This window comes from Silurus meridionalis, chromosome 3 (genome assembly GCF_014805685.1).
Source record: "Silurus meridionalis isolate SWU-2019-XX chromosome 3, ASM1480568v1, whole genome shotgun sequence".
Lineage (NCBI taxonomy): Eukaryota > Metazoa > Chordata > Actinopteri > Siluriformes > Siluridae > Silurus > Silurus meridionalis.
The window spans coordinates 17,529,809-17,590,756 of NC_060886.1; the positions used below are offsets into that span (position 1 = coordinate 17,529,809).

Below are 60,948 nucleotides of genomic sequence, written 5' to 3' on the forward strand. Positions count from 1 at the left end.
AACCCTGGATCCCAGAGGGAACGAGATGCTGTGCCATCAAAGCTTTGGGAACGCCTCCTCGTGTCCACGCTCCGTACCACGTGTGTAATCGGTCCGATGGAAAAGCACGTCACCGGTGGGGTGACACTACAACCTGGAACCTATAAAAGCACATTCCGTGAAGACAACGCTAGCTTTGAAAGTGAAGGAAGCGTTGCAGTGATGCAGAAAGTGTGGCCTTGAGATGCAGCGTCTCATTCCCTCAGGGAACCAGGGTTACATACGTAACCCAGAGACGTATTTTTCGATGACCATATTTACGGCACCACTGGACAGGTTAGTCGGGACCACATGGGTGTCCAGAACAAAGGCTTTATCCCTGTCAGACAAATCTGACAGGGTGAGTCAAAGGTGTCTCTCTGTAGAAACCAGGGCGGACATAGACTAGCCGATAGCCCTAGCGGTCTCTTTTGTGGCCCTGAGAGCCAGGTCTGTTGCATGACGCAGGCAGACCCCGGCGTGGAGGTAGTGATGTAGGTTGCAAGAAGCGTACATCCAGCTTGCTCAGGGGACGTAGTTTCTGCATTTTGGCTGGCCAGGCGATATCCAGCTACTTCCATCAGCTCTTAGAACTGAAATGGCTGTGGGGGCGTGTCCTCCATGGGATCACTTGTGTCCATCTCCTCCCTCTCCTTGGAGGAAGAGAGTTGGAGCGCAGCACTCTCCTCACAGGGGGAAGAAACCACCGAAAGGCATGTGAACACTCCCAAATCCCAAAGCAGCTCGAGTTCCTGAAAGGGAACTTAGCAAAAGTGTTCTTCACTAATTGAAGATTTCTTTCTGATCTTGCAATCATCCCAGAGCCTTTCCATAGGGTTTAGGTGCGGTGGGCAGTTGTGGGCAGGCCATTCCATGATACATAACACTCCAGCTGACGGTTTGCTCTTTAAATAATGCTTGCAGAACTTGAATGTATGCTTCAGGTCCTTGTCTTGTTGTATGGTGAAATTTAGACAGTTGTCCATGAAAGTTTCTTCCTGTCATTTCCTTACCAATTCTTCTGTTGCCTTATATATAGTTTGTTGCATAACTTCAATATAAAACCCTGTATGCTGAGATTCTTATTACTATATCTTTAATGGCAAAATAGACATAAACATTTATGTTATATCTGAATAAAGCATTCTTCTATTTACTTCTTTTATTCAACCATCACTCTAATCAACAGAGGGAGAAAGAAAGAAAGAAAGAAGTATAGAGAAAAAGAGCACCAGGGACTTGAGTTCTTAGAGTTTAAGACGTAAAAGTAAACTTTATCATGTTTTTTTAATAAATAAGCATGTCATTTCCTTTCCCTTTATAGTCATATCACCATTGAAATGAATAGTGAATGGGTCAAGCAGAACAGATTAAATCACTTGCTTTGAATTTTCTGAATCTTTTTTATGACGCCTAAAAGTAGTAAAGTCATTTGTCACCATATGTCTGTGTCTGCTAATCTTAACAGGAACTTAGAAGAAAACTAAAGGGGATGTTCAAAAAAGAGAGAGTGAAGTTGTGAGTTAGGTTTGACTAGATATTATATTCCTTCTTGTGGTGCAATTACATTTTAATTATACATTATATAAATAATGTGACAAAGACATCTGGAAAAAGATAAAAGCATTACTGATGGCTCAAAGTCTCTAGAAAAATAATACAATCTGTCTCATTAATTCTACTGAGAATTGGCATGTCCAGTAAAGCACCAGGAAAGAAAGAGACAAATCACAATTACTTAATTACTCCTCCAGTGACCCCTGCTTATACAATTGAGACTCATTAGACTACAGTTCATATTCTATCCAATAATTTCTGTAGAACTACTACAGTCTGTCTGGCTTTAAATGAAAAGTGTCCATTTAGATGTCCATAAGTCTACATCAGCACTGCTTAAAGAGTCCAAACATTTGCTGCTCTTCTATGCAGCAGACTTTTAAATTAAGTATAGTGCTATTGACTTAATTCAGATGGCTATCATCAAGAGAAAAGTCATTAAATGGCCTTACTTTAGTGGACAGCTAAATCTATGTTAATGTTGTATGAGTTGCAAACAATATATAAAGCTATAGAGTCTTTGAGATAAGTAAAATAACTATCATTAAAAACTGGTTCAACCATGACAAATATTCGATTTTACTATCATACATCCAACTCTATTAAAGTAATGATAGAATATATCTATTATTTATTTGTTTTTGGACATTTGCATACTTGTATTTGAAGTGTCTGGCATTCACATCCCTTTCCTATTATGCATAAGCCAGCTTACCAACGAGAAATTAAATTATAAAGACAAATAAAACATCTTAAATTCCATCTTACATAATTAAGGGGAATAACATAACACTATACTAAGCCTATGCTGCAGTAAGATATATTTCATCCAAGCTAGACATGATCCCATTCTTAACATTGGTATAATCTTTCTGAATTCAGCGAATCTGTCCACATCCATAATACTGGAAATGTCTAAAAGTAAAGCATCAAATTGTTTTAGGAACAAACCTATTATATACGCCTATGTGTAAAGAGAAAAGAGACAAAGAAAACTAACCTGTACCACATATAAACTAATCACCTGATGATGAACAGTTGATAGATTTGACTTTACCCAGTGTGCTGTTTATTACCCCCATGTTTGTGTGTGTGCATGGGTCACTTACATGAAGCGTGTGCTCCGGGCTGAGACCAAAGTCCACCAATTCGCCACCGTTACTTACCCCAACATTGAGGCACGTGCCCCTGACCATGGTCAGATCTCTCTGATTCTTTATTCTACACTACATCTTACATGAACTACAACGTGAGAAGAATCCGCCAAGCAGCCTGGATAGAAAGCAAAGCAGCAGCTCCGTTGCTCTGGGAACGGATACAGACATTTCTGATTGGTCAGTGATAAGGAGTCCCCCCCACAAATGTTCTGGTCTTAGTGTGAATTATAATACAAACACAAAGTCTCAGACTTTATTTTTATTCGGTATCCTTATGTTTTTGTCTTTGACTAACTCAATTATTGCCTTTAATCCATAATGATGTTGCACCTATGTAATACAGCGGGGGGAATACTTATTTGATCACCTGCTGATTTTTGTAAATTTACCCCTTACAAAGAAATGAACTGAAGTTTGAATGGAAGAGGTTGATTCTGTGTCAGGTGACTTTTATACACATAATGAGTTGATATTGAAAATTCTTTCTTGAAGGGACAGGACTAATTTGGGTATGTGGGAGTCAGAATTCCTGCTGATTTGATATGGGATCAAATACTTATTTAATTCGATTAAATACCTACTAATTTATAACCTTTCCTTTTAAGTTTTTTTAAGGATTGTTTTTATTGTGTCTCTCTGTTAAAATAAACGTACCATAAAATTCTAGAATGTGCTTTTTTTTAAAGGGGAAAAAACAAAAGCAGGGGATAAGATAATTATTTCCCCCCACTGTATGCTGATCATCATGTGATCATCGTGTGATGATCAAATATAGCTTTCAATGTAAAATAGACAAAATTAGCAGTACCCAGTAAATATACACATTATAATGGCACAGAATGACATAAACTACACAATAAATGATGAGGCCATCACACATGACCTTTGCTATAGGCTATTCTGTAGTAAATAATACCCTTTGGCAAAATTGGAATGTAATACATGGTCTTAAAGGCTTGTAAAGTTTTCCAAAAAGCATCAGAAAGTATGTATTTCTATAATGAAAAAAAAATAAAATTTTATATATATATATATATATATATATATATATATATATATATATATATATATATATATATATATATATAAAATGTAATTTTAGAGGAATTCATTATTCAAATGATTGCACCTGCTGCCTTACATCTAAAGTTTCTTTTCACTCCTTAGTTCTATCTTCAAAACACACTGAAGCTATTTAAATGCAGTGTTAAAAATGTAGTATGAAACCATTTCAGTTGAAGTCTGATTGAAGTGCTTTCAAAGCTATTTGAACCTTTTAAATCCCCTGTATTGCAGTAATTGAATTCTTTATCAACATGCATGGTTTTATACCTGTAAAATATAATTAGGCTAATAAAGAATTAAGCCAAACTAAATGTAATACCCTATATGGTCAAACGTAGAGTTCTGTGCAAAAGATTTAGGCAGGTGTGAAAAAGAAATGCTAAAAAAATTTAAGAATGCTTTTAAAAAAATAGAAGTGATATTAGTGAGATTATTTTATTTCTATAAATTAACAAAATGTAAAGTAAATGAACCGAGAGAAATCAAAATCAAATCTTTATTTGATGTGACCACAGTTGTGTGCAAAACAGCATTAATTATTTTTGCTGTTTGCGATACACTTGCACACAGTTTTTGAAGGAACTCAGCTGGTAGGTTGTTCCAAACATCTTGGAGAACTAACCACGGATCTTCTGTGAATGTAGGTTTTCTCAAATCCTCCTGTCTCTTCATGTAACCCCTGACCGACTCAATGATGTTGAGATCAGGGCTTTGTGGGGACCAAAATTATTACTTTCAGAATCCCATGTTCTTTTTTATGCTGAAGATTTTACCACTATTTAGCCCTTTGGCAAACAACTTATATATGTGGGTGTGATGAACCAGTGGCAAATAAAGCAATTTGCCACTTGGTGTGTTTTAAATTCATTTATAACAGGTATATCACTCCAGTATGTGGTATAATTTGCACATTTGTACAGTTTAGTTTAGTTGGCATACGTTAAATTTCCTCTGTTTGTCAATGTTGATAGTTATCACTTTTTAATCTGTCACTACAGACAGTATTGGCTTCATTTTAACTCTGCATCTAACATTTTAGTCACACTTTAGAGTATGTATGTGGAGGAGTTTGTGAGTGAGTGGACATGATGGTCTGGTACTGGCTGCTTAAATTAGATTTACCACAATGGCACATATGTCTACATTCAACCCAGCCAGTAGGGTTGCACAAGCCAGTGCACTCTTAGTGCCGGTCCCAAGCCCAGATAAATAGGGAGGGTTGCGTTAGTAAGGGCATCCAAAAATCAAATATGCGGATCACGAATCAGATTTTCATACTGGATCGGTCAAGGCCCAGGTTACCAGCGACTGCCATAGGTATCGTTAGCGAATAGGGTACCGGTGAAAATTGGGCTACTGTTGGCCGAAGGAGAAGAAGAAGAGAAGGAAGACGTCTAAAGAGACAGCAGTTAAAGGAGAAGTGGAGGAGAGTGGAGGTTAGAGTTGGTACTGTAAATGTTGGTACTATGACTGGTAAAAGGTGAGAGGTAGCTGATATGATGGAGAGGAGAAAGGTGTTTAGGAGACCAGGTGAAAAGGGAATGAGGCCAGGAGGGGGGTTTAAACTGTTCTATAAGATAAGATATACCTTATCTTAAACTGTTCTTTCATGGTGTGGATGGAAAGAGAAATGGTGTAGGGGTGATCCCAAAGGAAGAGTACAGTAATAGTGTAGTGGAGGTGAAGAGAGTTTCTGACAGAGTGATGATCGTGAAGCTGGAAGATGAAGGGGTGATGATAGTCATCAGTGCTCCACAAGTGGGTTGTGAGGACGAGGAAAATTTCTGGAGTGAGTTGGATGAAGTTGTGAGAGTGAACATAGGAAAGAAAGATTGGTGATCAGGGCAGACTTTAATGGGCATTTAAATGTCTTTAAGAAGAGGAATGTGGAAGGGCAGATGGTGGTAGATTTTGCTAAAAGGATGGAAATGGCAGTGGCAAATACTTATTTTAAGAAAAAGGAGGAGCATTGGGTGTCATATAAGAGTGGAGGAATGTGCACACAGGTGGACTATGTTCTATGCAGAAGATACAACCTAAAGGAGATTGGAGGTTCTAAGGTGTTGGTAGGGGACAGTGTAGCTAAACAACATCGGATAGTGGTCTGTAGGATGGCTTTGGTGGTGAAGATGATGTTGGAAACTAAAGGAGGAAGACTGTAGTGTGAGGTTCAGGGAAGAGGTCAGACAGGGGCTTGGTGGTGTTGAAGAGATGCTGGATGACTGGGCAACTGCAGCAGAAATTATAAGGTATACAGCTAGGAAAGTACTTGGTGTGACATCTTGAAATAGAAAGGACGTTGTGGTGGAATGAGGAAGTGCAGGACAGCATAAGGAGATAGAGGTTGGCAAAACAGGATTGGAATCATCAGAGAGAAGAGAAAAGTAGGCAGGAGTACAAGAAGAACAGGTGAAGAGGGATGTGGCAATAAAAGATGCAAATGGAAGTGTGTTGACTAACGAGGAGAATCTGCTGAGAAGATGGTAGGAGTGTTTTGAGCAGCTGATTAATAAGGAAAATGAGAAATAGAGAAGAATAGCTGAGGTGGAGATGGCGAAGCGCAGCTATTGAGCGTAGTAAGTGCAGCTATTAAGAGGATAAAGAGTAGAAAGTCGGTTGGACCAGATGACATACCAATAGAAGCATGAAGATTTTTAGGAGAGATGGCAGTGGAGTATTTAACCAGGTTGTTAAAAAAGATTTTGGAATGTGAGAGGATGCCTGAGGAATGAAGAAGGAGTGTGCTGGTACCGATTTTTAGGAATAAGGGAGATGTGCAGACCTGCAGTAACAGGGGAATTAGTTTGATCAGTCACACCATCAAGTTATGGGAAAGAGTAGTGGAAGCCAGGCTGAGAGAAGAGGTGACCATCTGTGAGCAACAGTATGGTTTCATGCCGAGGAAGAGCACCACAGACGCGTTATTTGCTTGTTGATGAAGAAGTATAGAGAAGGACAGAAGGAATTGCATTGTGGATTTGTGGATTTAGAGAAAGCATATGACAGAGTGCCAAGAGAGGAGTTGTGGTATTGTATGAGGAAGTCAGGTGTGTCAGAGAAGTATGTGAGGGTGGTGCAGGACCTGTATGAGGACAGTGTGACAGCAGTGAAGTGTGCAGTAGGAAAGAAAGACTGGTTCAAGGTGGAGGTGGGACTGAATCAAGGATCGGCTCTGAGCCCTTTTCTGTTTGCAATGGTGATGGACAGGTTGATGGACGAGGTCAGACAGGAGTCTCTGTGGACTATGATGTTTGCGGATGATATTGTGATTTGTGGTGAGAGTAGGGAGCAGGTTGAGAAGAGCCTGGAGAGGTAGAGGTACACGCTGGAGAGAAGGGGAATTAAAGTGTGGCTGTGGCAACCCCTATCGTGAGCAGCCAAAAGAAGAAAAAGAAAAAGGACATATGTCCATATTTAGGTAAATATAGACCACTGACAGACGGGACCAAACCAAATGTTGAGAAAATATTTGAGTTTAAAAGTAAATTAAACAATTTAGACTGCATGTGTAAAATGAGTATCTAGAAGCATGCAAAGTTTATTTTTTAAAAATATATATATAATAAGAATTATGAGCTCATACTAACAGATTATTAATACTTTTCTAAATAAAGCAGCATTTCATGTAAAATTCTAAAAGCTAAATTGTATTATGAACAGTAACACATTATGCTGTGTATTCCTAGATATTACAGAAAATAAAATATTAAATGGGGAAAAATAACGGAGTAAAAATGGAAGTGTTCTGAGTGTGCTGCCTCCACCTAGTGGAAAACATGAACATTTCTCTTTAAATGACTATAAGCTTTTACTGACTGGACCGTTTAAAACCATAATAATAATAATAATAATAATAATAATAATAATAATAATAATAATAATAATAATAATAAAGACTGGCAAGGGACATAGCTAGAGTGCGGGTTTTAATAAGGAAGAATCATAAATTATTCAGAGATTCAGAAATGAAACCTTGACTGATAAATAATAATAAAATGACTGATTACATTTAAATAACATGCCAAATATTCAAATTGTTAGCTTATGTTTATAAAATAAATCTGTTGCTAATTCACTGATCCATATATACAGATATACAATGTCCCTAAATGTAAAAAGTTTAAGAATTCAAGACTTAGAAGGTGAGTGCTGCAGAGAAGGCATTTAAAAGACTCTCAAGCCATGAGAAACTAGGTGCTATAGTCTATTATAACATCATAATTTGAAAGGCTTGTCTGGATTGATTAAATGATTAACATACAAATCACACAAACAAACTTTAAATGGCATTGGATAACTACGTAAGTGCCTTTTATTATCTGGGTTAAAGCACTTGAACATTTTTACATGACCTGAAAGTGCCATTTTTCATCCAATCTAAAAATAAGCACAAAAAGCTCTTTATAGTATACTAAAGAATATCCAATACTGTTATCACTGCAAAGGTGTTAAAATAAATAAATAAAAAAACTAAGGATCTGAAAACTTAGTGTGATATTTCTGTTTTCTATTTTGTTGAGAAACATCCTGCACATTTTGGATTTTTTTTCCCATGTTCTAACATTAATCTCACGTAAACCCAAGAAGAGGTGTTAATTAGCTTTCTAATTCAGGTGTGTTGGGAGCAGAGACAACATTAAACTGTGAAGGACAGTGGGTTTGCCAGAACAAGAATTGGGAACTTGTTTGCTGTTTTTTTTGTCTGTTACAGAAGGACATTGTAGACATAAAATGTAACCTGTTTTCCTTGTTAGTGCCTAAACACCTAGAGCAAAATTTGGATTTTCCTAGTTCATCAAATACAAAAGTTATGATTCTAAAAAGACAATTGCTCAAGGTAGTTCTGACCCAGCTTTGACTGGATTTCTTTTTTTAAACTGCAGGTGGCACTATCCCCATCTCCATGTATTCATGTGTCCATTATGTGCGCATGTGTGTTCTACATTTCTATCATTGACCTCAATGGGTCTGTACCTGGCTTTTTTTTCTACCCCTTTTTAATTTTTTTAAATATTGCATTTGCTTTTGACCTTCTATGACACCAAACGTATAATACAGATTACTCTTTTAAATTAAAAATACGTGTTGAACCAGTGAATAGGATTGTCAGTAGGAAAAATACAGAGCATATGTTCAAAGGTTGTAGATGTGGTTTGCACTAAATTAATTCAGTCCCAACTGCTTAACACAGAAACAACCCCAAAATTGAACTACATTCTAAAATTCCTCTCTTGACAGCAAACAAGGTGCTTTCCTGATCGCAGCTATGTTTTTGAATGACAACATGGCTGATATCATTCAGTATAATTGCAGTGAGTGTAAAGACAGAATTTGTGTGTTTGTAAGCATGTGTGAGAGTCAGTAAAACTCTCGCAGACTCCGCTGGCAGCAGCGTCTCCTAGCAACACTTCTAGAATGTACAGTATTGCTGGATCTCATGGGCTCTGCGAATAATCGGATCCTGTGTGTTTAACAAGGCCTTCAGTAAAAGATTCTTATGGCATAAATGTGTATTTTACTGCCATTTGCTCTTAGTTACTCACAAAAAAAATATGTCTGCCTTTTCCTTTTCATGTTTCTTAGGTTTTAAAGGTATTGCTATGAGAAGTAGTCATTTGACATGGCTGAATAAATCGAACAAGACAATATTGATATTTATATTTGCCTTAATGTTAGTGAGACACTGAGACACCTATAAATAACATAAGTACAAAAGCCACTACAGTAAAGTGACACAAAACACAATTGCCTCTTGGAATCTTTGCTGTTACCATGTATCTAAAATAACAATGGAGAAACTAGAATGGTCTCTGACGTTCTTCCTTTTTTTTCCTAATTGGAGATGTCTTCTCAGTCGAAACGTAAATGCTGAATCCAGCTCTGACACAAAGCAAAGTCGACAGCATGGAGGATTAGATGGGCCTGCTGAAAGGTTAACATAAAGAAGAGATAGAGAGAGAGGGAGAATGAAAAAGAAGAAGAAAGAAAGTAGAGAGATAGATGGGGAGATGAGTGATGTATATTGTTGCCTATATTGTAGGAGATAGAAATTTAGAAGAGTTAAATATGAACCTAATCATCAGACTGACAGGAAGTGTTGTTGCTCTGACAGCTTTATGACTTCCAGTGTCCAGCAGCATTGCCACTGGGGATTGTGTCTCGTTCACAGAGAAGTTATATATTGGCATAGTGATGTATTGGTTCGTGTCCTGTGAAATATAGCTTTCATGTTTACATTCCCATCACGCCGGCAATTAAATTTTGTCTTTGTGCAGAGCATCATGGATCAGTGGCCCCTGCATTAGTTAATTAAATAAATTTTAAAATTTGTATGCCTCTCATCCAACTTCTGAAGGTAACATACCCTTCCCAGTTAATACCAGATAGCAAGATAATATAGGATATGGATAATAGAAGGTTGTGGCACTTTGGTGTTTAACTGAAACTTAGAACCCTACTAAAAGCTAGGATTTTGTGTGCCTCTTATGGACTTTCCTAAGGTAAGAGATATGTTGTCTCCCATCTGATGCAAAATGCAGACAACTTGTAACTCTCCACTGAGTGAAACAGCTGCAAGCACTGAATTAATCAGAAGCATTCTGTCATGCATCTAGATATAAAAAAAATACATGACGAAAAGGAAAAAGTACCTTGGGGCTCTCCAGGACCTGCATTCTGTTGTTATTGATATTTGAAGCTTTAACTTAAAGCACATCTGTATTGTGATTTTGGTGATTCCTGATTTTAATTTATAAATACATTATCATTATTAGTAGAGTATAAGATATAATAGAAAAGAGATTTAAAGAGATTGCTCTTTAAACATGCAAGAATGAGTTACTGGAGATTTATCTTACATTGTTATAAAAGCTGTTTTCAGTCATCAGCCTTTGCCCTCCATCAGCCATGGGGTGAATTTGATGCTGACAAGATCTACTTGTGATGACATTTTTATGTGTTTGTCTATATTTCATATCCTTGAACTTCTAACCAGTAATTGTTTAAGGGACCATTTTACTTTATTTACTTTCACTGTTACACTGTAGTGGTAAAAGGCCCTATCAAATTTATTGGTTGTTTCTTGGCAAAAGTGAAGTATTTTCTTTTTTTTTTTTTCATTTTAGGAGTCTCAAGAAGGTTAGAAAGAAAAGTTGGGTAAGATTCATCAAACATTGTATCATATCATTAAATCAACATTCCCCTTCCCATGTCTGAAAAAAAAATATTACCATAATGCTCTGGGAACATTTTGACAAATTAATGATATTGATTCTTTGTGATTTATTGAGTATGTTTAAGGTAGAGAGAGAGAGAAAAAGAGACTGATGGAGATTTAATTCTAATGTCAAAGGTATAGTAATCGACCACTGTAAGTGTTCTTGTCCTCATGAGACTAATTACAAAGCAGTTTCTTTGCCTTATATGTCCATTTGTACTTTATATAGTTTGCTGTACACATATTAATAATCACATTATCAAGCTCTGCCAAATTACCCTGTAACAACCTCGACTGAATTCAATTAATGGGAGAAAACAAGCTCACTCATCTAAGTGGTTATGACAGTAGGTCCTCATAAGCCACACTTGTTCCTGGTTTATTATATTCTCTTGCTGTTTACCCATGGGCAGTAACCATATATGGGGTCTACAGTGACTGAGGTGAACTAAAGTTTTCCACCTAAAGACAATGTTGCATTTAGAAATGCTTCAGTAGTAAATACTTTATAAAGGCTATAATTTGTTATTTGTTTGATTTCTGAATATAATATGAATGAATCAGAATGTTATTATTGATCATGGAAACAAAACATTTTGGGTGTTCCTGGAGATGTTAGACGTTGGCATATTCTAGTGAGATGAGTAAAAGTGAGTAAAATGCAAAGAGCAAAATGGAGAAAACTAACCCATTGGTAGTTTTTTCTTGCTAAATCATTAAAATATTAGTTCTCAATTTTGTGGGAGACCAATAAATCATATTTAGGCCATTTTTCAAATAGATCTGAGTCAATACAGCATTTGCAGTCACACTAATTTGCACAATTGTTCTTCTTTGTAATGGATCTGCTTCATTGAGTAAGGAGTAACGAGTCAGCTTGCATTTATTACTGTGTTCTGTTGTATTACATATCAGTACTAGGTCTATAGACCCTGAATCCAGTCTTATGTTTTCAGAATTGACTTGATTCAACTTGGCCCTGTTAGTAGACTTGTTTCTGTGTTCACTAAATATGTACTTGGACTTTGTAAAAACAATGTTTGTGTGGTTTAATTTATTCACTACTCCAGTGATGTCTTCAATATTTAGGCAGGCTACATGCTGCTCATTAAATGTTTGGGATGAAGCGTTGCATCTGAATGTGTAATAACTCTGCATTTCTTCCATATTTAGGCACTTGAATTGATGTAGTTGTTTACCAGGGATTTTTGATACTGCAATTAAGAGTTAGTGCTCATTAGTTGCAAATATCCTCATGACCCAGATGATGGATGCAACAATATATAGTTACATAGGCTTGTTAATGACTTAAGGAAAGTGTGCTAAATATTTTTCAATGAAATGCCCTGCTGCTCCTAAAGCTAGGCAGGTAAAAAATAATTAAATGATTTGTCACAGCAGCAAACTGCGCATGACAGAAAAAATTGTTTGGCAGCCAAAAAAAGTTTTGAGAGCAGCACTTACCCTGAATCACTGAGTTGAAGACTGCTGAGTTGTACTTAATTCCTGTTAACGCCCCAGTCCTTTATAATAATAATGTCCGAGTTTTGTAGAATGTTTGAGATTTGCAGATTTAGAGAGTGGTGGTTTACAGTAAATTACGCGCATGGTAGGGTGGCTGTCTGTTGCCTTGATGAATGTTAAATCCCCTCTCATCACTTTCACAAAAGAGCATCAGAATTCACGTGCATGACGCAGCTCCTCAAGCAAGCTGTTCCCAGACTGTAGTTGCTCATTCTACTGTACTTTCTAGTGCCAAATTATTAGTCATTATGGAAAAATCTGGTCTCAAATGAAGTCATGATTCTCCAACAACAGATGCACATACACTTAAGATAGACCTTAGACTTGCACACCTGAACAAAGCTTCACACTGATTGGCTAGTCAAGAACATACATTAAGCTAATAACAAAAAGGTGAATTAATGTAGTAATTCCATCAATCAAATGATCAAGTAATTTGATATTCTCAGAATTATTATTATTTTTAAATAAAAAACTTAAAAACAAAAAACTACTCAATTTTATACTTAGTATTCATTCCATCAATATAAATTGTCCATTTGCTTTGATTATAGTTTGAGTTCTCTTAAGTCTTATACATGAGCTTGGCACATTCAGATTTTGGCATTTTCTTCCATTCAAATGTAAATTTAGTTGGAGAATGTTGCTGGACAGACATTTTCAGGTCATGCCACAGATGTTCAATTGAATTTAAATTTGGACCTTGGACATTCCACAATCTCCTTCACTGGACTCGTTGGCACTTCTGACAACTGCTCTTTTTTCCAGATTGTTATTAAAGGATTCCAAAATGCTCCCAAGACAGTTGAAAGCTTTGCTGATGGTTGAATAACCTTCTCTATCTTCTTTACTTTTCTCTCTAAACAATCAGTGGGGCATCAGTGGTGTTCCAGCAGGACTGATCTAATCTGTGATTTTTTAACTGTGAAACCTCCCAAAGTAAGATATATTTATTGTACAAACATACAATAGGCAACAAGCAGATAAAATTAATTATTACATTCTATTTTTGCAAATCACACATATACTATGGTATTTCTGTAGTGTTATCCCATTTCACATTGTTATATCTTTTTTTAATTATAATCTTGTTTATTTTTATTTTAGTCTTATTATTGTATCACATTTCACATTCACATTGTTATTTCCTTTGTTTATTAATTACTTTTTGATATTTGTGCCACTCAGTATAACCAAAGGAAAGTGTACTCAGTATATCCACAGTGAGGCCTAGTGTGTATAAGTGGGTGAAAGCACAAGTCTTATTTATGGTCAGTAGTTCTGTTGCTAGCCTTATAAGTTTGGCCAGTGCAGGTGCAATGCCTGGTGATTTTTTTTAAACAAATATGAAAGAGCTCTGCCACCATTAGTTAATTAAAAAGAGAGATAATGGTGGCAGATGACGTACCTGTTGTCAAATAAAAACCACTGACAAATAAGAAAACATTTTAAAAAGGCTGTGTTTGTGATGTAACTTTGGACACTTCCATGTATTGGTCTGACTTTGTTTCTGCAGGAATAAAGCCTAAAGCTTTGATGGATCCTTAGTGGAGATTGTCAAGAGCACCAAATTCCTTGGTGTTCATCTGGCAGACCTCACCTGGTCATTCAACACCGGCTCCATCAGCAAGAAAGCTCAGCAGCGTCTCTACTTCATGAGAAGGCTTAGGACCATTGAGAGCATCCTGAGCAGCTGCATCACTGCCTGGTATGGGAACTGCCCCGTTTTGGATCACAAGTCCCTACAGAGGATAGTGAGCACAGCTGAGAAGCTCATCGGAGTCTCAAAACTCTAAACTGGAACTCACACACACACAAACACACACACACACACACACACACACACACACACACACACACACACACACACACACACACACACACACACACTCACTCACTCACTCAACTGTGTGTTACTGAAACTGTACAACCTGAACTTAACACTCACTCATTACTCATCTCAATCCATTCCACCACCATTTATTAATTATTTATATTCAACGGTATTATACTGTTTATATGCTGTTTTTTGCACCTCTTGCCTGCTGCTACTGCTGTTTTAGCACTGCATAGTGTGTGTTTACATATACTCTTGGTTATAGTTTTTATAGTTCTCTTAGCACAGTTCTGTATATTCAGAATATACAGTAGGTTTACTGGTCAGCGCTATCTTGTGTTATGTGTATTGTCTTGTGTTGTCTGTCTGTCTGTACTGTTGTCTGTCTGTTTGTGCTGTCTGTACTGTCTGTCTGTACTGTTTTTCATCTGCACTGTTTGCACTAGGTTGCACTCGATGCGCTTTATGTAGTTTTGTGTTATGTGTTGTAGCTCTATGTTCTTTAGTGTAGCACCAAGGTTCTGGAGGAATGTTGTCTCGTTTTTACTGTGTTCTGTGTACCACTGTGTACAGTAGAAATGTCAATAATAGCCTCTTGACTTGACTTGACATCACAACCCTGTGTACTTAGTTTTTTGTTTCTTATTGGAGTCTTTGCCTTGTTACTGAATTCATTTTTTCTTGTCTCAATTAGCTGTGACAATACTCATTCTCAAATAATAAAATTTAAGGTTGCAATAGAGCAAAAAGACAATTATTCATATTGGTGGGTACATTTTTCTTACTGCATATACAATGTGTATCTTATTATATACTTTTGTGATCTCCTGTGCCAAGGATGCCAGATGGCCAATTTGCTAAATGGCCAAGTGTGTAATAAACTTTTAATAGTTTAGTAGTTTTACTTCTTACTCTACTTTTTACAGTGGTGGGCCATGCATTTGGTACCTGGGCCTTCAGTGAGGACTTACTCAACTTAATCCACCTCTTAATACCACCACTATCATGTCACAATTATAGAAAACATCAATACAATACAAAAACGCAATATAACAACACGTGGCATTACAGAGAGAGAGAGGCATTTCACATATTTAGAGTGACTTGGAATACCAAGAATCCCAGTTAAGAAAACTCCAAACCTCTAAACTGCCACCGCAACTGTGCCATCTACATCATCTGGAGCAGTTAAGTATCAATATTTGTCTAATAACATGACAAAAACATAAATGTAAAAATAAAATACAACCTACTCACAAGAGGTGCATACTCATAATTTGCACCGCTCTTCAGAGGCTGTAAGCCAGTGGTACCGCTCGTATTCACGTCTGGAAGTGGCAAACAAACCCTTTCCCGGGCAGAGACAAGCTAGCTAACTTTGGGGTTGGCCGACCTCTTCTAGCCGTCTAGCTTTTCTTGAAAATGGATTTTTAAATATGTTCGAGACCAAATCAATTTCTCTTCCTCCGTAGGCATAAAAAAGTCGATCTCAGATGTATTCATGTGTGCAGCGCTACTAATACAATTTCATGGAACAAATATTAGAATTTCGAGAAGGCCCTGACCGCCCACCACTGACTTTTTACTCAATAATTCAAATTGAGAATACAAGCTTTCTAATTTTGAGAAAGATGTGCACAGACAAAAAGAACAGAAGACTGAAATGCATGTTAAACAATAATCCTAATAATATTAGACAATGAATATTAAAACAATATATTACACTTTACAGAGAGAGATAATTACATTGCTTCACTTTTAATAGCAACTTCTATTCCTTACTTCACGTTGTGTTGAGGCAGGAGTTGCTCTGCTTTACAGCAATCTTAATGGCCAGTGGGAAGATGGATGAGAGCGATCTCAGTGCCCGGCCGTAATATGGAATCTCTAAATCACACACAGCAGCACATGATGCAGACCCACTGCACAAGCCAGTCAAAGTACAGAATCCAGACATGTCTCTGAATAGCACAAGTAGCATTGAACGAACACTGATGAAATAATTCTATTTTTACACCAGACTGTGTGTAAACGTAGTTGGCTTTTTGTGGTATTGATTTGATCTATTTTGGTTAAACAAATAATCAGATTTGTACATCTGTACCTGACGTGTTGCATTTCTTCTTCTTTCTCTTCTTCCTCTTATCATTTTATTATTATTATTATTATTATTATTATTATTATTATTATTATTATTATCATCATCATAATTGAATTAGCTTAAAGCTGTACCTCTACTTTAGTTCTAATTTATTCTCCTCAATTTCATCACCTACCAGCCAGCTCTACCCATCATACAACAGCCACCATCCAGGAAGGGGTGAAGGCTAACATGTGCTTTCTCGTAGACACATATTTTCACTGCTGTTCATGCTGTATTACAGGGCAGTGTGCATATTGTTATGACACTGTAACACACTTGGAGGAAAGTGCCTCTGCCAGCCTCCACGTATGTGAGCTCACAGACACCCATGGCTAATGTTCCTGTGAATGACAAAGGACAGAAATAATAGCATTCTTTCCACCCTCTCCTCCCTTGACCTGTGTGCCACAGATGGCTGTTGCATCACTGGGATTCAAACTCAAACAGCTTGACTTGATTTGCTAAAGAATGTGTATGAAATTACTGCCTAAAACTTCCTTTTTAAAAATGATGATTAATAATAAATAAAATCAAAACAAAGCAAAGATCAGAGCACATATATGGTAGATTGGCTAAAAGTGAATAATGGCAATTAAATTTGATTATTTTTGAGGGACTTTCACAGCTTTAACATCATCAGATCAATCCCAAGCTTGGTTTGTTGTTTGTATCGAGTTTCACATGTTCTCTGTGTCTAGACTGGTTTTCTCCCAAAAATGCCTGGTATATTCTTACCTCAGGCTCAGTGATCCTGGAATAGGCTGTGGATTCACCATGACCTTGAACAAGATGAAGCGGTTAACTGAAAATGAAGAAACTGATTTCAGCCATAAAGTAAAAGGATTTGGCTTGGTAATTTAAGACCAATAAAGGTATCTGAAATCAACTGATGATAATTTAAGAAAGTAAGAAACAAATCATTATTACTTCATTTGTCAGTCACATACAATTATACTGTAAGACACTCTGTATTCACAAACTTGAAAATTGCTTTTCACACATGCCATACTCTGTGACAGAGTCACACCTGCACTTTTAGCTCCCTGTGTTCTCTCACACACACACACACACACACACACACACACACACACACACACACACACACACACACACAAACACACAAACAAACACACACACAGTCATAATTGCACTTGCACGCTCTAATTTAACTATCTCCAGCCGTGAGGGCTGCAGGTGCAAGACAGGGCATTGACAAAAACCCAGAGATCAATTAGCTCCTTTACTCCAGCTGATATGAATGATTACCAGTGGGAGGCAACCTGCGGGTGCTTTAATTTGCTGCCGCACAGCACTGCCTGAGTAAGATTATCACTTGTGTTGTACTTGTCTAATGAAACACCATTAAAACTCAGCTAATTTTCCTGCACCCTGAAGTGAACCACATATACTCAGGAAAAGAGGAACCTGGAGCATAGAGGGTGGTGTGCAAAAGAGCACAAAATGGTAAACATAGCATTTATTTTGTTTAATAAAAACTGTATTTAAATAACAGATGGAAAAAAACAACTTTTCTGTCGATATTTGAAATATTATTGATATCTGGCAACAATTACAGAGCCATAGAAATACTACACCTAAGAACATCTATTTAGTATAACTTATAAGGTGTAGGAAAAAATTGCCTAACCCTAGATTTTGTTCATTTGACCAGTGTTAGGTATATAAAAAAACACTATCATTTCATAAAAATAAAATTAAAACGATATACATTTTTGTTATATAGTTTAATATCAAAGTGTTTTTGTGGATTTGGAGAAAGCGTACGACAGGGTACTGAGAGAGAAGTTGTGGTATTGTATGAGGAAGTCAAGTTTGTCAGAGAAGTATGTGAGGGTGGTGCAGGACATGTATGAGGACAGTGTGACAGCAGTGAAGTGTGCAGTAGGAATGACAGACTGGTTCAAGATGAGGGCTATGAGCCCTTTTCTGTTTGCAGTGGTGATGGACAGGTTGACGGACGAAGTCAGACAGGAGTCTCTGTGGACTATGATGTTTGTGGATGATATTGTGATTTGCGGTGAGAGTAGGGAGCAGGTTGAGAAGAGCCTGGAGAGCTGGAGGTACATGCTGGAGAGAAGTGGAATGAAAGTCGGTAGGAGTAAAACAGAGTACATGTGTGTGAATGAGACGGAGGGCAGTGGAGTGGTGCAGTTGCAGGGAGAAGAGGTGGTAAGGGTGGAGGAGTTCAGGTACCTGGGGTCAACAGTGCAAAATAATGGAGAGTGTGTTAGAGAAGTAAAGAAAAGAGTGTAGGCAGGGTGGAGTGGGTGGAGAAGAGTGACAGAGAGGAAGACCAAGGAGAAGGTTTATGGATGTGGTGAGGGAAGGAATGCAGGTAGTTAGTGTGAAAGAGGCAGATGTATAGGACAGAGTAGTATGGAGACGGATGATCCGCTGTGGCGACCCATAATGGGAGCAGCCGAGAAGAAGAAGAAGAAGAAGAAGAAGAAGAAGAAGAAGAAGAAGAAGTAGAAGAATAGGAAGAGGAAGAGAAGAAGAAGAGGAAGAGAAGAAGAAGAAGAAGAAGAAGAAGAAGAAGAAGAAGAAGAAGAAGAAGAAGAAGAAGAGAAGAAGAAGAAGAAAAGAAGAAGAAGAAGAAGAAGAGAAGAAGAAGAGGAAGAAAAGAAGAAGAAGAAGAAGAAGAAGAGAAGAAGAAGAAGAAAAGAAGAAGAAGAAGAAGAAGAAGAAGAAGAAGAAGAAGAAGAAGAAGAAGAAGAAGAAGAAGAAGAAGAGGAAGAAGAAGTGGAAGAAGAAGAAGAAGAAGAAGAAGAGGAAGAAGAAGAAGAAGAAGAAGAAGAAGAAGAAGAAGAAGAGGAAGAAGAAGTGGAAGAAGAAGAAGAAGAAGAAGAGGAAGAAGAAGAAGAAGAAGAAGAAGAAGAAGAGAAGAAGAGGAAGAAGAAGAAGAAGAAGAAGAAGAAGAAGAAGAACAGGAAGAAGAAGAAGAAGTGTAATATCAAAGTGACCAATTTCATTATATGAAACTGAATCTGACTCTTCTCTTCAGCAGCTCTAATGTTAATATTGACACTGTCCTGCTTCTGCAACAGTCAAGTAGCAAAAATATCCTTCTAAATATAAAAACAGGACAGACAGAAATATGGGGTGTCTCATGGCCATCACACTTACAGTGTTGTGTTAGTTCATATAAGCGTATTCAAAGCAAAGGAGACCTGAAATCAGTGCTGTTAAAAAATGAGTAGCTTTTTTATTGGAAAGTTTAGACAGAGAAGGAACTGCAGGCTCATCTCAATTTTCCTTAGCTGTCTTTACAGTGGCGTGATTTAAAGGTCAGTTTCCTTAACCTCATTACACAGACAGATCTGAATTATTTATACCCAGGGGCTCTACAACCTGCTCAGAGTAAGTACACAAATAATTAGATCCAAGTAAAACTGTTCTAATGTAAAACTAACAATAAAACTCATGCCATTGCATTTCAGCTGTGTTTTAGCTTATAGACAAGAATGTTTGCTGAAGACATTCAGTGATTAAAAAGATGCTCATAATTTATAAATTGGGTAAATTACAATTTCATGGGTTGTGTTTGTGGGTTTCCTCCGAATTCTACAGATTTCAAACTTCACAAAAAACATGCAGGTACATGATCTGCCCCCAGGTATATTCCTATCTTGCACTCAATGTTATCAAGGCCTACCTCAACTCTTCTGATGAAAGAAGGCAAGAAAGCAAGCAAGAAAGAATGAAGGAATGAAGGGAAGAAAGTAAGAGGAGTTGAGTGTAAGCCAACAGGTGCTATAAATTGTTCAGGTGTACTAACTGGTGATTAGATAGGAAGTGCTACCAGACTCATAATGGGTTGCACTGCACATGAAGGCCTGTTTCACATACAGTCCTTGTGCTGAGGCAACAGACTAGCAAGAAGGGCAATAGTTTTTTTTTCTCTCTTTCAGTAGCCTTTTGCAATGTGCAGCTCATGTATGTATGTATATATATACATACATATATATACATATACATATATATATATATATATATATATATATATATATATATATATATATATATATATATATATATATATATATATATATACATATACATATATATACATAACCCTATATATATATATATATATATATATATATATATATATATATATATATATATATATATATATAGTCACAAGTATTATACTCACAATCAAAAACTTAGTTAACTCCTCTTTAAATATATATATATATATATATATATATATATATATATATATATATATATATATATATATATATATATATATATATGCTAAGACTACTGTTATTTTACACTAGATGAAGAAGAAGGTTGATGAGCATCTGAGTCAGTTCCACCAGATCAATGAGCAGTTATTTTCTACAGGTCATTAGTCTTTTTAATAGATCTGCCTAATGGCCACCTCACCTCGTTTCATTACCATCACTACACTCTGCTTTCTTACCCACTATACCTATTGCACTCAGTCACTTTACCAAAGAAACAGGTCCATGCACACTACATATTATACTATAAAAAATACTTCTGTTTAGTTTATAGTTTGTAGTATATTTTATAGTCTATTGTCTGTACTTATTGATTTTTCACCGCCTTCCACAGTTCCTTCATCTGATATTGTTTTATGTTAAGTGTAGTGCTGGGATTCTGAGGAAACTATTAGATTTCTAAAATTACATCTGAGTGTGATGAGGGGAATGACAATAAAGTGTGCTTGAACTTGCAGATAAAAGAAGCTGGTGAAATGTTAGAGGAAAGAATGAAAAAGTCATACATCCAGAAGTACATACCGTAATGTAATACAGAATAAAGAATGACAGTGTGTGTGTGTGTGTGTGTGTGTGTGTGTGTGTGTGTGTGTGTGTGCATGTGTGTGTGGTTTAATCAAATCCAAACTGGGGTCTAAAACTCTGGAGTGTTATAGTAGAGTGACAGCTTGCAGTTGCTAGGTAACTACTGCAGAAACCCCTGCTCTTGAAGTATTTAGAGCAGATCATTAAGCACCAATTTCCACTCTACACACAGGAGGTTCATGCAGAGCACCAGCAGAAGAGCAGAGAGCTGAAACATGTAGGGTGATTGTCGGTAGATGGGGAAAAGTGATATTACAATGTTAATGGTATAAACATGGAGATCAATGGGAAAGGAGACTGTATATTTGTGTGTGTATATAAATATATATAGGGTTAGGGTTATCATATATACAGTATATATATATACATATATATATATATATATATATATATATATATATATATATATACACACACACACATATATATATATATATATATATATATATATATATATATATATATATATATATATATATATATATATATATATATATATATATGAAGAAGATTTGAAGAATAACAGACTACATAAGATTCAAATTCAGTGCAGTCAAATTTAAACCTAATTTTCCTGAAGGGACAAAACACGTTTATGAATACAGTCCATTTCTTGGGTGATAAAAAAATTACATTTCAATGTACCACTTACTGGCATTGAGGGTCTAGTAAGGAGTGTTAGAAAGTGTGAATTACTTGTGGTAAGAAGCGTTGCTAATTTCAATCTTTATTTTAGTTGCTGGTCTTAAAACAATGCTGCAACAAAGTATTTTCTCTCTCTCTCTCTCTCTCTCTCTCTCTCTCTCTCTCTCTCTCTCTCTCACACACACACACACTCTTCTCCTGAGACTGCCCTCTAAACACAGCTAACAGATGGGGGAGCAAATGTGATGTCATGTTTTTGTGGCTGGAAAGCATGAATATTTCTTCAGGCTGAGTTTATGATAAATTCATGCTCATTCAGCAAGCTGCACAAAACAGGAAAAGAGCATAATCTGACGTCATGCTTATATAAATAGCCCAATTCCATTAAAAACCTCACACGATGTGGCTGTATTTACAATGACTAAAGATAAATGTCAATTATGGATGTAATTTATTCAGTAATGGACTAAATGAGATAAATAATGCTGCCAGTTTTTGTATATTTATCAGTGTATATATATATATATATAAGAATAAAACCAGGTCTGTGTTCTTCATTTAAGAAAGAACATATTTATTCACATTTTCTGTATACCTACTGTAGTACTCACACACACACACACACACACACACACACACACACACACACACACACACACACAGTTATGAGCGTTTTGTTGGCTCTTTTTTACTTTGGTAGTCATGGATATGTCTGTCTGGCATTGGCTGGTTTCTAATTATATCTTTTTCCTTGTGTTTTTACCTCTTTTTTTTTTAATTCCACCACTTCAGGGAAGTGTTATAGTGTTGTTTTGACATTTAAGTAACTTCACACACATCACATCAATTTGAATATGGTGAGCATTCTGAATAAAGTGACAATCAAATAAAATACATTATTTACATTAACATTAGAAGAGAGAAAATACTAATTGCTTTCTGTGTATATACAAATGTGGGAAATGAAGGAAATATTTAGAACTAGAAAAAAAGCTTTAGGTGCCTTTAGACATTGTTTTGACTGAGTATATCCAATAAACATCATGGTATAGAGTTTAGATTAGGCTCAATTCACACAAATAACTAATGCGTTTAATACTCTGTAAGTTTCCTCAGAATAAGGAATTTATATCCATAATAAGCAATGTTACTCTCTGTGTGTGTGTGTATGTGTGTGTGTGTGTGTGTGTGTGTGTGTGTGTTATAATGCCGCAGGTGCTCCCCCATCTGCACTCCCCTCAGAAGAAGAGGCAGCTGTTTTGGATGAGATATTCCCCCATGTGTCTGGCATGGAGAGCAAACCTCCACTAATACCATCAACATCACTGCACTGATGATTAGGTGCTCTATCGCTCTGCAAGAAAGAGAGAGACCAAGAGGCACAGAGTAAACACAGCCCAGATGGGTTTACAGGAATAACATAAGTGATACAAACTTAGATGTGAAAAAGAAGCGAGAAAAGGGTGGGATGGGCTTTTCTTCTATTTTAGCTTGCCAATAATCACATTTCTGAGTGAATCTGGATCAATACAAGGTCCTCCAGCCTTATTCAGCTTGGTAATGAGAGACTTCATTTGCGCAGTGCTCTATTTTGATCAAGAGAGTGTTTGAGTATTGAGAATTATAATATTTTTAAAATCATATTTTGCTCCGTAATATAAAAATTTACCATTGACAAATATGTTATTCGTACAGCTATTGGCCAATTATGACAGTGCTGTGTATGTTGTATTGTAATTCTCTATTCACTCTAATGCCTCTTCTACTAATACATTTAATATTACATAACATGCTACTAAGTCTTACTACTACTACTACTATATTAATCAAAACTAAATACTGTGGCATTTCCAGGGATTATTTTAAGACAGCAAGTCATGCTGAGATTACAAACATCACAGTTGCTGACAAGGACACCAGCAGAGCAAACACTCTGACATCTGCATCCTCTTCATCATCATACAGCCAGCCAACATCCGCTACCCATTAGGATATGGAACTCCTTGTACACTATAAATTCACTAAATAAATTATATTGCCACAAGTATGTGAATTCCTGACCATCATACTTATGTTTGGCTCTTTTTCAAACTGTTCCCACAAAGTTGAAAGCCCACAATACTATAGGATGTTTTGTATGATGTAGTTTGTAGCCTGTTCCAGCATGACAATGCCCCCAAAGCAAGGTCCAGAAAGACATGGCTTGCCTTGCTCAAGTAAGAAACATACGATTGTCCTGCACAGAGCCCTGACCGCAACCACAATTAACACTTAACAATTATGCTCTAGTGGCTGAATGGGAACAAAGCCTAATAGCTGTGCATTAAAATCTAGTGAGAATCCTACCTAGAAGAGTAAAGTTTATACCACATTAATTGGAGTATATGTGGAATACAATTTTTAAAAGGCATCTCTGATCTTGAATTTGATTGTATATATATATATATATATATATATATATATATATATATATATATATATATATATATATATATACAGGGAGTGCAGAATTATTAGGCAAGTTGTATTTTTGAGGATTAATTTTATTTGAGGATTTAATTTGAACAACAACCATGTTCTCAATGAACACAAAAAACTCATTAATATCAAAGCTGAATATTTTTGGAAGTAGTTTTTAGTTTTAGCTATTTTAGGGGGATATCTGTGTGTGCAGGTGACTATTACTGTGCATAATTATTAGGCAACTTAACAAAAAACAAATTCATACCCATTTCAATTATTTATTTTTACCAGTGAAACCAATATAACATCTCAACATTCACAAATATACATTTCTGACATTCAAAACCAAACAAAAACAAATCAGTGACCAATATAGCCACCTTTCTTTGCAAGGACACTCAAAAGCCTGCCATCCATGGATTCTGTCAGTGTTTTGATCTGTTCACCATCAACATTGCGTGCAGCAGCAACCACAACCTCCCAGACACTGTTCAGAGAGGTGTACTGTTTTCCTCCTTGTAAATCGCACATTTGATGATGGACCACAGGTTCTCAATGGGGTTCAGATCAGGTGAACAAGGAGGCCATATCATTAGATTTTCTTCTTTTATACCCTTTCTTGCCAGCCACGCTGTGGAGTACTTGGGCGTGTGTGATGGAGCATTGTCCTGCATGAAAATCATGTTTTTCTTGAAGGATGCAGACTTCTTCCTGTACCACTGCTTGAAGAAGGTGTCTTCCAGAAACTGGCAGTAGGACTGGGAGTTCAGCTTGACTCCATCCTCAACCCGAAAAGGCCCCACAAGCTCATCTTTGATGATACCAGCCCAAACCAGTACTCCACCTCCACCTTGCTGGCGTCTGAGTCGGACTGGAGCTCTCTGCCCTTTACCAATCCAGCCACGGGCCCATCCATCTGGCCCATCAAGACTCACTCTCATTTCATCAGTCCATAAAACCTTAGAAAAATCAGTCTTGAGATATTTCTTGGCCCAGTCTTGACGTTTCAGCTTGTGTGTCTTGTTCAGTGGTGGTCGACTTTCTGCCTTTCTTACCTTGGCCATGTCTCTGAGTATTGCACACCTTGTGCTTTTGGGCACCCAGTGATGTTGCAGCTCTGAAATATGGCCAAACTGGTGGCAAGTGGCATCTTGGCAGCTGCACGCTTGACTTTTCTCAGTTCACGGGCAGTTATTTTGCGCCTTGGTTTTCCACACGCTTCTTGCGACCCTGTCGACTATTTTGAATGAAACGCTTGATTGTTCGATGATCACGCTTCAGAAGCTTGGCTATTTTAAGACTGCTGCATCCCTCTGCAATATATCTCACTATTTTTGACTTTTCTGAGCCTGTCAAGTCCTTCTTTTGACCCATTTTGCCAAAGGAAAGGAAGTTGCCTAATAATTATGCACACCTGATATAGGGTGTTGATGTCATTAGACCACACCCCTTCTCATTACAGAGATGCACATCACCTAATATGCTTAATTGGTAGTAGGCTTTCCAGCCTATACAGCTTGGAGTAAGACAACATGCATAACGAGGATGATGTGGTCAAAATACTCATTTGCCTAATAATTCTGCACTCCCTGTATATATATGCATCTGACTGCATACTCACACTTCAAATTGCTCAAACTATGCTTTTTCAGATTTCCCTGAAACAGTACATGATATTAGAACATAGCTGCAAGACACCACAACTCTCGACTGTTCAACCTTCACACCTGATCAAGGTGGACTATTCGATGTTTTTTTTTTCTGGACCACTGAAGTGGCAAGGTTTCAGAATTCATATAAGGACCATTTAGTCATCAGGCAGCAGGAGAGCAAGTGGGCAAACACAGCAGCTCTTCAGAACCAACACTCATTATAGGGTCCAAGAAAATGAAAAAAGGCTAGTTTATGTATACAGCACTGTAGTGTATTAACATTTTACTTCATTTTATAATTAATAATTATATTTTTATTAATACATTTCAATATTTCAACATACAACTAAAGAAAAACAATTCCCTATAAGTTTTTGGTCTTTCGTACTATCCGTGAGAGACCGCTAAACAAATTAATAATGTGGCAAATGCAATTCAGCGATAAACCGGGGAGGTGAGATTCAAACCGCAGTGTAGCGGGTGATTACTATATATATATATATATATATATATATATATATATATATATATATATATATATATATATATATATATATATATATAGTACACAAACAAATAGTAATCCTGTTTAAACAGGGAGACCATTTAAACCCTGTAAGCTGATGCTGATTGGGATGCTGACACAGAAGCCATTAAATTGTGTCTCAGGTAATTTAGCCACATTATATGGTAATTCAAATCTGAATTTATTGAGTATTTAGGGTATAATGATAGCAATTTCCTATCAAAGCAAAGCAGTCGTTGAGTATGAAAAATGGCTGAGCTTGCTCGCATTACCATGCTGCTTTAATAGCAAAATGAATCAATTATGCAGACAACAAAAAGAATGCAAGAAACAAAAATGAGTAAAAAAAAGATCTTAAAATGATAAAATCTTAAAAAATCTGAAGATGACAAATTTATAAAGGTGTTCTCCATCATATAAAGGAATCCTCATCATTAGCATCTAAAAATAGAGAGTTTTTTCCAAACTATAGCTATTTTAACATCATACTCTTCAGTTTCTCCAGTGGGGGATCCATTAATGGTTTTATATATCAACTAAAAAGCTTAAATACATAACTCTTCAAAGAGTACTTGAACATCACTTAAATGGTCCTTTTTAAAGCGAACAAAAATTCTGACAATCTGACTCATCTTAACGTATTCTCGCATGTTGTCTTCTTGATATTTTGAGCTTTTTATGATTAATAATTGCTTAAACCAGACAAAATGTTATAATATTTACGCACACTTCAATGCAAGAAAATTCCAGTTGTCACACCCACACACACACAGAGAATACATTAGCTTTATTTATGGTATCATCATTACAGTTAAGACTTTCTTTTTGCTATTCTTATAGCAGATAACCTTAAATGTATAATATATCAGAGATTATTGTACCTTACCTGGGTGCTGTCATTAACCTATGTTACAGTACACCACTGAAAAGATTGGATTTGTTCTATATGTGTATCCTAAAGTCAACTATGTCATATGTTAACAAATTGTAAATTATTTTATGCTTATCCTTCAGTATATTTAGGATGATTTAAAGAACACATGAAACCTTGCTTTACTAATAAAAATATGTAGAAAGGTTTATTAGGTCTTATACAGGATAATTAAGGCTTTACATATATAAACTGAAATGTAATATTTTATGTATATGATTATAATTGAGGTAATCTAGGAAACTGTGACACTGACTTGCTCAGTAGATAACAGACATTTTTCACACCTATGTTCTTTATAATCAGATCTTTATAATCACAAAAATGCAGTCCTGACATTCGAAAATATCAGCAATTAGCTCCATTGACTTGGTTCCATTTTTAATTGATCTGCCTGGTTTGGAGAGAAAAAAAGGTATGAAAATCATTATACAGTATCTCTTATCAGCTATCATTTAATTTACCCAACACAAAGCGAGTCAGACAGAAATAATTAAAAGTTACAAAGCAAAACCTTGGGGCTTAATGCTAATAAATGGTGCAGTCCAGATAGTAGAGCAGTGAGATATCCAACATCTATACCAGGTCCATCTACAGGTCGTGTATGGTGATATTGCCAGTACGTTCTGTTGAATGCAGAGTAAAAGCTTCTATTCTATAACACAAGGCCATCTCCACTATTATTTCCACACCGTGAGGCTGACAGTGGGACAGTAAATGGCAGTAGGTGCCGAGATCTCCATGGTGATAAAGACAGAGGCTCAAGGGAGAGAGCGCTGCTCAGTCAGGGTGCATTAACAAGATTTAGACACCACTTCAGCGGATCAGGCACTTGCATGCATGAATCCACCTTGCCATTCAATCAAGCAGCAAGGGAGAGAATTAACTTTGTGGTTAGGTAGTAAATGTGCTTATTTCAAAGGTTAAACGTTGAACCATATAATTCCTTTTTCATGGTATTAAGTTAAATAATTGTACAACTGTCTCATTATAATTAGACTACAATATGTGTAAATGATCAAAATGAATTTCAAGAACAAGTAAAGCTGAAAAACTCATTATAGCTCTTGCTAAACAGTCCACCACAAAAGGCATGTACTTGGATGTAACGGAGTTTAAATGATCCATGTGCTTTATAGGTCAATACAACAGACATATTAGCCATAAGTAGCTACACAGAGGTCAGTGTTTGTACAGCATTTAGTTATTGCTTAATTTTGGCAGAGGGGATAATACATTAATTCAAGTGCTATGTTTTTCTTTCAAACTCTAAATGAGCTCAGAGATTTATAATGATCATGAAAATTTCTCTTCAATGCACGGGTGGTAGATCTACAACCATTAAGATCCACTTAATTTTTCTGTCAGAAAATTGTTTTGATGAACTGCCCATGAACCTATTTCCAGAAGAATGGTGCTTATCCTGTCTCTTAAAACCTTAAAAACAATAATGAACAATCTAAGAAAAGTGAAAGAAGGTAACAATTTTCAAGGCTAACATTAGAGTACATTACCTCTCCAAGTAAACATGCATTTTAACATAACCTAACAAACTCTTCTTCACTAAAAAACAAAACAACAAATAAAATGAATAAATATCAGGCGTGTATGTGGAATTGTCAAATCATATGGTTTGACGTTCAGATGACCAACTTGTCTTTTGAAATTTTATTCACTCTTCAAATAAACGTGCCTAAATAAAACATGCCTGGCAGCAAAAAACTGCATTAACATGCACTTAAGAGTTTCAAACATGCCAGATTGTGCTTAAAAATCACAACCTGAAAGAACTTCCTTACTGCATGTCTACCCACACATTTCCACAAATGTGCTTTATTAAAGGTGTCCTCGTTTATAAGTACGCTAGGCGTATCATTATGTCCATGCTAGCAAGCATAAAGGAAAAGTATAGTACATGTGTGTGCAGGTGCTTGTCATCTACGTGAACCGATCTGAGTTCATCTTTCGTAATTTGGGTGGCAAATGTCCATCCATGCGTCCTCCTCCCCCTGCCATTCGCTGTAGCTTGGGGGGCAAATCAGCCACAGATTGGCTGATGGGCTCTGCATTTATTTTGGAGCTCTTAGATACATTCCTTTCTTCAGAGATGCCTGGCACAGAGCTGATGCGCTGCAGCTTTGTGGACAAGTCTCCCAAACTGTAGGTCATCTCTGATGTAGTGGAGCTCATTCTGAGCAGCTTCCTTGGCATCCCGTCACGTCCTGTCATCTTCTGCAACTTAGCTGGGAGCTTGGTGGTTGTCTCTGCATCCTCGAAAAGCTCCAGACAGTCCAGAGAGTTGTTTTTCTCACCACTGTTACACAGTGACGGAGCAGTGAGTGGCGAGGACATGAGCAGCACCTCGTCCTGCTCTTTGACACTGTAGGGTGGCGTGTGGACCTCGAACGTTGCATGGAACTGAGAGTAGTCCACCTTGAAAAATCCCTCCTCCAGAGAGATGACAGGAAAGAACCGATGGCCCCACAGAACCTCGTCTTCCGTGTATGACGTCCTCGCTTGGCAAGTCATGCCTGTGAGACAAGATATGGAAGGATAATGAAATTTACAGAGATTAATCAATCAGAAATAAAACCAATGTCTGATCAAAGCCCAGCAGAATATTATTATTCAAAAGCCTAGTGAAAGCTGCCATCCCACAACCAAAAACTAAACCAATTCATCAAACAGACATGCAAACCATTTTTAGTGGTTATTAAAAAACATTCACAAAGAAACAGCAGTGTTTTTGTGAAGCCAATGAATATAAATGCATAACATGCACATGGGCTCACTCATCCAAGTAATCAATTACTGCAACACAATTTGTACTGTGCATACATTCAATCGCTTCAAAGCTACATGCCTATGATGTGGCATGAAACTCAACGCTAGACAAAAGCATTTAGAACATGGGATTGTTAAAGCATAAGTCGAATCAGTCAAAAAGCACATCCAATTACTCATTTGGCAACCTGCCATAGGATTCAGGCCATCAAACCCACAACCATGATACACAACGGAGTTTACCTCAATGCCGTCTCAGAAAATGTCATATTTTCAAAAGTGTCTGAAGCCACAAATGCACTGTGGTAATTACATGGGTGTAGCACAATGGCAGAAAATGATTAAGTATTTAAAATAGAATAATAATAAAAAAACATCACTATCAAAAGCACAGAGGAGAGAGTAGGTAGCATGGTTTAATTTTTCCATATTTTACATAACCCAAAGTCTCATTATTTTAAAATGAATGACATCCGTTGAGACAGAAGGCATCTATCATATTGCACGAGACGTTATTGGATATCAGCATGCTACAAAAATAGGCACATAGACAGATAAGAAGATGATGCGCTACACCTGATAGGCAGAGATGCTCTTCTCAAAGTCAAAGTCAACTTTATTTCCATTTGAACAGACTTAGTGCATTACAACTCAGGGGGAAATACATACATGACTACAGAAACACGCACAAAAAATGTCATTCATGCACTGACACAATGTCTGATTTGTAAAAGTTTATGCCTTCCATATTTTTCAATTCAGTAACATCAAGAAACTGCACAGTGACTGACAGACAGAGCAACAGCATCCAACTGGGAGCTGGTCATAGAACAGCCAGTTTACGTCCCAGTTGTTGCAACATTAAAAATTAAATTAAATTAAAAATTCTTATGATGTACATCTTAAATTTGCTGGAGTGATAGATAATCTAATAATAATATTGCATTTAGTCCATTCAGGCTTCTCTCTAAAAGTGGCAATTAACACCATTAACACACTCTTAGAACTCCAAACTAATGATTAATATTTTTCTTGTTGAAATCCCATACATCTATTCATGGGAGAAGTGTAATGTCTTCAGGTCTGTGTTGTTTGTACTGCTGAAAAGTAGAAGTACCATTTTGTAGGAGACCATGCACAATGTCTTCTGCTTCACTGACATTTATAGTCAAAACAAACATTCTCTCACCAAAGAACAAATTTAATTACTTAAACCTCTCGCTCATAATTGCTCAGGTCACAATAACCAATGAATGCAAATGGAGAGCCGGGGGCAGCACTGGCTTAATCTTAATCTTTGACTCTTAATCTTCCACTTTAACTGCCATCCAAGCTCCATTGTGGCATTGCCATGGAAAAACAAACGGAAGGTTAAGATAATCAAATTACTTAAGAGGATTTCCGCCACTAGACCTGATGAGAGGCAAGGGCTTAGGGAGCTGTTCTCATGAGATTTTGATCACATCATCAGTCATATTTTTGACATGCAGAAATGGCAAATGTACGCACATGCTTCACTCAAGTAGAAGTACAGATACTCATGTTTTAAAATACTGGTAAAAGTTGAAGTACTGACTACACTTTTTTTTACTCAAGTTTAAGAAACAAAGTTTGAGCTCTGACATGTACTTAAGTAAAAACCTGTTTTAGCGTGATGCTGGTAACTGGACGTTACTTCATATTAATATATTAATACAGAAGAATTAAAAATGTTGTTATCTAATGAATGTATCCAGGCTGAACAACCACCATATAGAACACAAGCAGAGAAAAGATGATGATGATGATGATGATGATGTTGATCAGGTAATCAGGAATGTCTCTGTTTTCAGTCCTGTTTACATCACTGACTCTCTCCGTCTCATTCACATTAGCCCCATACTTCTTGTTGCCTTCTGCCTAACTTTTTGTTGGCTTTTGCCTAACTTCTTGTTAGCTTCGTTGGCTAACCTACATCTGTGGTGCATGATAGCCAGAAAATGATACACCAGTGGAATTTTTAAAAGCAGCGCAATGATAAGAAATAGGTTGAAAATGGTGCATAATGAAAAGACAAAACATTGATCATTTCTCCAAATAGATTAAACCTAGAAGCCTGATTTGAAAATGTAATAAGTAGAAAGTACAGATATTTGTGTGTAAAAAAAAGGAATGAGTGAAAGTATTAAGTTACATGAAAAATAAGTAGTAAAGGACTGATACCAGAAAAATGTACTTAAATACAGTAACAAAGTATTTGTACTTCATAACTTCCCACCTCTGTGGACATGTACAGTACAGCACACACAACAGACACAAACAAACACAAATTGTGTATGATTAATTTAAACCTTTTTTGTTTTACACACATAAACCTATAGCTGGATTTCACTTGCTTACCTGCAACCTCAACATAAGAACACAGAAGGCTAGGGGAAAAAAACACCAGAAATGCTATAAATAGCAAAAGTAATATGAAGGGATCACATAAATCATTTCCTCACATGAAGACTTGCAAAGGCCTTGTGCTATCAGCAGAGTACAGGCTTCTTTATTCCTAGAGACTTTTTACGGGTACGGTGTTATAACACTGCCACTTTCATAAAGTACAAAATTACTTTCCGAGAGGGCAGACCTATCCTCATCAAAAAGCCATTTTGCTATCATGGTTCTTCCCTCTTCTCTATGTACTGTGTAATATTTCACAAGGAAAGACAGAAAGAGACAGAGCTCCGATAAGACGTTTTTGTGCAGACCATTCATTTGTTCATTCAAAACAAATTGGACAATGAGCCATTGCATGATGCTAACAAAAGTGCTTAAAACACAACTGCCTTTTATTTATCGTGCTACTTCTCACAACCATCAGATTTATTTATTTATTTAATTATTTGTATATATAACCCCTCATATTCTTATATAGCTTATACTCTATATATAGTTGCAGGCTTAATGCTATTGTAAAATACTGTGGTATATCCTGGATAAGTGCAAATAGCACATATTCATAAACAAGCTCCTGCAGCTGTGTCCTTGGAACAGGTGAACAATTTCTTTCATAAAATAATAAGAACAATGCAGAACCTAGAAAATTCTGGCTGTAATTATAAAGGATGAGTGTATAGCTAAAACTGATTGTACACAGCCAGAGATGTGCGAGGGTGAACACAGCTCCGTTTGGGTGTGTACCTTGTTTCTGTCTTATTTCTCGATAGTAAGGCATACAGAAATATTCCAGAATCACTAAGACACCATGTTAATTGGAGCTGCAGGCAAAAATGCCAACTGAGTCTAAACACTTGGACGCAGAACCCATTAGATTTTGTGCTGTTTGGTTGGTTGTTATCAGAGAAGGCAAGGATTATTAGGGATTACTTTCTTAGCAAAGCCTGTGAAATATGACACATCAGAGGCAATTTGTCTTTTGCCTCCGATATGCAACACCTGTCATCTAGGAAAAAAAGCATTACTCAGCTCAGCGGGAGAGAACGAGAGGAAAACAACAAAGACTAAAAACAATGAAAAAGTACATGAAAGGGTGCTGTCAATATCAAGCATGAATATGACAAATTTGGATGATGCGATATCACTTTAATAACCTACTGTATACAAAACTGAATGCATTTTCCACCACAACACTGAGAACAGCTTGGTTATATTTATTATTCATGATGCATCATAAACAACACAAAACCAAAGTTCTACGAATTAAAGCAAAACAACGAATTAGAACAAATCAAACACAAACTGTCTTTCTCCCTCTTTTAACCTTCAAGCTTATAATTGAAATCTCATAATGCAAACACTTATACAATTGATTAATCAGATGTATGTAACTTGCCAGTGAGGAGAAGCTGGTGGAAGAGAGTCAAAACCCCATCAATTGATTTCACACAGGGTAAAAGAACTTTCGTAATCAGGACTACAACTGTGTGTTTCTATGGAAACCTAGACCTACCAACATGCACATGCAAAGCTGATACGATCAGTGATGTTTGATTCTCATGGTTTAAGGTGCCTTTCATCAAAAACACTCACACAGAGAGCACTTGTCCTCAAGAGAACATGGCCATTATGACTGTTTACACTGTAACACTGTTAAACTGACTGAATAGCTTAAATTAGTATGGAGTGGAACTAATATAATATTATTATTTTAAGAATGAAAGCACAATATAGGCAATTATTTTTATTTGTTACAAGTGTTGCAAGATGACTGATGTTTCATTAGAATATCTGTATAACTGAAGATGTATTTTATCAAAACATTTATTTACTGAAATCACATTTCAAAATATTTGGACCTAGTTATATTATCACCACTATATACACCACTCGCAAATATAGAAACCATCAATACAATAAAAAACGCAATATAACAATGCATGGCATTACAGCGAGAAAGGCATTTCACATATGGAGAGTGAATACTATTTAACTAAAGCAATAAACCCAGTTAAGACTACTCCAAACCTCTACACTACAACCACAACAGTGCCACGAACATCAGCTGGAGCAGTTCAGAGTCAATATTCGTCTAATAACATGACAAAAAGTTTAAAATGTAAATAAAATACAACTTAATCACCAGAGATGCATACATATAATTTGGTACCACTCGTCTGGAAGTGGAGAACAAACCCTTTCCCGGGCTGAGACAAGCTAGCTAGCTTCGGGGTTAATTAAGCTTTTCTGGATAATGGATTTTTAAGTATGTCTGTGACCAGTCAAACTTAACAGTTAACAGTTACAGGCTGTAACAGTTTCCCTCTGACCAACCAATCAGAGGACAGAAAATGCTGATGCTATTCTGGGCCAGCTAGCTGGCCCTGTGAGGCGAATTTGAAATCTGATTGGTTAAAGAAACAGTGCTATATACAGACTATGGTAAAAAGGCCAGCAGTACAGACTTTGAAGGCCCTGGGCAGATTAGATTGACATGACAGCACATAGATGCTAAAATCTGTTTGGACAAAAAAATCGAACATCCATGTACACATACTGAAAGCAGTGCAGCCAAGAGAAACACTACAAAATAAAGAGAATAAACTGTTAGGAATAAATTATTACAATTTCATGAAACAAATATTAGAATTTAGGTTGTAAATGTTGGTCAGTGCTTCTGATAGTGTTTAGGCCAGCAGGGAAGGCTTTGCTGGCCCTGACCGCCCACTATTGGTATATGGGCTGCCAACATGCCATGATTAAAATATATAAAGCGGGGCAACACTCAAAAGAAAAGAGGTCTGGCAGAATTGAGTATAAAATCCAAAAATCCAACACTGCAAACCAAATCACCACTTTCTTTGCCTATAAACATGCATATTGACCTGATTTAACTTTATGTAGATAAGATGAAGCAGCTGCTACAGCCTGTTTATTTATTTATTTTTTAAACAAGCTATCAGGGCTTAATTGGAGAGCTCCATGTAAAAGTAAGAAAATCTGAAAGTAAGAAAAATCCTTGGCAAGTAAATCATTCATAGAACATACTGTATACATGGCCTTCTTTTTTTTGTTATGTTGCAGCATTTCACATTTAAAAAAAAAAAAAGATGAATAATCATTTTAACTTCTGGTAATTCAAAGCAGGATTTTCAGCTCTTCATCCTGCCATGCACTAATCAAGTTAGGTGATGGACAATGCTCAATGTCCAAACTGTTAAAGACCAGGAGTATATGTGAAAAGCACCAAAATGACCTGATAACTGTGGCATAATTCTGAAAACAAGGCCTGAAGCTCACAGGCTTACTGCAAATTCTGCCGATTATTCAGCAGCCTTCCTAGCCGTTTTTATAGAATAAGGTAAGCTCCTTTGTTGCATTGTTGCAGCAGAAGGAAGACAGTGTAGATGGCATGGACGCTTAGCCCCCAAGCTAACCATCAGACCATACTGATCCAAATGTGTTACAGCATAATAATAAGGCTGCAAGTGAAGCTAGATCTTTCACTAGACCCCACTGATCCCAACTCAGTTCATCTAATATTCATCAAATCAGGTGACTTAAATATTTCACAATGAATCAATATAATTAAAGAGCCATTTAGAGGATTCTCAAGCTCATTAAAGCTGCAACTTGATAAATTCTCTAAATACTGGTTGCAGTGAGAAATACAGCAGCCCCAAGGTTAAGATTAATAACCCCAGAAAAAAACTCTGGTGGCCATGCTAGTACAGCATGATGAAACTGAAGCCAAATAGAGCTGGGATACTAATTTGCAATGTGTATGATAGTATAGTGGATGTATGTTGTATTCCTAACACAATTAGCAAGTGTAGTACTATATTGCTTGTATTGTATATGTTTTTGCTCTTTACCAACAGTAAAAAAAGAAGAATGTCTGTTACACCTACCCACAAAGAGCCAGAGTGCAATGTATGTGTGTGGTTGTTAATAAATTCTGCAGTAATTTACAGCCAAACCAATACATCTGTCAAGGTGTATGATGTTAAACCTAATAACTCTGCAAGCCCCTTATACTTCTTCCCTTTTCTGTCTTTGTCTTTTCTTCCTCTTTTGCTATACTATGAGATCATTGTCTCAAACTCCTGGGGTTAAAATGGCTAAGAAAGATATTGAGATGACAGCAGAGAGAAAATTAATAAAGTAAAATTCTTCCTTGAGCTGAAACTTCACCTTGTACACTTATTATTACAATTACAGGGCACCTGATTTTATTTCCACCTCCCTAAAGCACACAGAGAGGACAGAAGTCTCAGACAGCATTGTGGATGTGAAATTCTGCACTGAATGGTCTTCTTTTGTGAACTAAAACAATGACTGCTGACTAATCATAGACTTGAATTCCCTGCAAATTAGTACATCCTCTGATATAAGAAAGTATTGTGAAGAACAGAAAGTTGTCTGGATCAGAATGCATGGTATGTAAATTGATTATAACACTGCTTTGCGTCTGCTCTGTGTGATACATCATTCATCATTAATGATAAATTCCTCAGCCACTCTACAGTTATTTTCCATGAAAACTTGCATCAGTGCTAATCTATGCTGTTGCCCTGCCCCAGGTTACGGCTATATATATCACCAGATTGAGGCAATCACTGGGCACAAACGCATTATTAAATGTACCATGAAAAATAGAGAAAATGGCTCATTACAAATGGAAGTAATTCAGTTGAATGTGACATGTATAAATGTAACCGTTCACACACTTTCAATCTACCCTTTTCAAACAAATGGCTTTTGCAGACTGGAAAAAAATTGACCTGGGCATTTTCAAGTCTGTAAAAGCGCACTCATTTAAAACAGTCACATTATCATCATGTGAGTATGTCGATCACTGAGTTGAGACAATAAAGGCTTGAAGTAATAAGTGTAAGATCATCAGCACACTCGTCACACACAGACACAGGGAAATAGGACACCTATGTGGCCAAAAGCAAAGAGTGCTGGGATTGAAATGACACACATAGTCAGGACTACCTTGGCAACCTTACACTGCCATCATAGCCCTTTTTAAACCCCCAAAGCAAACAAGCACACAGAATTTAGGCGGTTTTACTCAACACTCATTGCCATAATACAATTTTAGCCACAGCCATCATACTTTATCTAGAGCAAATTGATGTTTCACAACCCTATATACTGTGGTTATTTTAAAAACTAAAAAAAAAAAAAAAAATGTATACTATCACTGTACACAGGCACAGTAAATTAACTGCAATTGGTACGCTGTCCCTGGTCTCTCTAAAAAAAATCACATATTTAATATCTTAAAAAATGATGAGAATAAGTAAATAAACATGGACAGGGCAAGAAGTACATTTAAAACTAATTAAAAAGCTGGGAGAATTGAATGGTATGGGACAGAAAGAGAGAGAGAGAGAGAGAGAGAGAGAGAGAGAGAGAGAGAGAGAGAGAGAGAAAGAAAGAAAGACAGAATGAAAAAAAGAAGGAGCAAACATTAACACCCTAGGACAACGTATTACACAGAACTTGCACAATGCCAGGTTGTGCCAGGTCAAATGTGTAATTTGCCATGTCATCTACTACAGTGTAATAAAAAAAAAATCTCAGCATGCATACATGTAGTTGTAACATGCATTAAAAAAACTCAAACTTTTCTCTTTTTGTGTATTTAGGGGTGGGAACAATGTCTGATTTCTTTTACTACAGATTTCTACAGTTTCTTTAGTTACATTGCCTGTCAAACGTTTGAAAAGACATATATGTTCTTTTTGTTTATATGCAACAAGCTAGGTAAAAGGCAAGAATTAGAATTAGACACTGAATGACTGGAAGATAGTTCTGTAGACAGATTAATCAAAATTTGGCAATTTTGGCTCTAACTAAATAACTAAGTACAGGAGAGAAGATGTTACCAGACTGCCTCGAGCCCACAGTCAACAAAGTTGTTGCAAATAAACAAAAGGAACTCTGAACTCAAACAAACACTTATACTCATTTCACACATGCATGTCTACAGCACCACCCATATTATATTATCATTATATTATAACTACAAATCTGATGTCTTTTTTTGCACCTTAATTTGACTGCTGCTATTGCTGTTTTGCACAACCTTTTGTGTTTACATTTTGTGTTTATTTACAAGTAAACTCCTGAATTTCAGTTTTCTTTTGCACACTGTACTGTAGGTTTACTGGTGACGCTATTTTGTGTTTTATGTATTTGTCCTACACTGTCATGTGTTGTCTGTTTGCAATGTTTGCACCAGGATGTACTTTATGTAGCTGGGACAACTTACTTAAGTCCTTAGCTCTGGATTCTGTTATGTAGCTCTATGTTGAACCAGGATTCTGGGAGAACATTGTCTCATTTCACTGTGTACTGCGTCAGTTATACAGTATATGTATGAAATGACAATAAAAGCTTCTTGACTTGTCTTGACCTAAAAAGAAACATGTAGGTGACTCTCAAAAATGATAAAAGACTAGGTGTTTCCAAACTGTTAAAAGGCACTGCACAAACAAATCCTTACAGATTTAACTATATTGTATTGGCACAAATGTTTCACTTTTTTTCCCCCAAGCCTGATAACCTTTATGGTGTAGATAAACTGAGCCATTTACAGTAATTGGCTGGACAACAGACGAAAAGAGCTGTGTGTGTGTAATAAGTACTGTTATTAGGTGATTAAGTAAAAGTATAGGTATTACACTTCGACAGGAATAAACATGCCAAAGAATAAATTAGGTATAGTAACTGAGAACAATTACTCATGCATTTTCCATTCCTCTGCTTTATAGACTGTATGTAATAATAAGTCGTGTTCAATTGAAAAGGTCATATCTTTTATTTTTCTATGATAATTTGCACATGACAATGTGACCACTAAAGTAGAATGTACTGTATTTGATTATTACAAAACTGATTACACGTCTCTGGTGTACTAATTCACATCAATACACAGGGAGGAAAGAAAAAACAAACACATTCTTAGAAAAAAATAAAGCATTTAAGAGGTGTATAATTTAAAATGGGATAAAAAAGCAACTCATCTGAAGATGGAAAGCTTCACAATACAGCCCCACTTCAGCAAACACAAAATCCATGTGTTTATCCAAATCAATTAATGTGGTCTAAAGAGACATTCAGGCATGGTTGATCAATAGTACCAGTAATCCCAATCTAAAAAGAGCAGCAGAGACACCTCAGTACTCATGGTACTGTGTTTATCACCAGAAGGTTGCGAGTTCAAATCCTATGACTGCCAGTGAACCTGCCTAGCTTAAGTAACGATTTTATTATACATGAATAGAATGTTGCACTTTCAATAAATGCATCCAAATAAAACACTGTAAATGTAATCTGGAGATAGACAGCTGTTTAATAAGTCTTTATTAATTAATATTTACTACTTATCTTATCTTATCTTACAAAGCTCAAACTCTCGGCTGATCACTCTCCAATCAAACTCTCCTCCACTGATGTCTGCAATGCACTGAGCCGGATCAGCGCTCACAAAGCCGCTGGACCAGACAACATCCCTGGTCGCGTACTTAGGGCATGTGCTGAGCAGCTCGCTGGGGTCTTTACTGACATTTTCAACCTGTCTCTTGCCCAAGCAGCTGTTCCCACTTGCTTTAAATGTACCTCCATTGTGCCAGTGCCTAAACACTCTAACCCAACGTGCCTGAACGACTACCGCCCTGTAGCACTGACACCCATTGTCATGAAGTGCTTTGAGCGGCTGGTCCTGGCACACCTGAAGGACTCTCTGCCAACCACATTTGACTCTCACCAGTTTGCCTACCGAGCAATAGAAGCACAGAAGATGCAGTTTCCATGGCATTGCACTCTGTGCTCACACACTTGGACAATAAGAACACCTATGCACGTATGCTGTTTGTTGACTTCAGCTCAGCATTCAATACCATCATTCCATCCAAGCTAATATGCAAACTCCTAGATCTGGGCATTAACACCTCCACCTGCAACTGGGTCATGGACTTTCTGACCAAAAGACCCCAGCAGGTTCGATCTGGCTCCATTTGCTCCAACACCATCACACTCAACACTGGTGTACCACAGGGCTGTGTGCTGAGCCCTTCCTCTACTCCCTCTTCACCTCCGACTGCAGGCCTGTGAATGGATCTAACTCCATCATCAAGTTTGCAGATGACACTACCGTGATTGGTCTCATCACCAACAATGATGAGACTGCCTACAGGGAGGAGATCCAGCACCTAGCCACATGGTGCAACAACAATAACCTGCTCCTTAACACCTCCAAGACAAAGGAGCTTATTGTGGACTTCAGGAAGGAGGCAAGAGGCACACATGACACCACCCACATCAACGGGATGGCTGTTGAGCGTGTCTCCAGTTTCAAGTTCCTGGGGATCCACATCTCGGCAGACCTGTCTTGGAACATCAACACCTCCAGCCTGGTCAAGAAGGCTCACCAGCGTCTCTTTTTCCTGAGGACACTTAAAAAAAATCATCTCTCCTCGGATATCCTGGTGAACTTCTACCGCTGCGCAGTAGAGCGCATCCTGACCAGCTGTGTCACAGTCTGGTATGGGAGCTGCTCTGCTGCGGAGCGTAAGGCACTGCAGCGGGTGGTGAAAACTGCCCAGCGCATCACAGGGACTCCACTCCCAGCCATGGAGGACATCCAAAGAAACGCTGTCTGCGTCGAGCTCGCAGCATTCTTAAGGACTCCTCTCATCCCGCCCACAGACTGTTCACTCTTCTGCCCTCTGGCAGGCGTTTCAGGTGCCTCCGGACCAGGACCAGCAGACTAAAGAACAGCTTTTTTCCTAGAGCTGTCTCTTTAGTGAACTCTGACACTCACTGATACACTACTACATTCCCCCCACACCTCACACTCTTTGCTAATGGACTCTGAACAAAAACTTATGCTCACCAAGACACTGATCATCTCTCACCTCACACTTTGTTGTTGCACGGACTGTTTACACAAACCTTGCTCATTTGCACACTGCTCTTTTTTTATTGCTGCTCACCATAAACCTATCACCACTGTACATATACCTGTTCTCTGTTTATAGTTACTCTCTGTGTATAGTAATAGGCATCTGTATAGCATGTTCATAATACATATATACTCATCTGTAATTATATTTATATTTATAGTACATATATATATACACTACTCTGTATATTGTGTTTTACATATAACATATATTCATCTGTATACTACATATTCATCTTTTAATTACTGTTTATAGTCTTTATTTTATTTAACTGTAAATTCATGCTAAATCTATATATCCTGCACTTGCTGTTATTGCACTCTGGTTAGACCCAAACTGCATTTCGTTGCATTGTACTTGTACATGTGTAATGACAATAAAGTTGAATCTAATCTAATCTAATCTAATAAGGTATTGCAAACATTTGTGTTTTAAATTGTGTTAACATGTAAGTTAGCAAGTAAAGTTATGTTACTTAATATGGACAATGGTGAATTTAGAAAGAGAGAGAGAGAGAGAGAGAGAGAGAGAGAGAGAGAGATTGAGAATAAAAGAGGGAGAAAAAGATGCAGAAACAGTGACAAAAAGAGATATAGAGGAGGCTAATTCACAACATTCATAGACTTTGAGATCAGCTGCACTGCTGTGCCAATTATTTCAATTTTAGTCTCTCTTTCTCTCTCCCGTTCTCTCTCTTCCAATTACATTGTTATTATACATCTGAAGAAAGAGTTACTTGCCAGAAAATAAAAAAGGGACTCAGGCATGGGGGCAGGAAGCATATTAACTCTCTCTCTCTCTCTCTCTGTCAATTGCTGTGTTATGGCAGTTTCTAGAAATGATAAACCCTCATATGTCCTATGTCTTACTTTTACCTGCTGATTTATCACCATTCACTACTTCTCTGACAAAATCCCTAAAGATACAATTAGCTACTTCTCTCTGTTCAGGCACATAGCTTACACACCTACGGCGACTACCCCCAACCACACACAAACACACACACACACACACACACACATACACACACACACACAAACACACACACACACACACACATATGGAGTTCGTTCCTCAGATGCATAACAACATATGCAATATCGTTTGAGAGACAGAGGGTGACATAATTGTAATGCAACTGATCTGTAATATTGTAAATGTTATGAATTATGTTGTGAATGCTACTCCAAAGATTTACACCAGAATAGCTGCATATACAATATCTCCATATACTCCATAGGGATCAATTCACCGCTCACATAAATTAGAATAACATTTATATGTTACCTCCAGACTGTAATGTCGATGTTTACAATGTTTACGATGTTAATTATAAAGCCCTTTTTCAAGCTGATTGGAAAGCAGCAGTGTACAGCTATGCTTTAAATCCATCTTTACCACACTGATGCCAAATTTAAACTTTGCCTTTATCTGTTCCTGTAATGGGATTTTACAGTGAACTGCATCCTGGCAGAACACACAGCAAAGATGCACAACCGAAAATAAGTGGGGGAAAATTCACCATAAATTTATGAACCCTAAATGTACAGGCAAACGTCAGTAATGGAACTTTTATCTACATATAAACATGACATGAAAAGGACATTCATACATATAGACTCCAGAATTATTGGCACCCTTGGTATGATGGGTTCTTACACTAAAAAGAATACAAGTTAAGTCAAGTTTATTTCTATAGTGCTTTTCACAACAGACATTGTCTCAAAGCAGCTTTACAGAATTTAACCATTAAAGTGAATGGTCTGACTTTATCCCTGATGAACAGCCTGTGGCAAGGACAAACTCCCTTAGATGTTATGAGGAGGAAACCTTGAGAGGAACCAGACTCAAAAGGGGAACCCATTCTCATTTGGGTGACATCCAGAGTGTGATTATAAATCTTTAAACAATACAGAACACTGGAGAGTGAGAACTAACATGAGCACTCGAATGTAAGATTATGAGTAAAGATCTTTCTACAGTCTTTTACAGTCATTTGTGGTTATAAAACTAGAAGCTACTGAGCAACTCATAAAATAGCTCAACATTTGCGATCATCATAGATTCAACACAATATAAGCACCTTTAGAGAGTTCCTTCCTCAACATCCTAAAGAACAGTATCAGCACTTTAAGTGATTCTCAGTCTCAGCAGGAAGTATTATTAACACTGAGTGATTTCCAGACTCAACAAAGCAGGCCATAAGCATTTATGATGGCTGACTGTAGTTGGTGTAGGGGTACACAAAATTCATGGTTCAGTACGTACTTTGTTTTTTTTTTTTTAAGTCACAGTTCAGTTCAATTTGGGTACGGTTACGGAGAAGAAAAGCAAAACATAAAATTGCTTGTCATTTTTTATTAACACAGTTTATTATTAATTATTATTAATATTTATGATCATCATTTGAACAGTTTACATTTTTAAAACAATTTGCTTGGTTAAATTATATATAAAATAATATTTTATAATAATTAAATCAAAATAATGCAATACATTTTTTATTATATTGATTAATTTGAATAATCAATTAAATAGATTAAATAAAATTAAATACATTGAAAAAAATGTTTTACATTTAATATTAAATTCTTTAACTGTTTTGCTTATTTCAGCATACTTTAACAAATTCTTCATTCCTTCCATTCTTCATTCATTCACACCCTTAATATGTGGAATTGTCAGGTTTTTCTCCTTTTAAGATAAATTCTTGAAGCTGGACATAAAAAGCTAAAAAATCAATAACGCAGTAAGTGCCTAGCGGCTAATGCTATGGATTCAAGATTAAAATGTTTATTTGTCACAAACATAGTTATATTCAGGATACATCTTGCAATTAAATGAAAATTAAAATATTAAATCTTGAATCCCTAGCGCTAGCGACTTCCTTGTTAGCGGCTAATGCTAGCGCTATTGATTCTTTAGCATTTTCATGCATGCACAAAACAAATGTTATGTTATTTCCGGTTATTTTCCAGGGTGACACCGCGCTAACTCTAGTTTCTTTTTTATACCCCTGGCATTGTTGTGTATGTTTTCAAGTTTAAAAATCATTTTAAAAATGCTCTCAAAAGTGTGAGATGCAGACTAAACAAACTTGCATTCCGCTAATTTATATGTTACGTACGTAAAAAGGATTGCATTTGATCCGAAAGCCCTGTACCGAAAATTTCCGGTACAAATGCGTGTACCGTTACACCCCTACTGTCTGGTAATGGCAAGTGTAAGTGGCTGTAATGGCTGATTTAAGTGTCTTTAATCAGGTTTTAGAAACGTTTTTCACAGCTTTGATACAAGGCCTTGACTAGTTCAGAAAAACACTTTGGGGTCTAAATCAAAAGAAAGAAAAAAGTAGAATATATAATAAATTATTGTTCTATTAATGATAGAAGGACTGCCAGGACCACCTGGGTCACCCTGGTTTATTTGACTCTTTGATTTTTTGTTTAGTGTTAAGATTTTTTAAGCCTTTTTATCAACAGCTTTTTGTTTATCATTTCTTTCCATGGGTGGTAAAGAATTTGGTGCTGTTTATAGGGAACATTTTCAATTTAATATTAAGCAAGCAACCTTTGTCCCTCTTCACCAAAACATTTTTGTAGCTATAATGTCAAGAAAGAAGAATCTCAAAAATAAAATGTTAAAACTTTAAGATTAGTTATACAAAGTCATTCAGCAATCTATATGCTTATCTAACGTTTCTGCAATTTCTAACTTTATCTGCAGCATTTTACTTTTCCTGCAAATATTACACACAATGTCTACATCGTTTCACTTTGTATACATATCACCAGTAGACATATATTACTCTTGCAATAACAAAGAGATATTATCTCAAAAACACTTCTAGATAATTGGAGCAATATTAATAGCAAAGCTGGCCTGTTAGGGCTGGGTGGAATCAATTCCACTCTAGAAGCTGCTTCCAGAAGCTGCTTTCATTTCTTGCAGTATAGGTCAAAGTCTAAGAACAGCACTAGTTAACCAGTGACTATCCAGAGCCAAGGCCAGGGAGCAGACAAACAGGCTAAAGTAACTTGATTAACATCAAAATTAAATTAAATAAGACTGAATGCACAGCCAGCACCGCTGATCTAGATAGGATTGCTAAATATTAGATCTTTCACCTCTAAACTACTATAAACTAAATTATTACCGAACAGGAGTTTAATGTAATGTGTTTGACAAACACGTGGATTAAACCGAACGAATATCAAGCATTAAATGTAGCTAGTCTTCCTGGGTATAGTTACATACACCAGCCCACATCTTAACAGCAGAGTAGGTGGTGCCACAGCTATTTATAATAATAATCTAAACATCACACAAAAAACTAAACACAAATGTAACACATTGAAAGTTCTTTACAGCAACATAAAATATTCAGCGTCCAAAAGCAAGTCGATTCCAATAATTATTATTTAGAGCCCCAGGGATCTACTCTAGTTTTCTTGTAGAATTTGCAGATTTCATCAATCAACAAATCTACTTCTTTAGACAAAGCTTTAATTGTTGGTGAATTTGATATTTATTTTGATAACAAAAGACTCCCTTAGAACAGCAGTTTTGTCCATTCTAGATTCAGTAGGAATTAATTAGTATGTTATAGGACCCACTCATAGTGGTGGAATAGTAAAATTTGAATTTGATATAAAAAATATAGTCATAATTCCACAGTCGGAAACTATTTTAGATCATTACCTCAACCAGCCTCAGTCATACCATAAATACTTCGCCACATTACAGTGTTAAGCGTACATTCACGTCAACTACAGAAGCGAGTTGTTTAATAATCTTCCAGGGATTTTAACATTAATTAGATCTCCGTCTGACCCCATAGCGCTCGACTGGGCCACTGAATGTCTAGAATCAACCTTCCCTTACACTCTAGATTATGTAGCTTCCCTTAAAACCAAAATGATCAGGGAGAAAAAAAATTGCACCGTGGTATAATGATCATATGCACACTTTAAAACAGACCACTCGGAAATTAGAACGTAAATGGTGTCACACTAAATTGAGGGCATTTCAAATAAAATAGGAGGAGAGCCTCCTGAATTATAGTAAAGCTCTTAGTGCTGCTAGATCAGCATATTTCTCTTCTCTCATAGAAAATAACAAGCATAATCTTTTTTTTTTTTTTTGCAATACAGTACATACATACATCTGGATTAGACTACTGTAACGCTTTACTGTCTGGGTGTTTGAGTAAGTGCATGAATAAGCTTCAGTTAGTCCAGAATACAGCAGCAATTGTCCCTAGAAGATCTAGAAAATATGAGCACATCGCTCCTGTCTTAATCCGTCTACACTGGCTCCCAATAAATCTCGCATTGATTATAAAATACTACTACTGACATATAAAGCACTAAACGGTCTTGCGCCACAGTATCTGAGTGAACTTATGTACCATTATGATCCCCCACGCCTACTTAGATCAAAAGGTGCAGGCTATTTGTTGGTACTGTACCTTATATAATGAAGACTATTGCAGGGGCAGATCATTCTCTTATAAGTCCCACAGTTATGGAACAGCCTTCCAATTAGTGTTCGGGACTAAGACACAGTCTTAGTGTTCATGTCGAGGCTGAAAACATATTTATTTAGTCAAGCTTTTTATCAGTAGATTTTTCGTAGGTAAAGGAGCAGATCTGGAGGGATCATGAATATAAAGTGTTCGGTGAACTGGGATAATTGAATGTTGTTGTTCCCTCACTCGTTCCCTCACACGTTCACTCAGGTTTGTTGACGGGGGTGTGGAGGGCCGTCTCTTATCTCAGAGATCCCTCATGTCTGTGTTACCTTCTGGCTCTCCCTTTTAGTTATGCTGCCATAGCGAGTCTTGCCAGATTCCCCAACTGCACAGATTCCTTTCCTTTTACAAAACAATAAGGATACTTAATAATCCATATCTTTCTCTCCCTGTAACCCCTCCCTCTCTCTCTCTCTCTCTCTCTCTCTCTCTCTCTCTCTCTCTCGGTCGAGTTAAACATGCTTCTGAGGTTCCAGTGACAAGTGTTCCTGCTTTTCTCTCTTCTCCTCGGATCTACCTGCTTTGTTTGGCCTGCCTCTGGATGGTGTTCTCTTCTATTGGAGGCCACTCTGTGCCACTGGGGATGGTTTCACACCAATATCCTGGGGATCCATGAAATTATAGAGTAACACAGGAGCTATGAGGATGGATTTGGGCTGTACTTAATTTCAACAGTCTGCTACACTGACTCAGGATGGAAGTTTGTATTTGATCACCATCACTGCACACCTCAACATCATTAATCTGTAATAAATGAACATTCGGTGCCACCCAGATGATGATGATTCCCTCTTGAGTCTGGTTCCTCTCAGGGTTTTTTCCTTATGCCATCTCAGGGAGTTTTTCCTTGCCACATTCGCCCCTGGCTTGCTCATTGGGGACAAGCTTACACTTATAAAAACAATCTTATTCATTCTTTCTTATAACATTATCTATGTAAAGCTGCTTTGAAACAATATCCATTGTTGAAAGTGCTATGGAAATAAAAATTAATTAAGTCGAATTAAATAGAATAACTTAATAATACCAACCAAATGAAGCTGGTGCTCAATGGATTCTGGTACATTATGCAATTAGCATATTTTACTCAGGGTTTATGAATGGTTAAATATTCAATGTTCCTTGTTTAAAAGTGTACCTTTAACATTTGAAAACAGATTTTAAAAAATGCTGTGATTTATTCTTTTCCTTTTTTTAACAACGCCACTACATTTTTGCTGGTATCACCTGTTCCAACTTCCAAATCTCAGGGGGAAAAACTAAACCAACAAATATTATGTTAATGGTTTTAGATCATCATTACATTTTATTATTGTCATATTGCCACAAATGTGACTGGCAGTAATTGTAATCTGGTGCATATGCTGACTGAGAGCCCCCATAGCATGGGGATCTTGGCTGAGGGTTACAGCAGGTTTTGCAGCGCTCTGACCCACAGCACATCAGACTTAATTGGCATTCCTGCTGTCACCTGTTCTGGGGAAGCTCCTCACAGCTGGAAGCTCATTTTAACCCTGTGGATTATAAACCGATGTGGCATGCAGCACAATGGAAGAAAAACAGTCTAATTGCTCTCAAAACCTAAAAGTCAAAATCCTTGCCATCACTGTAACTATTAGTGGAGAATCAGTTACTGTTTATTGTTTCTATTAATTACATCTATATTAACATAATATCAATTTATATATGCCCATCACCATCGTGTCACACTGATGCTGTTTTGGAGACTCACGCCTACTGCGATGACATGATTTTAAAAAACATGCTAATCTATTTAGATGTCAAAGAAGCAACTGCTGATGAAGAAAAAAAAAAACATTACCATCATCAAATGTTCGTACACAGAGTTATGATAATATCTGTATCTGTGGTATATAATACATCAGTAAATTGTAGAATACCTAAGAGAGACAGTAGAACAAATAGATTAAAAAATATGTTGCCAAATACACTGTATGGCCAGAAGAATTTAGACACTCCCATTTGTGACCCTTTCCTAAACCTTTGTCACAAACTTTAGTAACATGATTGTCTAAAATGTCTTTAAGCATGATAAATTAAATTTCCCTTCACTGGAGCTAAGAACCCTAAACGTTTTACAGCAAGAAGATTCCCCCTGAATACAAAGCAAGTTCCATAAACACATGGTTTGGAAGCACTCAAGCCTGGAGCATGGAACACCTTTGGGATAAATTACTACATACCAACTCTCCTTGTACCCACTGCACACCAGGACCCATGTCTAATGCTCTTGTGGTGGCATAAGTAGAGATTCAAGTGTGGAGAGTGTTATAGCAACAAAAAGGGGACTAGCTCCATATTAATGCCATGCCTGGTATAGAGCTGCTCAGCAAGCACATTGTTATTAGGTGTCCACATACTTTTGGCTATAAAAAGTTGCTCTTTCAACAGAAAAAAGTAACTTACATGGCAGACTGTGTCATTTGCCTGTAGCCAGGCCACTCTCATTAGACACTTAATGGCTTGTAGTGTACAATAGAGTGCCCTGCTTGTTTTTATATTCCTGACTCAGCCAGCATATGTTCAACTGGAACCATTTCACAAAGCTGACAATTCAAACAATCTACTGCATCTAATGCAAGTCATTTTCAAGTAGTGGCGTGTGGACATGTGCAACGGTCTATTAATAGCTCTGTGTCCATCTGGGGATTTGAACTTATAACCTTTTGTTAACTGGAGCAAAACCTTAACTGGTGAGCATCCGTTACTAATGCAGGTGCATCAGAAGAGGTGCTAAACACACAAATGCTACAGCCATCTTTAGAGCCAACAAGAAAAAGATTGAACAAAATGAAGCTAAGCTGGAAACTCTATCAAGGTTAAATCTATTAACTTGTTTGAATACGTGTTTAATATTCTAACTGGATTAATTAAATATTTCTCCTGATCTGCATAATGACCACTAGTAATGCAAAAAAAAATTTGAAAACCTAAAAAGAATGCTAAAAGTTTAACCTGAAAGACTCGTTATCCTCTCCATCCTAAATGCTGAATGTACCTGAAGCTGCTCCCTCTGCTGCTGTTTCACTTAAGCATGTGCCTTCCTGGAACCCTAATTAAACTCACACTCATGTGAGTGCTGCTCAGACACATGCCTACTTATGCACACAAATCTGAAATTCATATTTCTCTCTCGCTCTCTTTTTCTTACTTTACGAGTAGGTAGGCTAAGATGGACCTTGTGCTTGTTTGATTTTCTATTTGATAATGTACAACTGAAATATTCTAATAAGAGAGCAAAATATGAATTTGTATGGTACCACAGTACTGTTCTCAAACGCAACAGGTCAGAAGATTTCAATAAAATTTCCTTTGATTCAGTGTGCTCGTTCTAATGTTTTCTAATGTATTTCTATTGCATCAACTCTTACATGAAGTGTATGCGATTGTTAAAATCTTCTGTATGAAAGTAGACATATTTCAAAGGAGTCTCTAGTGTGAGAGAGAAAATAAAAACAAAGGCTGTAAAGGAATGTGAATCTGTGAAAGAGATCAACCCTCTACTGACATGGTTTATTTGTCAGAGAGAGCAGTAAACCCTGCAAATATATTCTGCACAGATCTGGATATTTTAGCTGTATAAACCATATTAAAAATAATTGTAAACTACAAAAAATAAGAAAAGCAATTATAACTTTAATTAGCGAACAGTAAATGGTGTGCTCTATTTCTTTGTAGCATATAGCAAACCTAGTTTATTGGGAAAGGCAATAACTGTTTCACAACTAGGGATGCATTGATACAGATCATAGCATGATTGTATATAGCAATATGTTAATTAACATGCTTTACTGTGTGTAAAAAAATAATTAACAAACAAGCACTGCAGAAGTATAAATATGAACAGATAATTGCTAGCAACAAAGCAGCAACTAGAGCTATATTCAAATGCTAGCCTCTTGACCAGGACATAACAATGCAATATAGAACACGCTAGAAGCTGTAGTTCCTCATTTAGAAATAAACTTTCAGAATATTTGAATCAGAACACAAGCTTCCCAGCATCCTCTGTGTTAATCAGTAGAACCTAATTGAAAATGCACTGGCAATTTTAGTGCCCTCTGATGAGATGATACCACAAGTGAGCCATTAGCCTGGGCTGTGATTCCTGCTGTCACTGTGCTACACACAAAAGGGAATAAAACAGTGGAACAGATTTTACTTTATTACGTACAGCTTTATATCTCCCTACTCAAGCCAAGCTTACTAATGTAGCTAGATAATGCGTTAGATAATAAGTTCCACACTTTATAAAAATAATTATTTATATGTTTTTTTGTTTATTGTTGGCTGTTTAATTTACTTATTATTTTCAATCTAGACTTAGTCTGCCATTTTTATTTAAATGGTCACTGTTGTGTACTGGCTAGATATTGCTAATGAGTGGACAAAATGTCTTAGGTAGATATTTGGCTGCCTACTCTGCTGACTACGCCAAGCAGATGGTCATGCAGGAGGTTACACATTTTAGTATCACTATCTAAACAGAGTGGACCAAAAATCATGTAATCACACACAGCTTTGAAAATAGTATTGAGGCATCACTATTTAAAATCTCCCAATTAAGGCAAAATGGTTCAACACAAACACAAACACACACACACACACACACACACACACACACACACACACACACACACACACAAACATATTAGCATTAACACGCACACTCACACACATCTCTTATAGCATCACTGAGCCATATATATCTTTCCACCACCCACAGAGCTCTCAGCAGGCAAACACACAGACATGCTGCACACAAAAGGGTGAGAGGATTTCTATTTTTCTTTGACATAGCCAGTGAATCAGGAGAACGAAGTCAGGGAGAGGAAACAAATAAAAGAACAAGGGATAAAGTGAGAGAGGAAAGTGAGCAAGGCAGCTCTGAGCTCAGTATTAAGAAAATATGAAGGCAATGTGAAAATCCTGCCCTCAGCCTTTTATGGCCTTTTACACGCCAATACACCACAGCGTTTGCAGGCAGTCTGTAAATGCTTATGAGGCTTGTGCCTTTCCCATTCCTGAATTCCTGCCTTTGTGGCCAAAGTCTTACTAGATAAGCTTTACTTGAATAATAATGACTTGCTCTGGGAGTTGTCTTTTATTTATATGCATGTATTAGATAATTATGCCAAAAGGCATTCATGTTTTTCTTTAAGAAATTAATAAAACACAACAAGGCATTTTGTTCTAGGAAAATTATCAATGATTGGGATGGTGTGATGTGAGCTGATGTAAAACATGGATTCTTTTAAAGGTATTTTTTTCTGTAACAGCACACATGAAATGTTTTACTTCTGTACTTAGTCACTTCTTGTTGTTATGTAAAAAGACTATATACTATATAAATCTATAGAATATTAATTATTATTATTTATTAATAATATTATTTATTTGACTATGCTGTTTTAAGTTAAAATGACATGATCAAAATGCATTTATCTCTTGATGAACATGGCAATCAATTAGCTGGGAGTGAAAGAGTTGAAAAAAACATTCCGAAATGATCCAAAATGACTGTAACCGCTAGTGCCCTAATTCTTTCCAATGTCTTTTCAAAGAAACTATGCCATGCATAAACATGTACTTTTGCACCACTTTGAAATTCCTCACTCTCTATACTAAGTTGCACAAAAACATTTAAAAAATTCAGTGACTACCTCAGAAAGAGCTGTCACACCAAGTCACAGGATAAGGCACAAAAATGCAAGTCTGTAAATTAGCTAAGTTTATGCAGCATGACTGTGGAAGAAAAAAAAAAATGTTGGTGTAGTTTTATGTTAATATCTCAGACCGTGCTGAAAGTACACTGCATTTATCACAAACTTTTAAATCGCCATGCTTGTCCCATAACCATCTTGCGTTTCTGCTGATGCTGTCATAGCTCTTCAACCACAATATATTTGCTGTGAAAGCAATGCATATTCACAGGGAATGTACCAAAAGTAAGGGAAATATCTGCAGCTGCTGAGAAAGACTGTTAACAACCAACGCATTTCCAAAATATCTAAAATGTACAATTCTAGCTGTCGGATTGTTTGTATTATTGCCATTGAAAAGCATGTAATTCACGTCTACCCGCTGTTGGAAGAGATATGCTACATGATGTATCGACATCATTACTGCCGAGGCAGAAGATCATCGCTACCACTGCAGCAGAGGTCTGTTACAGCGTGGGCAAAATGACACCAACCAAATGAGAAATGATTACAGCCTCATTAGAGTGACTCACAAATTTTGCATTACATGTTTTCACAGCTGACAGTGTTTCATCAACTGAATGATCACAGTTTACTGATTTGGTTTCCACCCTGTGCACCACTTAGGCATCAATATATGCCTTCATACGCTGCACATAAGCTGCCAGCAGAAGCACAGTAATGTGTCGACTTTCTGCACAAAGGAACATTCATTCCTATAGCTGACTCTACGTATATGATGTCCTTATACATAATTCATTAGAGGGGGTGGGGAAAACCACTACATCGTGCTGTAGCAGACTTTCAGCCACATGTGTACACTTCACCCAGAGGCAGTACTTTACAGCAGGTTTTTGGCATCTCTTGGTACAGCTGTGGTTCCAAACCTGACCCTGATGTCCACAGGCATTAAAATTCCAAACCATATGCTGCAAATCTGGTGGTTAATTACTGGCTTCAGGGTAAACAATAATGGCACAAATGTATTGATTCATCTGACATTATGTGTTAAAACTAAATGAAACTAGGTATTAACATTAACTAGGTATTAATCTATTAAATGTATGGATGAAGGATCGCTCCTCTCCAATGACATCAAAATGACACTAAATAACAATGCCATTTTGAAAAATGGGCCACAATAGCCCATTGATTCATGATTCAATGATTCATTTGCACAATTAACCGGAAAGCGAACCTAAAGAATTGATTTTTAGTCAAACACAGACTGTCACTCTGTACTACAGTGTGTGACCATGCAAAATCCTTTTTTTTTAAAAAAAGTGCTTCGCACACACTTTTAGGGTTTGGGAATAATCCGAAGTTCACTGGCACTGCAAAACCCTCATGAATGCACATGGGGAAGCTGGTTACCGTGGAAACAAAGTCAAGATTTTTCAATTTCTTAATTCACAAATTAACAATGTTAAAAGACACATTATAGAAAATGGTCAATGAAGTGAAACGACGCTCCACGAATAACTGATTTGTGTGTTTGTGTGATTGCATGTGGCTGGGCTGTACAACAGCACACCCAAAATAAGTAGCATCGTATTAAAACTGTATTCTGATGATTAAAATGTGGTTTGCATCAGTTGCAGTCCACCTTGTCGAAATCGTCCCGACAAACTGACAAACACGCAATGAGTTTTTTTCAGCTGTGTTGCATCAGCCTAACACTTCATCTGATGTCTGGTGTGAAAGTTATTTTAAGACAAACAGGACGACTTTAAACCTAGGGTTAGGATTAGACTCATGATCACTTTGTCCAAATGAAATACAATAAAAATGTAAAAAATGTAGAAAGGAAAACTTGTTACTTGCTAATAGTTCTCATGTCAGATTTAAATCAATGTACAAAAGCGATTTTTCATTCAAAAGCCAAATCATGCGCAAGAGCACTCTAATTATTACAAGTCCGAGTCCTTTTAACACATCAAGCTCTAACAGATGTGCAAGCACCTCATGCGTGCACACACACACACACACACACACACACATGCACAAAACAAGGTTTATTCGTCCCGAGAGGCTCATGACACAGTGCCAGCAATGTGCAAAAGGTCTACTTTATGCTGCTGCAAATTTTGCTCATATATCACAAGCCACACAGCTCTTGTTTGTATGCACTAATGAGAAGACACCACATTCTATAAAAAAGTCATGTGCTTCTTTTCATGACTTTGTTACTTTTACACCTGTTATCACAAATAATATAATTAATTACCAAAAAACATGTCACAGAAAAAAAGTTACACAAATGTTGCTAAATGTTAGACTGTTAAACAGACATGGCTATACATCCAAGCCTTCAGATGAAAAAAATCTATAATTAATAAAAAATTAAACAGCTGTTTTTCGCCTGGCTCTGAACAACGTTTATACATGCATTTTTTTCCATCTAAAATCAATACAGCACAATAATTTAAATCCAGTTAAAATACCCACAAAACATTTCTACAACCTCATAGATAATGCAAACATCTATAAATATGCATTTTCTGATTATGCATGCACAAGCAAATAAGAAAATTCTCTATGCATTTATGTTATGTAAATGCCTATGGAATATTACACTATTATGAAAGCGCAAAAGGCTACATTTGGAAAATATGACCCTATCTTAATATTAATCATAGGCAAACCTGTCAGTTTATCATTACTTCATTACTGAAAAAATAATCGCTAACATAAACTGAAGAAGATAATTCACTAGCTTAGCATGAGTACTTGTCACATGTACATTACAGCACAGGGAAATTATTTATTTGCATAGCTCAGAGATGTTATCAAGCTTGTGTGAGCCATGATATGGCACCCCTGGAACACAAAGGGTTAAGGGCCTTGCTCAAGGGTCCATGGCAGATACTGGGGATTAAACCCCCAACCTTCCAATCAGTATCCCAGAGCCTTAATGATTACGACTGAACAGATAACGATCCCTAAATCGATACGAGTTCAAATCCAAACAGGTGAAACAATATTAAGTTTTTGGAGCGTTTGCCAGAAAGATTCACATTGTTTTTGTTCAAGAATAAAGGTGCTGTTCAGGAGATGTAACATAAAGCATTTGCAAGCAAGTAGCTTTTATAACAGATACGTATATTTTCAGCACTTAGGCTTTCTGCAAAATGTGATACAGCAATGAAAATGGTGCCACACCAATCATTATAAATAAAAGTTTTTACTGATACCAATATCAAAACATTCCATTCATTTAATGTTTTGGGGAAGTGGTAACTCTGTGGTTAAGGCTCTTGATTACTGATCAGAAGGTTGGAGGTACAAGTGCCAAACTGACATTCTTGGGCCCTTGAGCAAGGTCCTTAACACACTGTGCTGTATCATGGCTGACCCTGTGCTCTGACCCCAGCGTCCTAACATTGCTGGAATATGCAATGAAAAAGATTCACTGAACTGTAATGTACATGTGACAAATAAATGCAGCAATTCTATTCTATTCTATTCTATTCTATTCTATTCTATTCTATTCTATTCTATTCTATTTTTATGTAACTTTTTTTCTTCTTTTCATGAAAAACTGTCCAAATTGTGGCTGGGTTGGTTCAATTGCTGTTTAGCTTCCCTGCCTTTTAAGATATTAGCTTAAAATTATACACTTTTCAATCTTACAAAATATAATGTAAATATCAGATAATTACAGCATACAAGGTTTAACATCAGATATTGCGACAAGGTTCCAATAAAAGACCAAATCTTTATTGTGAAATATCCTGGAGACTTTAGCCAATTAGCAACTTTATTACATGTTTAGTAATTCATCTAATCAAAACGTAAAAATGTTGTAGACCAGAGTAATAACTGCACAAGTGGTTTAAAAAATGCTATACCCATTAAACAACAGTCTTTTTACCATTAGGTGAGAATAGTAATTACTGCTCAGTCCATTAACTCCTGCAGTGACGAAGTCTGTCAACTTTAAGAAGATGGTGGACGTGGATACACTGTGCTGTAAATAACTCATCGATTACTGACACAACTGACTTCTCATTTTCACTGAGATGTCAAATGTAAACAAATATTGCAAGGAATTATGGTGTGGTTTACACAGGGTGATGAACTGGTAAGTGTTGATGTTTGCTTTTTTATCACACTTGGAAGGCATTAGGACAGACCAAATACTAATGCTATATTTTCTCTGGAAAAAGTTAGGCTCACACTTTTTTTCACACTCTTTTACTAAACCCAGGAGAATATTCAGTCAGTGTAAATCAAAAAAAAAAAGAAAAAGAAGGTGCTCGACCAGAGAACTGAAACTGCTTACCTGTGGTTTCCACAATTCCTTCCAGTATCACCACAATTTCAAACTGCTCGGTCTGCATGGAGCGCTGCGAGAGTTCATAAAAGGGGCTTTTGCTGTCGATCACATGACAGATGGTGAGGGGAGACACCAAAAAGAGCTGATCTGCTCCAGTGCTGAAACCGACATCTAGCTCCAACTGATCTAAAGGGAGGAACTCACCTTCAGGGGTCTGCCGAGACTGAGAGAGAGAGAGAGAGAGATACATAACCACTTTAAAACATGGTGGATTTCTCAGCTCACTTCATGTCAACAATCAAAGCTTTAAATCAGAAAATATCAATAAAAAATTTAATTGAATAATTATTTAGCGTGGCAGAGTAGTAATGGAAATAACATCAGCACGGTCACTGTCTGATATTTCTTCCACTGTTTTTTTCAGGTTTTTTTGTGCCTCCAAGAACACATGCCAGTGATGGAGTGACAACAATAAATTGTTTTAGATTTGACTGTATGAGAGCATAGTGGCCTGCAATGGACTCAGACCTAAACTAAAGATGAATGAATAAATGAATGAATGAATGAATGAATGAATGAATGAATGAATAAGCATATAATGAACACTTTATTCTAGTATAGTATAGTGAGTCTGTATGCTAAATAGACTATTCTGCATCAATGACTAAATATGAATTTAATGACTAGGGATTTCTATTGATTGGGATTAAATAAAGAGGAAATAAACAAGAAGAACTAAAGAAATAATAAATGACCGTAGTGTGATCTCATGAGGATTTATGAATTTCAGAAGGCTTTCCTGAAACCGATTTCTGAAAGTCAATGTGTAAAACGTCTAAACTGAAGGAATATTTCGTTTGTATTGTGCAGAAGTTCCGTTTCATATCTCGCACTTACTTTCAGCAGTTTGCAGCGAATCTGCGCGGAGACCATGTGGCTGTTGCGCAGGTTTCCGACCCTGAACATGAGGGTTAGTTTTCCGTCCCGCATGGAGATGACTGCGTGCTCGCTGAACATCAGCGTCTCGGCCCTTTTCTTGGGCTGGGACATCTTAATGAACATGCAGCCTATTAAAAACGCGTCGACGATGGAGCCGAGGATGGACTGAAAGAGGAACAAGATGATGCCCTCGGGACACTTGTCCGTTATGTACCTGTAGCCGTAGCCGATCGTGGCCTCGGTCTCGATGAAGAAGAGGAACGCCGAGGGGAAGTTGTACACGTTGGCCACGCACGGTGTGTACTTGTCGTCGTGCGCTCGGCTCAGGTCCCCGCGCACGTACGCGATCAACCACCACATGAAGGCCATGAAGAGCCACGCCACCGTGTAGGTCAGGATGAATATGAACAGGTTCCAGCGCCATTTCAAGTCCACCAGAGTGGTGAACAAGTCGGACAGGTAGCGACTGGTTTCACCGCCCAGGTTCCCGTGCTGGACGTTACAGCGGCCGTTCTTGTCCACGAAGCGCTGCCGTTTCCGTTTCCGCTCCGGGGCGGCCTGGCTGAAGCCCGAGCCGCTGGATGAAGTGGTCACTATCTGGTAGTCGTCGCCAAATTTTTTCCGAAGAGCGGACATGCTCGCCTGTGCAAGAGACATTAAAACTCAGGGTTACACTTCTGCATCAGCCTGCTGAACTTACAGGACTGTTGGAGTTCATTTATCATTAATGTGGACTAGGAATAAAAAATTAAGGAGCAACATGTAAACAAATAGTTGTCATTCCTACTATTTTTTAAATATATATATAGATAGGGATTGCTGCATGCTGTTGATGGGAAATAAATAAAACCTTACGTATATTTGACCATATGATCCTCTTCCTCCGCAGGTGTCCTTAGTGCATGTCAGTCTTACAGAGAACTGAACAGAAACTCAGATCTGCCTGATCACGATGCATCATTTCTTTACTGAAAATAAACAAAGACAGAAGAGAGAAAGACATGACCATCTGTCCCCCTCCAAGCGTTGCACGGAGTTTCGCCCCTTTTCTATCACCGCCGCGGTGCTCATTTGCTCAGTCACATCTCACAGGAGCTTCAATCTTGTCCTGGATGCTTAAAGTTGGAGATTAGAGTTGCGGTCCCTCAACAGATGCGCCGTCAGCAAGCTTTCCACTCCTGATGAATTGTTCCTGCGGATTTAATGCGTCGCCGGTGGGGGACTCGGATTTCGGCTCAATTGTGTCTTCATGCGTGTTCTTTTTTTTTTTTTTTTTGCTCATTGCGGGTGAGGATGGAAGCGCATCATCCTTAACCCGAGCTGCTGCCTTCTCAATAATAATAAGTTTCCGAAGCTCCCATTCTTACCTTGCGCCCAAGTCCCAACGCTCAGTCTCGTGGTCTTAGTGCCGCCTCTTTCCTTCCCTGCGCTCGTGTCATCGCGGTTTGAGCGGCTCCAAGTGCGCACGCTGCTGCTGCTGCAGGGTTGCCAGATTGATTTTGCGATTTGCAATAACGTGGTATAAGTCCTTCAAATGTGCGCGTTAATCAATTCTCTATTCTAACTGTACATATACACATAAAAGAGGTACATGCAAGTGCTCATTTCCAGCACCGAAATTATCATCACCACTGACCAGAATGGAGCGTATCTGGCAACCCTGTACCAAATGGGCTTTTCTATTTGTCTGCACAAGGGGACAATTTTACGGTGGCATTATTTTGTTCAATCTAATATTTAAGAGCACCCCCTTTTTTTTTTTAAATAACATGCTTTCTACAGTGCTTAGAACATAATATGTCATGACACTCTGTAAGGGAGTTTTCCATCATATATGGTCTATTTATAGCTCGGCTGGAAACGTCAAATGCAATTTTCTCATCAAAGGAGAAGAATGGCCGGCCACCTGCCTTACCTGCCTAATTTGATTTGTGTTGACAGTCTGATTTAGCAAAAGGCCTATGGAAGGAGAAGTGCACTTTGAAGAATCTCTTTCTGTAAACGGATAAGCCTGCTGGCTCTTATCTCAGCCGAACAGATAGACAATAAAATATAATGATGGACTTTATAATAGGAATATTTATGTCCGTGACTGACCTTCCAAAGCAAAAATGCAACCTGCAGCCACTTACAATGTAGCTGCGCCTTCTGTTAAACAAATAACATTCGATGCATGTGCATGTTCTCTATATCCCACTTATCTAGTAAGAGACAGTGTTATTATCGTAAAAATAGTACATGGAGTATAGACATGTTAAAGGAAATTAATGCTGTAGCCTGGTCCTGAAATCTGCTTTAAAAAATGACACCAAAGAACCGAAGCATTGAAACGATACACAGGGGCCTCTTTGTGCAGATTTTTAACAGCTAATCAGTAAAAGGTCTTTGTGCCTAAGAACTAAGAAAGAGTGATTTCTGCCTTTTTATTGTTTATTCCCTGGCTACTGTTTTACAAAAAGCCTGCTTTTGTGTTTATTGTTAAAAAGAAGTGCTCTTATGATTCGCTTGGTAACTAGGTGTATTTGGAAATTTTTTAATCATAGGTAAAAGAAATGGTCTAGAGGCACATTAGGGCCTTAATTTTTTTAATCATTCATAATGCATAATTATGTGCTGCTGAAGCTATCACTGATTAATGAATAAACAAAATGTAGCATGTCGGCATAAATAATGAAGACACCCGTTGTTT

General features: G+C 37.1%; 2 protein-coding genes and 1 long non-coding RNA gene across 3 annotated transcripts in view; 1 reads left to right on the forward strand and 2 right to left on the reverse strand.

Annotated features, from left to right (window-relative positions):
• The window catches only part of si:dkey-91i10.2 (uncharacterized protein LOC555224 homolog), a 31,622-nt gene extending 28,883 nt beyond the window's left edge, over window positions 1-2,739 (reverse strand). Inside the window, exon 1 of the mRNA XM_046844774.1 lies at window positions 2,685-2,739. The gene's annotated coding sequence lies outside the window, so the exon portion shown is untranslated. The remainder of the gene's footprint in view (window positions 1-2,684) is intronic.
• Window positions 2,740-17,880: 15,141 nt separating this feature from the next.
• On the forward strand, window positions 17,881-24,039 carry LOC124378979. Its single transcript, XR_006924351.1, has 3 exons — window positions 17,881-17,981; window positions 23,240-23,581; window positions 23,879-24,039. It is a non-coding gene; the product is annotated as an uncharacterized LOC124378979 (long non-coding RNA).
• A 5,210-nt stretch (window positions 24,040-29,249) lies between these two features.
• Window positions 29,250-60,677, reverse strand: kcnj3a (potassium inwardly rectifying channel subfamily J member 3a). The gene is made up of 4 exons (XM_046845854.1): window positions 59,115-60,677; window positions 58,218-58,901; window positions 57,327-57,543; window positions 29,250-30,127 (listed from the first exon to the last, which is right to left on the reverse strand). Exons 2-4 carry the CDS (start codon window positions 58,893-58,895, stop codon window positions 29,535-29,537), a joined length of 1,488 nt encoding a protein of 495 aa, XP_046701810.1. The 5' UTR covers window positions 58,896-58,901; window positions 59,115-60,677; the 3' UTR covers window positions 29,250-29,534.
• Window positions 60,678-60,948: the final 271 nt, after the last annotated feature.

What these genes read in the sequence shown, in the direction of transcription:
- kcnj3a (XM_046845854.1), bottom strand. Translation starts at nt 58,895, where the DNA reads ATGTCCGCTCTTCGGAAAAAATTTGGCGACGACTACCAGATAGTGACC. An exon ending in TTCGCTGCAAACTGCTGAAA is followed by an intron (nt 57,544 to 58,217) that starts GTAAGTGCGAGA and finishes TCTCTCTCTCAG; the next exon opens with TCTCGGCAGACCCCTGAAGG. An exon ending in AGGAATTGTGGAAACCACAG is followed by an intron (nt 30,128 to 57,326) that starts GTAAGCAGTTTC and finishes CTTGTCTCACAG; the next exon opens with GCATGACTTGCCAAGCGAGG.